The 72089-nt window shown below is 32.9% G+C and overlaps 1 pseudogene; it reads right to left on the bottom strand.

Annotated features, from left to right (window-relative positions):
- Positions 1 to 33596: 33596 nt before the first annotated feature.
- Positions 33597 to 46913, bottom strand: LOC149552917 (metal tolerance protein 5-like; annotated as a pseudogene).
- Between the last annotated feature and the right edge of the window lie 25176 nt (positions 46914 to 72089).

Raw genomic sequence — 72089 nt, 5'->3', positions numbered from 1 at the left:
CTAGAAAGAAAGAAATCGACGATTATTCAAGGACAAATCAATGCAGGTTGATCAATTCTTGAGTAAAGTCCAGTTTGCAATTGAAGAAGTAATTAACAATAGAATAGTTGGATTGAAATACAAATATCTAGTCAAGTGGGACTTAGATATAGAAAAGGTGTGGAATATCAAGATCAAAGCTGAGCATTGCTTGAAAGCTAAAAAGGCCGAGAGATCAATCACGAAGTGGATGCCTCCCCCACCGGGTTGGGTGAAATTAAACTTCGATGGAGCAAGTCGCGACAACCTTGGGGGAAGTGGGATTAGAGCTGTAATTAGAAATGAATAGGGTGTTGTTCTGGGAGGCATCGCCAAACACTTGGGCATAACATCTAACAACTTTGCAGAAATAGAAACGCTGGAGGCTGGAATGAATTAGTGTGTCTCGAACAACCATTTAAAAGTTGTAATAGAAGGCAACTCACAAGTAATCATAAATAGAATTGTGAACAGCTCATTGTAAAATTGGAAACTAGTTGAATGGATGCCCAAGATCAAAGCACAACTATTATGTTTGACAGAGTACAAGTTTCAACACGTTTTTAGAGAAGGTGATCGAGTAGCTGACAAACTAGCAAATGAAAGAATTGACATTGATTCCTTGATGAGCTTGGATAAGGGAAAATCTATTCCAACAGATCTGAAAGATCTAATTACAAATGACTACAACTTTAGATGTCATCGACCCTAGTCTCCCAGGAGGTTATTAAAGGCACTTTTTGATCCTTCTGAAGTAAAAGAGAAGAAAAACATGAAGAAAGCCTAGAAGATCTTCAAGAAGTGTGTTGTAGAGGAGAATAATCTGGTCAAATTTATGAGGGTATTTTTTCGGTTGATGTAAATGGGTACTGCCCCCTAGGCAGAGCTTATCATTATAAATAAATAAAAAAATAAAAATAAAATAATAATAATAATAATCATTAATATTAAAATAATATAACATTTATTTATAATGATGATGATGATGATAATAATAAAATTTTGATTATAAAAAAACATAATAATGAAAAATTATGTGATGTCATATCACAACCCCACGGGTGGAGGCCGCAAGCGGCCTCATTCCTTTGGCAGCTCCCTACCTTGGCAGCATGTCTACCATCATAGTAAAGGGGGGGAGGTCACAACCCCTCCTCTCTCCTATTTTTAAATTTATTTTTTATTAATAAATTTGCTTGAACAAAAGCAAATGTCCCCACTTCATTTAACAATAGTATTTTTATAAAACTCTGTAAAGGCCTTGTATATGGATAATTTCCAGCAACCCCCCTTTTCAATCAAAGATTTGGAATTTGATTTCATTCATAAATATTTTTCAATAATAAAGAATAGTAAATATTAACAAGGGTTTAATCAGAATTATTTTTGAAAGAAGATCTATAACAAACATGGGGAAGATAGCGAAATTTCGAAGGAAAATTATTGTGCAAATCTCAACAAGGTCCTACCTCAATCTAAAGCTAAGCAAATTAATGGTCAGAGCTCGCAAGAATTCATGTCTTCTTGAAAACTCTCTTTCTCAAAATTGGCTCCTCCAAACAACCTATGTGTGTAGAAATGAGCTCTAATTTCTTAATAAAGACCTTTCTCCCATTAGGGTTTCATTTTTACAATCACATAAATCCTTTTCTTAATTATTTTAATTTATTTTAATCTCATATGCAAACTCTTTTTATATTTTAATTTTTAAAAAAATTTAATAAATTTATTTTGTCTTTTATTAAATCGTAAGACACCTTTAATAATATATTTATTAATTTAAATAATAATAATATTAGAGAGTTTATTATTAAAAAACTCCTCAATAAATTATTATTAAATTAAATAAATATAATTATGCCAAAATTAAAACTTTAATTAAATCTTTTAAATTTATTTCTTTTATTTAACTAATTAATTAAATATAATTAAAAATTAATTCTTTTAATATTTATTTTTTGTTAAATTAAATCATTTAATAATCTTTTTATTTGATTTAATTATAACTAAAAATCACAATAAACCCACAAAACTAAATAAGAAAACTCGTTTTAAAGATAAAGTGCTAAATCAAACTCAAAGGGTCAAAATCTTAGATTCGCATCACTTGATGAATTCAAAAGGCTAAATAACTCAGATACTTGTCCTACTTTATAGGACAGTTGGCTTAGAGATAGGATTTGGAGTTAAGAACTATCTCCCATATTTTACCATTGAGATATTGCGATAGGGCACACTCATCTAGATAATGTAGGGAGGTTGATGCTTGGCACTTGCAATCTTCATAAAAGTTGAGCATATACATATAAATATAAATCTATACTAAACAGACAATGACAAGGAGTGGTGCATCATGTAGATCGTGACTAGTATGTGACTACGACTCCCTCCCTCAACCACATTAGAAATGTCAACCATAAAGTAAGACATGCATGTACACCATACACATGCAAGTATGGGGTGGTAACCATAGAAATTGCATATAAATAATCCATCTAACTATCATCATAAAATAAATGAAATCACTATATGAACATACATATACCATCATCAAAAGACTAATCATGAACACATGAAATAACTGAGTATCAAGTAGCTCATCAGATATATAAACCGAGTATGAAATAACATCCAGTCAAATCTAGTAATCAATTACAACTAGTCATAAAACATAACCATAAAGTTGGCCTAAAAGAATATGACAATAAAACATGGAAAGTAAACTAGGGGTAGGCATTACATTAGATCTACAAATTTGATAACTCAAATGCTCCCAGACTTCATTTACATGATATAATGATCGAAACTACTATAGCAGTTTGTTCTTCATTAATAACAATGTCGATGTTCATCTTTCACCCATTATTTTAAAGGAGGATAATAAAAGTACAAGCGATTGAACCAAGAGCATATAAAATTCATTATGGATGAAAAGGCTACAAAGATATTGGTAAAACTTGCAAACAAAATAAATTCTTGAAAAGATAAATGAGCCTCAATGAAGGAAAAGTCTACCAATGTGTATTTCACTAGTACCAAGGAAGATAGAATAATAAAAATATAATTTATCTTACCAATGGTTTACTTTGCACACAAAATGTTCCAAAATTTCCCTATCAGCACTTAGTGAAATCATTTGATTGGCGTAACCCTTCCACTCGTCAAAAGTACAAGTACTAGTTCATAATTTATTTATTTTTTGGAAAAGACAAATATTGGCTAGCCACTCAATAAATTTTTTAATTCATTATTTAAAAAAAATAGATAGCCCTCATCCAATAACATTAATAATTATTAATTCAAATAATTATAACATATAGCTAAATCATAATGAGAATAATGGCTCAAATTTAAAATTGTCCTTTAGATTTTGAAGAAATATTCAAACCTAAGATTACACTTAATAAATGTTGTGTACGTGGAAGGCAATATTTTTCCTTCTTCATTGGGAGATTACTTTTTACATCTTCATTTGGAATGCTTGTTGAGCCATCTAAATAGTTCAAGGAAAAATAGCTATTTTTAATCATCAAATCAGAAGAACGTCTTCATTTGAAATGTTTGTCGAGCCATCTAAATAGCTGATAGAAAAAATATCATTTTTTATTATCAAATTAGAGGAATATAAATGCATTATTTATATATTTATTTCTCCATATTTTTACATTACGAAAATTTTCAATATATATGATAAATTTGTGCATGCTTTTAACAATTCAACTATTCTTAAGACATAACTACAACTCACAGGCAATAAACTTATGCAATGACTCTCTAGTCCACCATGTCATATGCTTTTTGTATATCCAACTTCATAAACATACTCACATCTTTGTTCTTGTTTGTTGAATGCATTGTTTCTTGTACAATTATTATACCATCGAGAATGGACTTACCTGGGAAAAATCATGTTTGTTCTTCTAAGATAAGTTTAGGAAGAATCAATTTAAGCCATTTGAATAAGGCTTTCAATAAAATTTTGTAAATGTTATTGCATAGGGTAATAGGTCTAAACTCTCAAGGATATTCAGATTTAGATTTTTTTGGTATGAGAGTTAAGAAAGTGTAATTGATCTCTAATAATAAGGATCCCCTATTCCTAGATGCTTATATAGCACCCCATAACTCTATCCCGATAATATCCCATCATTTTTTATAAAAGAAAGCTTGAAATCCATCTGGCCCTAGGGATTTGTCTAGCTTCATGCTAAATAAGGTTGATTTAATTTCTATGATTATGGATTTGTTCGGCCACTTGTTGTCTTCTAAAGTTATTATTTTTGCAATTCATTTTAGCATTTTTAATTTGTGTAGTTCGATTCGAGCTTCCACTATTATTCAGAATGTTTTAAAATAATCTATAAATATTTTTGCTATCACTGTGAGATTTTCAACCCCAGTCCCTACTGGGTCTTTGACTTTTATAATCTTACTTCTAGATATATTAAATATAGTGCTTTATGAAAGAATTTTTTATTGCAGTCCCCTTCTATTAACCAGGTTTCTCTTGATTTTTGTCTCCATTACATTTCTTCTTTTTCTAATATCTCCTCTTGTTTCTCTAGCATCTCTTTTTCCTTTATATATTTTTCATTATCCATTACCTTTTTTATTATTTATTCATTAAGACTTTTTAGATTTTCTTCATTGTCTAATTTTTCTTTAAAGAAATTCTTAAAATGATTTTTATTCCATTTAAGAATATTCTCTTTTAAATTTTTCATTTTTTCCACTAAACAAAACATTTAAGATCCTTTAAAGTTACCTTGCTTCCACAATACTTTGATCTGATCCATAAAGTTATTATCAAGGAACCACATTTTTTCGGACTTAAAGGGATTTCTATGAGGTTTCTTAGGTTTAGATAATTTTATTCTTAGTAGGTAGTGGTTTGATCTTGCTATAGGAAAAATGGTTGATTCTAAATCCCTGTCTATTTTTCTTAATTATCCTTTAAGGAAGAATCTGTCCAATTTTTCTACTATATAAGTGAAGTTTTCCCTTCTATTGGTCTGAGTGTATGTTCCATTATTATAGGGGATATCTAATAATGTATCTATTTCTATCCAATTTTTGAAATATTTGGAGGCTTGCGAGGTATACTGCCTCCCTCCATATTTTTCATTCAAACTTAAAATTACATTAAAATATCCCCCTATTAATATATTATTGTTATTATGGTCTCTCATAAATAGGCTAACTTCTTCCCATAACTAATTTTTATCTGCACTTTGAGTTGGGCCATATATATTTATTAGTATTATTTATAGATCATTTCTGACACTCTTAACTTTACAACTCATCCAATTTTGATTAGATTTCATTAAGTCTAAATTAATCTTTCTTGGATTCAAAATTATTCCTAATCCTCCTGATGCTCTCTTGATTCTTGTAAGATTATGTTCCAACTACCTATTTTATTACCTAGTTTTATACTTTCTTCTTTGTTTAGTTTAGTTTCTTATATTAATATAATTTTTTATTCAAAATGTGTTAAGTTTCTTTTTATCAATCATTTTTTTATAGGAGCATTGAGACCCCTAGCATTCCAAGTTTTTATTCTCATATTGTCATGGGAAGGCTCTTTCCTTGCCTACTTTAAGAATCTGACTAATCTTTTTTGTTATTTTTCCTAACCATCTACTTCCCTTAGCTCTTTTAGGGGTTTCGTTCCTCTCTTCATCTTTTTCTTATCACATATAGGAGTTTTAATACCTTCTTGGTTGATGGATATGCCTAAATATTTCAAATTTTCATTTGCATTACTGATTCATTTTTTTTTCACTAGTACATTTGCACCCATTTTTCTACCAAAATTTTTGACCAAAGCTATGAATCTTCCTTATTTTTGGTTTTCATGCCCATGTTGGTTGCAAATTTTTTTTCCTTGATTTGGTCAAAATTTTGACTAGCATCATTCACCCAAGTTAAAGATATCGAAACTATTCCCAAGTTGGTCAAAATTTTGACCAACTTGAGTCATAATATAATTTGGACTATACTAAATTAATTAGGTTTGTCTCTATTATGGACTATACATCAATTCACGCATGGATTTCGAAGATGATAAATTTCACATAGGATCAAGGTGCATTTTTAGTAAACTTTGGTGAGGAGCACGTAGGATATTGTTTGTACAATAACATAGTTTAGCGTGCATTTTTACTGAACTTTGGTGAGGGAGCATGCCAGATATGGTTTGGGTGCCAAACTGAACTTTAGTTTTCTTAGGCTCACTACATTTTTGCTAGAGTTACATTTCATAGTCATCTCATCACTAATTTTGGTGGGAAATTAATCCTGATCAAAATCTCTCAAAAATCCTTACTACTAGTACATCATAAACCTTGAGTACGAGGTTTGATAATTTGTTAGACTTCTTTTTAATTTCTCAATCATCTTATCACTAATTACTTAGTTCATTATTTGTTATTTTTCCCAATTCATCCAATGCACCTTAGGAGACCTAATTCACACCTATGATATCATTTAGTTCATGATTTTATTTTTGTTTTACATTGTTGATCTGCATTCTTGTAAAGAATTGAGATAGAAATCCCTTGATATAAAAGGGTATTCAACTCTTTCTAGTTGAAAGGAAACAATTGAGAAGAAGAATCCATTGGAGGAGTCAGTTGGTACTAGGTTGCAGTGATGATGGTTTTACAGCTAGATTTAGGAGTGCACGAGAAAAATGGGATCCTTTAGGCCAAAACCTTCTTAGGAAGTAGAATATGAAATCTGGAGAAGGAGGATAAGTATGTCAAGCCTGATAAAACATCACAGACATGTTGACATTAAAGGCCCTAATTAGAGTAGGCAAGAGAAGGAGAGAAGGTATAGATTTCTTCCCCACTAGATATCTCTACAAAGATCAACAACATTTTTTTGGCTCCCCTTCAACTACAAGAAAAATTGTTATTTCTCCAAAAGAAAATTTCTAAATCCTCTTAATTTCTTAATCAAGGGAAGATATTTAAAGTATATTCACTCTTATAAGGAACTAATTTACTTCAACTTTAATGGCTTTAAAGGAAATACTATTCCAGTAGGAGAGCTAAGAAATTTTAGAGAAACCCTTTCTTGCAGAAAATGAAGGTATTGGTCAAACCACTGATACAACAAGAAGGGTTGAAATGGTTCAAAGGAATAACACAAAATTAGTAAAATTAGGAGAGATTACTTCCATAAACAAAGCTAATAATAAACAATAATATGTGCCTATCCTCATTGTGACAGTCTCACAGCCTTTAATTATTTTGTATTTTACTTTCTAAGGTCTTCAAGATATTTTTCTACTCACTATGCATTAACATCTTTTAGACACTCATTCCATGATTTATGACTTTAAAACCTATACCACATTTAGTTTGATAAGAATGTTGTCTCTTAACTTTATAGTATTATACTTTACAATCAAACCATCTAAAACTTTTCATCGATACAATAATGACATATTTTCTTTCCAAGAAGCATGGTACCATTAGCTTGCTTATCTTTCTTATTTGAAGGCATTGACTGAAAGACATGTTAATTCTTTCTTTGAGATCATTTTTGAGAAAAGTAATTTTAGTCTCCATTTGGTTGGTGCTGCCAAAATTAACAAAAGTTGAATGGTGGTCCATTAAGCTTTTTAATAAAAAATCTCCTCATCTTCTATCCTTTCTTTTTGTTTTGAAAGACTCATTTTTACCAATGGGTTTAGAGGATCCTATCAATTCCCAAGTTCCTTTATTGACAAAGGCTAATTATTTAATGTTGATTGGTTTTCTCCATGCATGATGCAGAATCAATGGTCAACCATTGATTTGATGCATGAAATAACTATCCCTTTGTTTTGAAACAATACCCTTATATCTTCCTCAAGTGAAATTGAATTAATGAGCCTACCCATTCAATATTCTAGGTTAACACACTGATCTCCACATCTTTGAATTCACAAGACAAACTCCAATTGCAAAATTCTTCAAGCATGTAAGTTTTCCAAGTTTCCTAAAACACCTACAAACCCCATATGACTCCAAATGACTCAAAATATCCAAGGAACTAAACCAAGGGTTAAATAAGAATTTTATGATTTATATAATGTGTATTCAACTATATTTAACCATCTAATTGGCTAGACCCAACTCCCAAAGCCTAATTCTTCCAATGCACCTTAGGAGACCTAATTGACAAACTAGTAGCACTTGACAAGATAATTACATTTATGGACACCCTATTCAAAGTACTAAAATATACCAAAATCTTTCATATGGTCATTTTGGACCAACACCCCTATTTCTGACTGATGCCCTACTTTTTAGCATGAAAATGGCTAATTTAACAAAGAAACTCCCAGTAATATTGATTCCCAAACCTTATAACTTTCAAAAATAATTATTCATGGCATAAAACCACCAAATCCCCAAGAAATTTGTTCCAGACATCCTGGAACCCCAAAATCCCAAATTACCTTCATTTAAATCCTCAAATCTAGGGTATCACCAATATCACCATTCCCCAAACTTCTAGATCAATTTTGTTGATCATACACCTTCACACTAATCATATAAGATGATCCAAATCACAAAATACCCCTTTCATGTGGCCAAAACTCCCCCTATTGTACCTAACCACCATTTCCATTGAAATTTCTTCACGAAACCCTCACTATTCCATAACAATCAATCAATGTTGCATTATTTCTAAATTTTAAGAGTTAGTAGGCTATTATACAAGTTAGAATAACACATCCCATGAAGCTAGGGCCCTTGGATTTTCATGGAATGGTCATATTATGAAAAGAACCTAGACCATTGTAGGAAAAATTCAAAACTTATAATCTATCAACTAATACTAGTAATTTTATTGTAGGGTGCGTATAGGATCATGGTGTGCCAAAAAGTGGAGATCTAAAAATCTGTAGTTTTGAAATATCTCAAACCATTTCAAAATCTATTCCAACTTTTTTTCCACCCACTTTGATACTAAATGAAAACAATTAATATCTTTATAAGGTCTACTATACCTTTTGATACCAAACCTATATGGTCAACTTTAAAAACATCCTAAAAATGAGCTTTTGGCCTATTTTTATGTTATTTTTACTTCAAACATGTAGCTGACGACTTTTTTTTCACCAAAATTTGATGAAATGAAAAGGGTTTCTTAAGAATGTTCTTATCTTTTCATAAATCTAAGGTTTGTCAAATTACGAGTTTAGTAAGTAATTATTACTTATTTTCTAATGGAGTTACGCATAAAGTGCTGACCAAGATACTACTTGAGAAACAACTATAACTTTAAAATGGTACAACATTTTTTAAATCCAAAAGATGCATCACATTCTATGGTTCTTCTACAATAAGGAGAAAAAATAAGAAAATGATTTTTGTAAAGTTTTGAATTAGTTAAGGTGGTCAAACACAAGAGTTTTTTTATTCCAAAAATACTAAAGTCAAAAATTAATTTTTTATTATTTATTTAGAATAAAAATACCCAAAAATATGTGTCACATCTAGGCATGAGTCAACTATTTATATCTAGAATATTATTAAAAAATATTATCATTGATTTTGATTAAGGTGGTCAGACATACATCTACTTATTTTTGTTCTGAAATTTTTGTAATATTGCATTAAATTTCAAAATTTTGACCAATCAATTTTTATTTTTTTGAGATAAGTCCTAGTAGTGTAGAAACTAGATTCAATTTGGTACAAATTATTTTCTCTCAAATTTTTTATATAAAGTTAATAACAAGTAGAAAATTACATGTCAAGTTGACATAACCCTAATTTTCTAATTTTTATTGCCACTTAAGAGCATAGTTTGGTTGACCATGATCCTGCACGTACCCTGTACACTTAATCTCTATCTGAGAGCTTCTGATCTTTTACAATAATTGTTTCTATTTTAAATATTTATATTCATTTTCTAATTCAAAAAATTGACATGGTTGCAACACAGCAACCCAAAAAACTTGAAGTAAACTCCTACTAAGAAAAAAACTTACAAAAAACTACAAAAATAAAATAAATTATATTATACATAAAAAAGACTAATTCAAAAGAGGCATACATGAATGAATTTAAAGGATGCATCAATCTATTATGATTATCAAAGAAGCATACATAACAAATTTAGAGGATGCATCAGTCTATTATGATTATAAGTTCTCTAGGAATTAAAATGGTTACATATCGCTTAAAGGCTCGAAATTCCAATATTGTACAACAATATTTAACTTATTTTCCATCTCCATAGTAGTAATATAAAGTAAATCTGAATACTCCTCAAGATTGAATGAAAAACCATATTTTAGTAATTATGTTGCTTCTTTCTGCAATCCAATGGGTTCTTAGTCACTCAACACAACATCCACATCCTCAAAAATCCAACATGAATATATTATAAGACGTTAAGGGGAAATGAAGCTAGGAAGGAAGCCAGGGAATCAACAACAATCAAGGGCATAATGAAGAGAAGAGAAGATAGGATGGAAGCCAATGACACTGCAACATCTAGGGATAAAATGTTGACTAGGAGGATAGAATCACCAAGGTTGAACAAAGAGTCCAAAGGATGGAGTTCTCCCATTAGAACCTAGCTAATCAGGTGATTACTACATTGAACACCCTAAATGAGAATATTAATAGTCTGGGTGAATCACTGATGAGTGTTGGTTATGGCGGTAAAAAGTTGGAGAAGGCCAGCTTGGACATTGGGCAGGCTGAGGATGATTTGAAAGAAACCAAGGATTCGGTGGATGCTCAGAACTAGGACCAAGAGGACGTGGACAAAAAAAAGACCAATAAAGCTATAGAGACCCTACAGGTTCTTGATAGGGAGAACTAATAGTTAGTGCTTTCTTTTTGTCTCATCTTTTTCTAATGTAGCTGGCTTTTTGTACCTAGTTGTGGGCCTGTTGTTTGGGTTTGGCTTTTGATAAGCAGATGCATTGTAGCTAGACTTTATTTAATATTTCTATTTCAAATATGTTGTAGAAAATTTTGGGTTTCAGGGTCCCTGTAAAACCTATTTTACTTAATAAAAAACATGAATATATTATATGGATTGGTGTCCTTCGAATCAATCATATTATAAAAATCCTTGCCTTCTAAACTATATTTATTGAAGGCAAAGGTGTTATTGGGTTAATCTATTCCTATTCTTTAAATGGATGCTCTCAAATAGAATCCATTGCAATCAGCCCCAAAAGTGATACAAGGTTGATATAAAAAGAAGGCTAGCCTTTGAAGATTTGGTGAAAAGCACCATAACTTTCCCACTACAAGCCTACAAATAAGATAACTATAAAATTTGTAATAATATTTTGATCGTATGCCAATAAAAGTGTGCAATTAAGTGACTTAAAAAAATTCTTAATAAGCAATACCACATGGAATGTACTTAATCTTCCCAAAGATTTAATCTCTATCTAAGAGGTTCTAATTTTTTACAATAATTGTAAATTATATGATAACTTTGGTAAATTATAAAGGTGTATTTTTTTCATTGTTAAGTATAAATTTAAATTTATCTCATATTAAAGTGATGTACAAAAATTACATTTTAAAATAACCTTTTAAAGACATTAGTTTTTATTTTTTGTCTTTTTGAAATTAGAAGCCTACTCAAATCCTTAGAAGCCTAAGTTCAAAGTCTTTCAACTTCCACACAAAATTAGAGTAATTTTGCATGTGCATTTATCAAAGCATGCTCTATAATAAGGCAGATTGATGCAGAGGGATATTGGGGCTTCAAAAATTTCTTGTCAAGTGCTGAAAACAAGGCTTTTGTCGTAATGCCTTCAAATGTGCTAAAGGACATTAGTCACCCAAACCATGTACTTAATCTTCCCAAAGAAGCAAGAGTATTTTAAGGTCTAAAATGAATTCTTTGGAGTTTATGATATTGTCTTAAATTTATTTAATTCCATATCTCCTATGGGCTACAATTCTTTACTATAAATCAGTGCATTTCAAAAATGTGGCTTTGCTGAATTTGTAGCTACAATTCTAACTGATATCCTATATAGAACATGACCATCAATTATGTTGCATCAATGAAATGTATTTTACCATATTCTTTGACAGTCTTCTCCATAAATTTTTGGTGCCACTTTCAATGGGCATGCATTCCCTCAAGATTACTAACCTGTATGTGTCTTGTATCACTACCATCTAGATTCTATGGTGGCTATTTAACTAGATGAAAATGAATAATTGTTTTACAAAGATGGAGATAGAGTGTGATTAGAAACAATAAATTTGGTACCCGAGACCAAATGTTTTTATACAATGACAGAAGTTGGTCTGCCTTGAACTGTTAACTATTATTTTATTATTGCATTAGTCTTTTATCTTTAATTGACTGACTTTTATAATACTTATATGTAATTTTATGTACTCTTACCTACGAATAATGAAGATGATATATGCACTCTTATGAAGATGACAACAATTAGATTAACCACCTAAATATTACCACATTTGCAAAGAAACAAGGATGTACTGGAGTCTCCAGTTTGAGAAGATTGGGCATTTGCAAATGCCTGAGAAGATCTACTAGAGTCTCTAGTTTGAGAACATTGGGCATTTGCCAAGGCACTAAGGTCCAGGTTGGGAAAAATAAAGAGATGACAATGAGAAAATTTTATGCTAAGGCGCATCCATCAATCAGTACATTCAACATGGAAGTTATGTGTGCAAGGTAGCCCACAAACCTGTAATTAAAGAGGTTACTTATCATTAAAATAGAACTAGGTGTTAAATATATGAACCAAGTTTCCCTTAAAAATGTGTAACGCAATTATTTATAACAATATTAAACTGCATACCTAATTTCCTACATGGAACTCCTCAAGGAAGATGGGGCACTTACTACAGTCTGTAGGCACTACCTTCATGCAAAATTTTAGAAGCTCCTAAATAATGCTTCAACTACTTCTCTCTTCATTTTACTCATTTTTAGTAAAAGAAAAGAAAAGAAATAATTTTTTAAATAAAAGAAGCTAATCAATGTATAAAAGAAAAAATAGTTGTTAGGGTTATTTGACCACTACTCTACTACATCATAGTCTTTGAAAGAATACTTGAATTGATATATAACTATGAATTTCGAGTCCATGAATTAATTGAATTAAAATTATGTGTATACCCCTAACCTATCTTTAAGTATTATAACAATAACTCCTTCAAACAAATTGAACTCAAGGAAACACTAAATTCTGCAAGTTCTAATTATAATCAATGGACTACAAAAAACTACAAACAATAAATAGAGTCTTATTGCTGTTTATATTGAGACATTTTAACAAAGTACATATTAGTGTAGCCTGGTCTCCTATGGTGTTGGGAACATTTCGAGTGGTTAAGTTATAATATAACAATATTTTAACAAGTTATAAGTAGAAGACACTACAGTTTCATTGGTTTTGAGTCTCCTAAGGCAAGTAAATTTATCTTACTTAAGAGAGACATAAGATTATGTTATTAATAGTATATTCTCATGTATATTTGGCTTCTTTCCATGTGATGATGTTGTGCTTTTGTGCAGGTTGTTGAAATTGTAGTAGATTGCATATACAATTATCTTTTGTTTGAGCACATTTTGAAAGTTCAGCTTGTTCCATCTGAGAAAATTCACCCTAGATTGTTAGATATTTAAAAAAAAAATTGACTGTCATCTAGAAATAATTTTCACATTCATATCCATTATCAATCATAGAGTATATTGTAGGAACACTACGAATACATATTATGATTGGGCATTGATAACAATGTTAAAGTTTTTGTTTTGCATTAGTTTCCATTGCCTATGATGCACTTCCTTTGTGTATTCATTTTAATTTTTTTGGCTTATAGTCTTTTAGTTGTTAAAAATAGGTCTTTGTTTTGTAGCATTGGTAATTTTTCTCACCACATTTTGTTTATTAAATTATTAGTTATCATTAATTGCCTAAGCATATATGATTGTTACTTTTGATTTTGTATGCCTTAGAGTTCACATTGGCATCTGTAACATCTTATATTAATTATGTACACACCTATGGTCACATAGAAATTTAAAAAAATATCATTAATAAGGAAAGAATCCATGTTGAGTATCTTGTCTCGTCTCCATGCAAAGAGTGCTTGGTAGTTTAATGTGTACTCAAATTATGGAGGTTGCAAACAACACTCATGTTACATGGAGTCACATCTTTAACAATCTATTTGATCCAAATTGGAAAGTGAAGAATGACAAAATACTAAGGATATTTATGTAGAATTTTATATAACAATGAAAAGGAGATCTTTCTTATAACTATTTTTATTAGCAAATGCCAAGTAGAATGCATAGTTTTGGAAACATTTTATTTTACCTTCTAAGTTCTTCAAGATCTATTTGCACCAAATATACCTCTATGAAAAAAAATTTCACCCCAAACACTATTCTTTGGTACCTTTAAAGTGGTCTTAGTGCATTAAGAAATTAAAAACTTTATGAAACACATGTAACAACATTCATAGTTAAGCACTCTTTTAAAAAACCTTTGACCACTTCTTCACACAATCTTTGTAAAAAAGCTCATTGATTTGTGCTCAAACCATTTTAATCTATCTATTTACTATCTTTTTATGTTCTGGATCAGTGGAGACCTAGGGAATTGCACTCAAAATTGCAAAAACTTAATTGTATTATAATGTAGAAGTGTTGTTACAATTAGAGAACACATTAGTTACATGAAATTTTTCTTTCAAAAATATATGTGCAAATATAAACATTAAGTACATATTCAATTTTTTTGCAAATAATATACACATTAGTTAGATCAAATTTTTCTTTCAAAACCATATGTACAGATATAAACATTAAGTACAACATGTCCAATTTATTTGCAGATATATTTTCCTATGAAGAAAGACCACACCTAACAACATGAACCCAAAAAATAATAATGAGACAATGGCTACATTGTGGTCTCATTTCCAAAGAAAAGCTGATAAGTGTAATTGTCCTTGCAAAAAGTGTAAAATCTTAAAGAATTGAAGAATTCTAATCACAACAGCGTAGACACATTGTAGGAAAGATGGTCACATTGAAGGTGGCAATGATTTTTGTCCATTGGTAAATGTGGATTTCCTACTGGAGGAACATGGAGGTGTGAATATCCAAGCTGAGGTTAACACTCTCATGGAAGAAGATGATAATGTGCCAGAGGGTATTTTTGAAGAAGATGGTATTGGAGAAAGTGATGAAGAGGCTCACAATGATGGCACTAGTGCATCTGATAATGGTGATGAAGATAATCTTGATATACCTTTACTTAAGAAGGTACATGAGACCTATACGAAGGCTCCCAAACAACTCTTCTCTTGATTATAGTGTTGTTGGTGAACTTAAAGGTTATGAATGGTTTATCCAATATAGAAATATCATGTATGCTAAGGTATGCAATTTTTTCATCTTCAATATTAGCATACAATTAATATTTATTATATTAATAATGCATATTTGTTATTGTAGGTTGACAGGTGAGTTTTTATTACCACCTTCAAACATTTTACCTCATTGGTACTGAGAATTATCTACCATTATAAATTAGATTGGAATGAAGTATCAGGCAATACATACATGTCCCAATGATCACATTCTATATCATAAACAACATGAATTTGCAATAGAAGAAACATGGTCACACTTTAAAGAGGAACCTCATAATTTGAAGCTTTCATTAGCAACAGACAATGTCAATCCATTTCAAGATATGAGATCTGTTTACTCAGTGTGGCCTATTTTTGTTATTAAAAATAACTTTCCTCCTTGAATGTCCATAAAGAGGGAGCACAGAATGTTGTCAATGATTGTGCCAGGAATTTTTGCATTTAATAGTTTTCTAAATAATTTATAAAAAATGCATGAAAATGGTCATAATAATTATGTAATGTTTATGTTCATTCAATTACTAGGTAAGTACCAAGTTAAAGATATGAACATGCATATTGAGCCCTAATTGATGAGTTCTTGAAGTTATGGAATGACATCACTATGTATGACATCTCTAGACCAATAGGACATTGACAATTTCAATTTGATGCAATGCATGTATGGACAATACATGATGCCTCTGGGCTACTCATTTTTGTGGTATGTTATATTGTTAAGATCACATATTTTTTGTCTATTATAGTGTTTACACATTACTTATTGTATGCTTAAGATGCACATGACAATTGTACATGATCTTTTAGGTTTTTAGATAAAAGGAAAATTCACATGTCCAATTTGTGGTCTGAAGATGAAATCACATCATTGAAGAAGTTTAGTAAAGTAGGTGTTTGATGAGTTTAGGCACTTTCTCCACAATAATCATAAGTATAAAATTAATGAAAAATATCCTTTTAATGGGAAAAAAGAGACATCATCAAGGCCACAAAGAATGACACCTCATTTATGGAAATTGGAATACGATCGACTAAATCATCGAGGTAATGTCTAGTTTTTTGTCCGAAGTTTAAAATTTATATTTTGATATTGTCTTATTTACTAATGATGTAATTGATGCTCATGAAGGTCATCAAGGCATCAATGACCAACTTCTTAGAGGAATAAAAAGTTATCCTGCACAATTTAGTGGGTTATTGTACTACAAGAATCTCTCAATCATGCATTTGTTTGATGCTATGCATATTAGAAAGAATGTAACATAGACACTATGGAAAATATTGGAAGGCATGATAGAGAAAAAATTGCCAAAATTTGTACTGACATTTATGAATCCAATGCACTAAAAGATTTCATTGAATCAAATAGAAATGGAGACTGCATAAATACAAGTGCTCTTCCTTGGTTATTAACAAAGAAAAAAAGATATGCATTAAAAGAAGTCATAAAAAACAAAATTTTCAATAGGATTTGCTACAAATATAAGCACTCTTCTATCAAAGATAGGTGATTTTGGGCCAAGGTTGAAAACACATGATTGGTATACCTTCATCAAGGTAAGTCATATTCTCTATTTATAGTATATTTCTAAAATTGAATGTACTACCCATTGTATTATTTAATAATATATTAAAATTATTATTTTTTAATGATTGCAGTACGTCCTACCTCTATCCCTCCCACACTAGTTTGAGAACAATATTAAACAAGTTATATATGACCTTAGAAAATATATGAGGTTAGAAGTATTTTTTTCTTCGATTTATATAATTTTATCTAAATTCTCATTTATATGTTCTTGTGTGTTGAATCTCTTTGAGGTGGTTATCATCTAAAGAAATTGATAAAAAATATATAAACTATTGGAAGAGAAAAATTCCACAACTTATGTGTGAAAAGAGAGTGTCTATCTTCAACCTTTTTCAATGCTAAAGAACACTATCTCATACATCAAGTTGAGAAGATTGAATTGTGTGGACCTATACAAACTAGGTCAATGTGGATGGTTGAGAGGCACTTGAAATTTATGAAGGGCTTGGTTCAAAAAAGAGTACATCCTAAGGGTTCTGTGGAAGAGGGATATATGGTTTACTAGACCATGGTCTACATCAGTGAATATCTTCCAAAGTTTGCAGCAAATATCCATGTAGATCACATTTGATATCTCAATTTTAATGACAAATTCAAAGGAGAGTACTTGATAGGGAAAGGTAGATTGAGGAGATTGACAAGTAATTATAAGTTTTTTCTTTGTAGTTTATTAATTTATCCATCATCAATATAAGTTGATTCTAACTGGTCTAATTGTTTTCTTTATAGTTGATCGTGAGTGGGATGCTCTACATTTGTATATTATAAATAATCTTGATTGGATGACGGTATGGATTGAACAGTCTCAAGAAAATGGTCACTCATTAACATGGGATAGTGTTGCATCGTTGGTTAAAGAAGCTCATCATAATGGAGATCCCAATGTTATGCCAATGGTACTTGATCTGGTATATGGATTAAGAGATACAAAAGTATGTAGAAGATTACTAATCATAAGCCATAAGTTTAATATCAACTCAAAAATTAATGTAAATAATCTTGACATGTTCAAAAAATTAGGTCAAACATCACAAAGCTATGTACTACCATGGCTGTAAATTTTGCATAAAAAAGTCAGATGAAACAAAGAAAACATGTGATTCTGGGATAAATGCAGTATTTTTGGTCACCAATAGTTTGTCTAGAATTGACATACATCCTCAACAATCTAAAAATTGATACTATGGCATTTTGGATGATATACTTGAGTGTGACTTTAATTCATTCAAATAGTTCTATTTTTCATCAAATGGTTCAGGCTACGACTTAATCAAAATGATCCTGATAGAACTGTCATTGAACATGATAGTGAATTTACAATGATTAATACAAGGTCATTTGAGCTAGTCAGAGATGAGCCCTATGTTCTCCCAAGCCAATACGAGCAAGTGTTTTACTTGGGTGTTCCACATAAACCAGGTTGGTCATTTGTTGTTAGACACAATCCAAGAGGAAGGGTGGTAAAGTATAATGTGATGGAAGAAGATACTGAAGAAGCAAAAGACAAAGAAAATCATAATCACAAAAGATTGTTACCCAATGATGAAGAAGAATATGGTGATGATTTTTGTCATGTTGACGAAAATGGTGATGATGATGATGAAAATCATGATCATGTTGATGAAGATGGTGATGATCATGGCGATGATGGTCATGATGATGATGGTGATGAAGATGATGATGATGGTGATAAAGATGGTAGTGGTGATGACAATGATCAAAGTGACAAGTATGATGATGATGATGATGACATGGATGAAGATGATGATCAATGAAATGTCTACCTAAGTACAATCAATTTCAACTATTAAGGGGTCATGTACAACCAAATATTTCTTTCAAAACCATATGTGTAGATATTAACATTAAGTAGAACATGTCAAATATTTTTTATACATATACACATTAGTTACACCAAATTTTTGGCTAACTTAAGTTAAATGATTTAAATATACAATCTACTTTATTATTAATATTTTTTTTGGTAAGTCTATTAATTTATTTTGCTACTAATTCTTTTTTACAGGGTGACATGGATAGACAACCATGTCGCACGGGCAGGGATGCACCATCTTGCACACCTTCTTTAACAAAGGTAAACCTTAATTATTGTAATTGTCCAAATTATATAGAAAAAAATGTTGTATTGTTATTTTCTTTCAAAACCATATGTGTAGATGCAAACATTAAACACAACATGTCAAATACTTTCATTTTGCTGCTAATTTCTAAGAAATACTAGTCTTTTTCACAGGGCAACACGGCTAGACCACCACGTACAGGCGGAGGTGCACAATTTCACACACCTTCAGTGGAGGTAAACATTAATTATTGTAATTTTTATTGTTATATACAAAAAAATGTTGTATTATTATGCTCTTTGAATTATGGCTTTGGAGTTATTTTGATGAAATTTTACTGATTTTGAATTTTGCAGATATACAGATTAGTTACACCAAAATTTTCTTTCAAAACCATATGTGCAGATACAATCATTAAGTACTACATGTCAAATACTTTCATTTTGCTGCTGATTTCTAAGAATTAGTAATCTTTTTCACAAGGCAACATGGGTAGACCACCATGCACAAGCAAGGGTGCACAACTTAGTCACCTTTAGCAGAGGTAAACATTAATTATTGTCATTTTTATTGTTATATAATTTTATTATTATTATTATTATGTTCTTTTCTTTATAGTTGGAGTTATTTTGATAAAATTTTACTAATATTAATGTCACAAATGATAGGGAAAATATAGAAGGATACCAGATCAAATGCGATCTAAAATATGGGCATCATTTGTACATGACATCACCTTTAGTGCTAACCCTATGTTCATGGACCAACAACTCAAACAAAGATACATTGATGAAATTGTTAACATTATCATTGACTATGACACAAGTGAGGAGAAATAGGCACTAAAAAAAGAATTGGACCGTAGGGTCCAATCTTTGAAAGTAAGCAGTAATTAATCTAAAGTAATAATAGAAGTTTAATAGATGTTAATATTTTATAGTATCTTATGGATCATGATCTAAAATATTATGTATTATTGTACAGAGATATGTGATAACTATGACATCACATGGTGAACATGGTGAGGGTTGTAGTGCACAACCTTCATGTAAGTAATAGTTTCTTTATTCATTTTCATTAACATTATAACACAACTTTTTTTTTGGATGCTTCTAGCTTGTATCCCATTTCATCTTTATCCATTGCAAATGTCTTTGCTAACAATATTGTAATCTTGAACGCATGATGAAGTGTGAACACCTCTTTCGGTCGATGGTCTAATATTGCTCTGTTCATTGTCGGCAACAAGCAACACACAAACATCCTTGTCTATGCCTAGTACAACTAGTAAAACCTTGTATTTCTATATTGTGTAATGTGCTAACCATGCATTTTTTTTTGTTGGCTGGATTTTGTACTCATGTACCTATTTTGTGCACTAATAGATAGACCTTCAGTTGATAGAGAAATATAGAATAGTACTACTGAAGCTGATCCATTTCCTGGAGCAATCTATGTGACTAGTACTAGTTCATTTGAAGGGACATTGTTGTTGAACAAGAAAACTATGTTTCTATTTAAATTATGAAAGCTTCTAGGTGCTTTAAAATTGTTATTACTCAAAGTGTAAATTTAGTTTACTTATACATAACTCATTTTGGATTGATAATCTCTTTACGTTTTTTTAGGTAATAATGTTTTCTTTGACCATCTTTCTGATATGATATTGAGGCTATTTGAACCCACCATATGTAAAAGGTGCGTAGTTTCATATCATTGCTACATAATTTTTATTTTCTTTCATTTATTGTATTATATTAAATTTATTGATCTAAAAACAAAATTACTTTTAAAAAGTTGGAATTTGCAGGCTTCTAAATTAAAAAATCAGCTGATTACATATTTTGAGGACTTATTTGGAAAAAAACATTTTTGACACAAGCCTACTTCTGAAAAGAATATCAAGGCATATAAAGGCTATGAGGGATCAATATAGAAGGGGTCTTATGGAGAACCCAAAGTACAAGCATCCTCCTATGATTCCACCAATGGAGTGGAATGAAATAATAGAAGATGTAAAGGAGAAAAGGCTATGTAAAAATAGAGTAAATGAACCAGCACAGGGAAAAAGAAGGTATCTAATGATAGTAATAAGTACATTGTAATCCTTCACTTATTAGTGATCTTTGTAAATATATAATCTAACATATTTGAAATTGTTAATAGACTACAGGATACATCTATGGTTACAAAAGTGAGACTAAAAAAAGTTGGCCAGCACAAACTTGGCTCTAGTGGCTATAAGAATCTTCAGTCTCGACTTGTAAGTAACAACAGTGAAATTTCATATATATATATATATATTATATAATGTTGTAAAAAAATTTATTTAATGAAACCATACATGAATAACTGATGATGTTAAGCAAAAAATACAGGGCATAGAATTCAATGTGGAGCTCACAGATGAAGATAGAAAAATTGCCTTGAAGGAAGGCTATAAAGTCGTGGCTACAAACCTATGCCAAGAATCTGAAATCCTTACCAAAGAATTTGGTGCACCAAATGAGACATAGATAAATTGGTTAGATGAGAAGTAAATGAAATTGAATAGTTGAGAAAATTCTTTTTTGGTGCTAGTTTTGAACATAAATTGATGCATAACAATGCGCATAAAATTTTACTGTAGCCTTCATATCCTATCATAGAACCTGCTCATACTGAAGGCCATGATGTACATTAGAGTGGTGGAGGTATTAATTTTCTCTTGAAAATTAATTATTCAATTATGAATACGATTCAATATCTTCAATTGCAATTTGATGTGTATCCTTTTTTTGAATATTTTAGAGCATGTTGAACATCATGGTGAAGGAATGGAGCATGTTCCAAGTGTTCAGCATGTTGACGTGGCAGTGGATCAAAATGTTAATGTACATGATGTCGCATTTTTAGGTAAGAAAAATGCATGTTATGTTGTACTACTACTTAGTTATATACTTGTAATAATTAAAAAAAGAAAAAGAGTATGCCAATTTAACCCATTTACTTGTTCTTGCAATAGAGCCCCCTTTAGTGTAGCAACCTCCTACTCCTTCAAAGAGGAGGAGCCATCATAATTTGACATTACATGTGCCACAAGAGGAGAAAAATAAGGAAGATATTGATGCTCCTATCAGCCTTTTTCTTAATAGAGCTAAGAAAAAAAGAATGATGTTTTTAAAATGGTCTTTGATAAACCTTGTTGGATGATGAAAAAACTTTGTTTTAAGTAATTATCTATGCATGTTGCATATTAATATTGATTTTTATTTTATGTTAATGAATATTGTTATGTGTTAACGAAGTCTTGATTAGTATTGTGTATTAATAAATTATATATCATATTAATGAATGTTATGTGATTTTACTGATTGAATGTTATAGTTCATAAATGGAGGAATGAATGAATGAAGTATGTAAATAGATAATAATGAGTAATTTAGATTGATGTTAGGGGGAGGGGGTGAGGCCAAATGAGTTTCTGCCTTCATGTGGTTGACCTTGTTAAGTAGAGAATATTATAGTATTCTTGAAACCAAGTGAAGCTCAAACTAACATACCAAAGAATCACAAAACCCAAATCCATCTATCTCTCATCTTCTCATCCCAATAATTCATCTTTTTTATCACTTTTTTCATATTCAATATTTTATTATTCACAATCTTGATAATGACAGCCTCCATATTGTTGGTAAGTTTTTCCTATCCTATCCTTTTATTTTTTTCAATGCATATATTTCTCTCCTACCATAACTCCCATATGATAATAGATGGTGGTGTAGTCCACAAGCCACCATACAAACAATCCTTATTTTGAATACATGTTCGTCTTTGGTATTAGCTATTTTGTAAATAGGTAATTATAGCCCTCCTTAGTGTTCTAGTTTTCAATAGTCATTTGACAGTTTCTCTAAACAACCTCAACCCCATATCACAAATCACACACATCATGATTATAATGAGCACCTATCTCATATACAAAAAATTTCTCATACACACAAGTTAACTAGCTTTCCATACATCACATACATAGTAAGTAGCTCCAACATACATCACAAAGACTATAGTGACCTACTCACATGTGAATCACAAGACAATAGTGACTAGTTCAAATATAATGGGCAATCATTCCACGCCCATGTGCATCCTAAAGGAGGGATTGTTAGTGCATTGTGCACTACACTATGGGTCCCATTCCTTCGCTTGGTCTTGGAACTAGTATATACTTTGGAAGGGGATTAGGTTCATCCCATGCTAAACCCAATTGGTTGAATTTTACCATTTCCACTTCAAACTAAACCCAATAGCATACCACAAGGTTTGTCCAATTATCACCTACCTGTTCCTCATTAGAAATTCTCTTCCCTCCAGTCCCTAAGATAGCCAAGCAATTAATCCTTGAGGAGGCAACCTCATGATAAGTATTAGATATATGTGCCAAAAATCCTTTGAGGGAGCCTACTCAAAAATGGTTTCCAAGGCCCACAGATAAGTAATTGCCCATCTTTCTCAAGGTTAGTGATGGAGAGTGCAACAAGGAATTGAATGGTTGAAAATGTATTATGAATAATCAATTATTCCTTAATGTAATTTAAATGCATAATGATGAAAGTTGATCATTAGGAATTAGCACTCTTCTAGTAAGGAAATTTTTATATCATTATATTTTAGTGGGATCTAAACCCTAGTTTTGAATAGTAGAGTAAGTTAGTAAAAGTCTCAATAGGGGACATTGCAGTAGTAGAGTATGCTAACATCCCATTTGAGGAAGGCAGTGAGTGGAAAGGAAACCAATAAGTCTTCAATGGAAGTATTTTGACTATATATCAACTAAATATTGGTGAGGGTCCAATAGAAAATGATTGATTACTGGAAAAGTATCAAAATATTACACTTTGACTCAAATCAAGAGTCACATATAAGATAGTCATTGGATGATGGAGGTTGTGATATAACACTTTAAGATATGAAGTCATCTATTCACCCAGGTATTGAATAAGATTTAACACTCTATCATAGATTATGAAATGATGGGGGCACACAGAGATATAAAGGATATGAAAGAAGAGCAGTCACAAACTTCTACCAATAACACAAAATCTGAGTTATTCAAGTTGACAGATGATAAGATGATCATAGAACTGACTGAAGATTTAATGATATCAATATTACTATACTGCTCATGGGGATGATGCAATCTTCATTGGAAAAGCTTACTACCACACCACAACTGCTCTTCGTCAGTTGGGTAACGAACATGATGCTCTCTCAAGTGTGAGCATTAGCAAGAATATGTTTGAAACAATTATCATAAACCTATCGTTAGAGAGGATTGATCATACTATGAAGATTTTTGAGGGAAGTGGATCAAATTGGAGGTTGGAAAAAACTAGAACCCCTAGCAAACTTAGCATTTTTGAGGACATTCTCTTTGCTAGTAATGACATATAAGATACACCAATGATAATCACTCTTCAATATGTTGCCTCACAGGTATATTAGATAGCTCGTGCAGCTATTGATCTTCAATACCTTGATTATTCTATCTATGCTTAAGAATGGAGCTTTGGCCTAGGTGGCTAGCAACATGGTCGATCATTCACCTAGGGTCCCTACGTAGATGGCATTCCTCATGATTCCTCTTTCTCTTACACATTGTTCTATAATGATGAAAGTTCACAAATATATAATTGAATATACATTCTATATCAAATAATTATAAATATAATTGATTGAAAAATAACACATAGGCAATGATAAATACCAAAGAGAAATTGCTAAATTAAAAGATGTTGGTAATAACAGTTGTGAAAAACCCAGGGGTCTATTGCTTTCATATGCCTAATCTCAATTTTATCTTATTGTTTAATTCCTGTAACTGCTTCTGACTTATTATTATGTTTGATTCTTCGTCAATGATTCCTTATGATATATTCTTCAATTGTTCCCATGATTCTTAGCAAGGAACGACTGAATGTATTAATTGTTGGATGATTTTCTTACACCTTCCACTCTAATCCACCTTTTAATGAGTACTGTACTGATCCTCTTTTTTACTTTATTGTTGGAAGGGTTACCACCTTTCATAAGGATTAAGTCACCACTTTCCTTTGTTGCCTTTGAGAATAATATATTATTCCCCAAAGTGATCTCGATTGGATGTTCTTCTTCAATAAAATCGTCTACCCTTTATATCTTCCAATTTGGGGGAAATTCACACCTCTTCATCATGTCTATCCCTTTTCAATAGTTACAACCTGTCACAATTGTCACCCTTTGAAAGAGTTACAACCCTTCAACATTTCTACCCTTTAAAAGAGTCACAACCCTTTCAAAGAGTTCCAACCCTTTGAAAGAGTCACTTCCCTATTTTATTTATCTATGTTCCTTTCTTCTTCATTCCTTCCTCTTTCTTCCTTCCTCTCTCTCACCCTTTCAAATGAACTCTCCTCAAATCTATATCAAATGCCGAGGGAGTAACATTTCTTCATTTCACATCTCTTGACCTTTTATTTAACTTAATTAACTTGTAATTATTTTATTTTATATTTTATTATTTATTAATTTTTATATTTAAATTTTATTTATTTTTTATTAAAAACTATTTTAGAAAATAGAAATTATAGAATGCACCAAGATTATGCAAATGGTCCCAAAGTTGTATAAAATTAGGCACAACCACTAAAGTGAGCCTAAACTAAGTGTGAAATTGTTAAGGGACAATTTCTGACACTACTCAATCAAGCTTTGTCAAAATAACATAGAAAACAACACAATGGACCAATACGCAACAAATAATCATACATAAAATCACAAAGTGAATGGAATAAAGAGGAAAAAGGAGTAGGAATGAAGGAAGAAGTGGATGGCTTTTTGTCTCCTTCACTAGAGCTTTTCTTGCTATCCCCATCTCTGGCAAATATTATCTCCCTAAATCAATAAAAGTAATGATGAGAAAAACCTTCAAAGTACTTGGAGTGGAACAATAAACAAGTTACTCACTTGTTTGTGAAATCCTCAAAGGTCTCACTTGTATCTTTTCCATCCCTTCCCTTAGTGCAAGAAAAATATGTAGCTTGGCTAAGTTATAAGTTTAACCTAAGCATCATTATCTCTTAGTATTATTTGAGCTTTTCAATAGCTAGAGGGAAGGTGAAAGCTATTTTTGTTTATTAATCTTTTTAAATTTCTAGCTGAAGCTAAAGGTGGATTTGTAGGTCACCTCCAAGAAAAATGCTATTTGGCTTACAAGTGTTCTTTTGTGGGAGTTCAAATGAATTTATATTTTTCCATTTATCTCATAATTTTTCATATTGTATTCTCTTCCTCTCCTAGGTTGTAACCTCATGATTAAGTTTGAGAGTAAACCCAACTTTGCCAATCCAACTTATTTCCTCATCATCAATAAATTTTCAACATCAATTATCTTATTTTTATCATTTAATGTTGTTGTGTTGTCATATAATATTTGCACATCTATATAGTATATATGAAATGTTTTCAACTATCTCTCACTTTTTCAACACATCGTGGGAGTTGAATAATAGGTAGAGATCATAGGCTAATTGATTGTATAATGGTTCCAATTTCTATATTTTTGAGTTAAGCACCTCTTGAATCTGTCCTATTTCAAGAATATTTAATGTTTTTCCATTGGAAGAACAACTTTTGATTTTCCCTTTCAAACACATGGGACTTATAGGGGATTCCATATTGTGGGCCCTTAGAAAACTTCGTAATTTACAATAGGCACTAGTACATTTGCGTCCATCTTTCTACCAAAATTTTTGACCAATTTGTTTTCATTCCTGCGTGGGTCACAAAAAAAAAAAATTTCCCCCCTTTGTTCAAAATTTTGACCAACATCAAATTACACAAAGTTGATGCAAAGACTAGAAATGCCAAATATTTGCCCACATTTTTTGAACTTTGGTGATTGCATGCCAAATATGTTTTCCTACATTTTTTGAACTTGGATATGGTTGGGAAGGAAGGATGAAATTGTGTGTCTTTTTCGCTCGCATTTTTTGAACTTTGGTGAGTGCAGATATCAGATTGGCATTTCTGATAGGGTTTGCCCATGAACAAATTTTCTTACAGGTGCCCTATGTCGACTTGGCCCAGTGTGGAACCATTCTTTAAATACCAACTATGACTGATTGGTGAGAGTGGATACCATTCGGGTGGTTGACTATAGCTTGCATCAGATACTTGTTTCTCATTCTCATTAACAAACACACATGAGATTAGGATAACTGGTCCTTAAGCTATAGTACATTTTCTTCTGAATGAGAATGAATTAGGCCATTGGGCATTCTTTTCACATATAGAGGCCCTTGCCTATCCACATATAGGAGTATTGCATCTGCTTCTGCTTTTATTAAAAGGTAAAATAGTATAGTTGTTATGTTTTCATCATCCATTTAATGGGCAAATTTCTTGTTTGGAAGAAATCTATTTAGCTTAAAGAAGATTTGACATAAACTCTTCCAATATTGTATATAAAGCTAGATAAGTTGCTTCAAGATAGTTCAAAGAGTATAAACATAATTCATAAAGTTGATCCGGTCAATAAGTTCTTGAATCAGATGCAAACAAAAAAAATTGTTTTCCCAAATTGGAAGTAGCAGTGTAGAATAGTAGTTGAATAGAGCATAAATTAATGGGTGTTTGTAAATTGATTATTATAGGGTTTACCAAGCGATATTGAAAAGTGGGTACTTTTTCTTAAAGGATAAATTTTGCATTTTCAGGGCACACGACTCTTACTGACCTAGTTAAGCATTCATGAGCCATCAAAGATCATTATTCAACATAAGAAAAGTGAGGCTTCGGCATGGGCTTGTTGGATAAGGTATGCACAGTTGGAAGACAAGGAGCTCTTTTTATACTTTCTAATTTATGATTTCCTTCAGTCATCCATATTAATTACAACTGCATAATCAAGTGAACATACCATCCTACAACATAGTTTGTAAATATACTTTTTTATACATTTCCTAAACACTAGCATAATACCAAACAGTTGTTAGTTACTTTTATCAATGTTTCAAATATGTATCTAGCTCATTTCAAACATATTCTTATCATATTGTTCTTCTCGACCCTCTGAGAACGTGTGCTAGTATTGATAATCACCCTTTCTATAGTTAGCAAACACAAAAGCAATTAAATATTAAGGTCACTCAACAGTCATTCTTTGAACATTTAACAAGAAATGGACTTTTCATAAGCTTCCTTGATAAATAACTTGACTAGTTCTTGAGAATAGTGCATACTAAATAGAGAATGAGTAGTCCAATCTCTTGAACTCCATTGTTAAAAATTACTATCAAGATCACAAATAAAATCCTAACCATTCTAATGTGAATTTAACATATGTGCACCTGCATTATTCTTGCAAATATAGTGTTATTCACAGGATTGCCTCTTATTCCAGGAGCAATTTTCTATTTTGATTTGACATTATTTGATTGCATACATTTTTTGTCTTTCACTTCCATCATTTTGACATCATTAGGATTCTTGGCATTTTCATGAGACTCTTTGACAAAAATACTACCAACTCTCCCTTGTTCTTGTTTCAAATTCTTTTGTCTCAAACTATAATTATTTCTTACCTAACAAACAACTATTGCAGTAAGATGGCCTCCTCAAAGTATTTTGCCTTCCATATGAATCAAGAATATTTATGGAAGCAGTCTGTTAACTTTCTTCATAATAAATGAGAACTTGTAGGTGGCGACCCCTAGTACACATGGTAGACAGATAGGCTTGAAGTTGTGGGTCACCCTCATGGTCTTGAGTTTGATTCTGCCTCTAGGTTCAAATGGTGAGAGTGGCTTGCCTACAGTTGCTCTGCACCCATGGGGGACTAGTACATAGGCAGGGAGGTAGACCAACAGAGAGTAGTACAAAAATTGTCATTTAATTGTTATGATGTTTTAGTTGATAGACCAACAGAGACCAGTACTACTGAAGTTGATCCATTTCCTGGAGCAGTTTCAATGATTAGTACTAGTTTGTATGAAGGGACATTGTTGCTGAATAAGAAAACTATGTTTTCATTAAAAGAACGAAAGATTCCAGGTGCTTTAAAATTGATATTATTTAAAGTGTAAATTTAGTTTACTTTTACATTACTCATTTGGACTGATAAATCCTTTATGTTTTTGTAGGTAATAATGCTTCTTTGAACATCTTTTTCATATGACATTAAGACTATTTGGAACCACCATACGTAAAAAGTACGTAGTTTCATATCATTGCTACATAATTTTTCTTTTCTTCTATTTATTGTAATATATTGAAGTTATTGATCTAGCAATCTATTTGTTTTTAAAAAGGTGGAATTTACAAGTTGTGGAATTAAAAAATTAGCTGATTGCATCTATTGAGGAGAAATTTGGGAAAAACATTTTTGACACTGGCCTACTTCTAAAAAGAGCAGCAAAATATATAAAGACTGTGAGGAATAAATATAGAAGGGCTCTTAAGGATAACCCAAAGTACGACCGTCATCCTATGATTCCACCAATGGAGTGGAATGAAATAATAGAAGATGCAAAGGAGAAAAGGTTATGTGAAGATAGAGATAATGAAGTAGCACAGGGCAAAAAGAGGTATGTCATTATAGTATTAAGTACATTCTAATCATGCACTAATTATTGATATTTGTAGATATATAATCTAAGATGTTTGAAATTATTCATAGATTGCAAGACACATCTGTGGCTACAAAAGCGAGAGTAGAAAAGGTTGGCCAACATAAACTTGGCTCTGGTGGCTATATGAATCTCCAGTCTCGACTTGTAAGTAGAACAATGAATTTTTTTTTATAAATATAATGTTGTAAACAGTTTTTTTTAATGAAACCATATGTGGAAAATTGACCTTATCAAGTAAAAAACATAGGGCACAGATTTCAATGTGGAGGTCACAGATGAAGATAGAAAAATTTCCTTGAAGGAAGGCTATAAAGTTGTGGTTGCATGCCTATGTGAAGAATTTGTAAGCCTTGCCCAAGAATCTAGTGCACCAAATGATATCTCATAGGTAAATTGGTCTAAAATGATGTTTTAGAAATCTTCTTTGATAAACCTTGTTGGATAATGAAAGAACTTTTTTTAAAGAAATTATGTATGAATGATGCGTATTAATAGAGATTTTTATTTTATGTTAATGAATATTGTTATGTGTTAATAAATTTTTGATTAGTATTGTGTATTAATGAATTTTATATCATATTAATGAATGTTATGTGATTGTATTGATTGAATGTTATAGTTCATAAATGGATGAATGAATGAATGAAGTTTTTAATTAGATGATAATGGGTACTTTAGATTAATGTTAGGGGGAGGGGGGTGAGGCCAGATGAGCTTCCACCTTCATGTGGTTGGCCTTGTTAAGTAGAGAATATTATAGTATTCTTGAAACCAAGAGAAGCTCAAACTAACATAATATGGACACTTTGCATGTCATAGGTCTAAAATGATCCACAACTACTGCTGCCCATAACATACAATGCAAATGTGATATGGGATTTATGTGTTGCTACCTACAATGTTTGATATTTGATCATTTTGTTCCCTTTATATATTTACCCTTTTTTTTTTGCCCTCAGCAATAGTTGTCAATAATGATATTACGAACTATGCATTAGGTAACTTAAATGACCATTATGGGTAAATACTACAATATCATTCTAATAGAAATGGTTGATCAAAGATTCATCTCCATCTTTGGGGAAGAATACTGACAAGATTTCTGATGAGGGCACACACTTGCTTGTGAGTGAACTAGGTTCTATAGCTATATGTCTCTTTTTTTTCCTCTTGATGTTAGCTTAGTTGTTGAGGTGAATTGTGTTTATAGCCGAGGTCTATTTAAAATCTTTGATTAGAATTGTCCTACTCATGAGATTGTTTCCCTTGTTTATATTTTGGATAACTAGTTGAAAATGTTAAACTATTGTGGATGCAATGTAGAGAGTTTGTTTTAACGCATTTGTTAAATGTCCTGATCATGAACTTCTTGTGTTTGAACTACCCTTGACATCAACAATAGTATTTATTTAGAATATGATAATAACTTTATCAAAGTTTAAGAATTTATGGTAATATTTAGGTGAATAAGTTATAGCATAATACAAAGTAGATCAAACTGTGAATTTTTTGTCAATATTCTATAAATTTGCTGAATTAGAGGGCTTCATTAATACCGAAGACCCTATCCCTAGTATGTCAAGTGTAGGCCCTAATTTGACAAGACTAAGGACCCTAAGTGTATATTATATATATGCCATATATATGGTCAATATATCCAGCTCAAAGCTTCAAGCTAAACTCTTCATTCTACCATCTTTATTCAACCTTAGGATTCATGGCACTAAATTTTGTTTTAAGGTTACATTACCATTTTAATATGAATAATTACACAGTATTTTATTAATATAGTTTAAAAAGATTAATATGGTTCTAGCTTTTTATGGATATAGAATTTTTAGGCTTCATATATATATATATATATATATATATATATATATATATATATATATATATATATATATATATATATATATATATATATATATATATATATATATATATAATCTATGTCTTGCATTGACATACCCAGATTGTACCCTAACTTTTGTTAGGATGTGGGAATTTACTTCCCTCCTTGCTAGCATGAAGAAGAAAGACAGAGATTTGGAATTTGAAGGTAGAAAAGGGCAGGTTTAATGAAATAATGGATGGATGTCGAGGTTAGGAAAGCAACAACAATTAAGGAAGAGGCTACTCAAGTCTTTTTAAAAAAAAAGCTAGAGGTAAATTCAGACTGCAACAACATTCCTCCAGCTGCTAGTCAATGTTAACATTTCTGTGGGATGGGTACATCGAAGAGCAATCAATTTGTTTTGTCTTTTTTATATGCTTATTAAAAAATTTCCAACCTAAAACAACTAACATCATTTCCAGTCTTACTACTATACAATCAGCAATCTGTTAATCATTTATAATCTTTCAAATTGTATGTGTTGAAGTTTCCATTGTTTGAGAAAAGTGGCAAACTTACAAGGAACTGTGATAACAATTTTAAATTCAAATCATTCTCTAAAAAAAAATGAACAAACATCATCATCTTTGCAAACATGAAACTGAGCATTCAATATTGCAAGCAAACTGTTTGAAAATATGCCTCAATACTATAACATTAAAAAGAGAAAGGGAGTGCAAAAGAAATTGGTGTATATAGGATGCACATTACATATTTCTATTTTCTTTCATGTATGACTACTAGTCATAAAACAAGTAACTTGCACATATCCATCTTCTGGATCTGATATGTTCTGAGAGGTATCAAATCCTTATGAAAAATGATATTTTCTTGCTTACATTTATTGTAATGACTAATTAAAATATGTTATACTACACATGTAGCTAATGTTATACAGAAAGCTTTCATATATTTTTCATAGTGCTACTTTCTTAGGAAGACTTTGATTTAGATGGTTGTTGTATGTAATGTCCCCTTTCTGTAAATGCTTGAGTATTTTCTCTGAATCAAAGATTTCAAGTAGAACAAGAAGTAGAATAGAATGCCTAACATCATGTACTTGGTCTTGCAACATTTTAGGAAATCTTTGACACATAATCGACAAATAGATCTTCCTTATGTGCAATATTAAAGCATATATCATTCCAAATAGGATTAGGACAGTTAATTTAATCATATGGAATACTGAATTTGGTAATGGAGTTAGACTATGGGAGAGGTAGGATAAGGGGCATATTAGGGTGCCTTAATCAATCATCTACCCTAGGTCCAAGAGAAAATGCCATCACTCTTGGTTTCCTGTGGCCATTGCCATCCATATAGGTGGGTGTACCTAGTGAAAAATCCAAATCCAATCATTCCTCTACCTCAGGCCCAAGAGTGGATACCACCCCTTCTAGCTTCATGTGGCCCTTTACCATTAATTGAGTGGGTGTACCTAGTGAGGAATCCATAGCCATTCCCCTCTTCCATAACCACCCTTATCCTCCTTCCTATGATTAAAGTTCCTTAACGTAGTGGCCAAAATGGTAAGGATATGGGAAAATTGCAATAGGATTTTATGCTCTTCCTTTCAGACTAAATAAGTTTTTCCCATTTGTCTGAAGAATCAACTCTATTATGTTAAGATTGGGAATACCTCTGTTATGGGTAGGTAGGAAAATAATAATTTTGTATTCATTCGATATAACTTCATAGTAAGAAAGCCTTAAGTGTTAATATTTTACTACTTTTCCCCATATAGGGAAAATTTTTGAGGACTTCCTTAAATAAGTCTATGCCCTGGTCAACAATCATTTAGATCTTTTTGATGGCGTGTGCTTCATACACAACATTGATAGTGGTTACATATAATGTTGCAAGAAATGTACTAGTTGACCATAATAGCTTTATAAAAAGGGTAGAAAATGCTAGGAAAGCTAGTTAAAGTATGCAACCTATCATAGACATCTAGGAATTTCCATTCCCATGCTCAGGTCTGTGAGAATATTCATAGTCTAGATGCACAAAAGTCCATTCTATGTTAGGAAGAGATTCTAATTTTTCTTGAAGTGCTTCTCCAATGTCATGAGCATCCTGCAAGGGCATATCACTGGGTAGCACAATGTCAACATCAACAAAGAAATGAGACACAAATGTGTAAGCTCTGATGATATCAATATGGCGTATGTCTTTGTGATGATTCCAATAGAGATATGTCAATTTTTGCAAATAATTAGGCGACGTTGTTTTCTCCACCAAAGAATTCACATTCTCCAAAACTATGCTTGACCATGTCCTGATTGTACAGAGTGCTAACTGCACAAAAGACCCACTATGAGCTTTAGTATTTCAAATTATACACATTAATATAAACTTGAAGCATACTTGGAACCTACTCAGAGGAAGCCTAGTAATCTGTATTTTGGCTTTAGTGATCACAAGATTATACATCCTTCTTGCTACCACCACCACACAAATAACTTGATAGACACTAATGATCAAGTTTAAATAAAAAAGAATACATCCTTTTCGTTATTGTGCATGCCTATAGCTGTTATTACTCACTAGCATTCTAAATGCTTCTAAGATATAATAGGTTTATAAAAAGGGCAGAAGATGCTAGGAAAGTTAGTTAAAGTATACATAGACATCTAGGAATTTTCGTTCCCATGCTCAAGTCTATGAGAATATTCATAGTCTAGATGCACAAAAGCCCGTTCTATGTCAAGAAGAGATTCCATTTTTTCTTGAAGTGCTTCTCCAATGTCATGAGCATCCTGCAAGGGCATATCATTGGGTAGCACAATGTCAACTTCAACAAAGAAATGAGACTCAAATATGTAAGCTTTGATAGTATCAATATGGCATATGTCTTTGTGATGATTCCAAAAGAATACATCCTCTTCTATTGTGCATGCCTGCAGCTATTATTACTCACTAGAATTCTAAATGATTGTTATCAGTGTTACCATCTGTATAGACAAAAGTATGTATCCCTATATGTACATACAAAGAGAGGTTAGATATGGTAATCTTGAAGGAGCCAACTAGTATTATCTACAGTCATGTGTTCTAAATACATTGTATACATAGATATGCCTAGCAGTAGTCATTACTATACTGTTCTACACAAATAAGATCTCTAGAATCAAGTAATGCAAATGGTCACATCTACTTGAACTCTTTAAAACAACTAATAATTAGTGGAAAGTGGAAACATATTCTATGCTTGATGTGGGTTATATGAGTTAGCTAGGAGCACATATATAGACATTATTTGGCTTTATTAACTACATAGGCATTATTGTAACAAATCAAAATGTGAAGTATCCTATGTTACATTGTAAAGTAAAAGGTCAGAGAAGTGCTTACCACTATTGCTCTAGCTAGATCAATCCACCCGTAAAATTTACTTCCAAGAATTGCAGTGGTGAGACCAATTGAATTGGTGATGACATCAAAGAAATGATCTTGGGCATATGCCTTTACTATCTCATTTTTAAAAGTCCAACAATAGATTACAAGGACCAACTTCACAACAGTAACTAAAACCATAATTCCAACAACCCAAAACCACCTATCTCCTTCAAACAATACACCTCAGTTCTACATAATTTAGGAATGAAGTTGGTGTGAGAGTATTACTTATATGTAATATGAAAAAGTAGCTCATTTAAAAGACAATACACTAATGATGGAATGGATGGAAAAGAGCAGAACAAGAGTAGAATATTTGGTGCAGAACAAAAGCATACTCCATATCACACTTAAGCTCAATATTTTACAGCTCCAAAATAATGATCAAAATAAAAAAGTATAAAACTCAACTTTTAGGACAAGGAAGTATGCCTTCATTTTGTTCACTTTTGCATCACTGGAAAACCATGTAAATCAGGCCAAGTAAAACTCAACATCAAGCATCTCTATGAGTATTTTCATTTGTATCCACTTATAGAATTTTGGCAAAAACAAAAAGCCAGAGCTCAAGCCACTTATACCATGTAATTCCTTAAAAAATGGTGAAGGGGGTTTACTAATCCAAAATATTAACACTCACCTGATGATGTTGTATTTAAGAACATACATATGGCCTCCAACACTTGAATATTATTTTAACTTAGCAAAACCATGTTGTTTAAAGGATTTAAATCATGAGCACAAAATTGTATCTATGGTTGTTATTATGTCCAATGAAATATACTATATTTGCAGTAATAGGATACAAAGGTAAACAAGTGACCAAAAAAGCATATAATATATCTTCCATGTTCATGAAAAGTTCAAATCATTAGAGAACCATTATGGGGAAATAGATATCTTGTTCTTAAAGTTATATCCTTGAATGGGGAATTTACCTTTGAAACAAGTTGTTGAATAGACTCTAACATGATATGTAGTCCCAATGTAACCATAACTGAAGCAAAAGCTAGAATTCCCTACACACGAAGCATTCTATTATGAATTAATGCTAAATTAGTGTTGGACAATTCACAATGCTCATTCTTTGAGCAATTAATATAGGCCATGACAAAAAGAATATGAACATTCACACATCAATGAGTAACCATAGCAATAGAAAACACAAACTACAATGAACAATCTAAAACAATTTCTTACACTAATCAAGAATAGAATTCATCTTTAGTTATATTGATATCTTCTATGAAATTACTCAAAGATCTTAATGAGTCTCATCCTAATCTTATTCATAAATTAAAATGAAACCCCCATTACTAAGGATGCAGGGTAGCACATAAATGCAATTTGAAACAATAAAATATCAAGTTACAAAGCTTAAGGTTAAAAAATAGTAACATCTTTGGATTTTGGATTTTGCAATGAAAAATTTTCCCATATGGATGCTTCCCTATTACATGGGATCTCTTATCAAATCTCAAATAAGAAACCAAAGGATAAGAAGTCAAGAGTACATAATATATAACAAGCACAACTAACAAGTGTAAAACCTAATTAATAACCACCAAAGTTGCATAAGTTTTAGGTGATGGTATTTAAATACCTAACCTTTTAGGTGATGATACTTAGCTATCTTGTTCCTTAACAATATTGATACTAATATCATGTTATTGCTTGCCTAATTTTTATGTAAAGCATTTTGGTGAATATTCAAGATATGAAAACATGCATTGTAGTAGGGAAAAGATTTGATGCAGAAAAATCAAAAAGGGGATACACTCGCTTAAAACTTCTATTCCTACAATTTTTTGGAAGCTATAGCTTGTCCTAGTTTTCTTTACCCTCCCAAACTTGTTCTCATGGCTACTAGATTCAAGGTTTTGGTGTGCAAATATAAGCTAGGTTCAACTTGGAAGTGTTTGATGACTTATCGGTATTCCCACCTCAGACATTGTGTTGACTGATATGATATTTATATGTATTGTAATGCTTCATTGTTTATTGAAACCTGTCCACATTCATTATTTTCCTCCAATTAGGTCAAAATAACTATGGAGCAAGAAAATTGTGTGATGGAAAACCATTTGCTATTTTTTTTGCATGTTTTCTATTCTGTAAGCAATTATTTACATCACAGACTTAATATTTTTCTGCTTGTACTTTGATAGAAAAAACATGATGTGCATCTCAATGTTGAAGATCCTAATGCTGATGACTACACTAAGCCACAGGTTGATGATTCACAATTAAGTGATTGGTTAAATTAGGATGTAATTGAAAGCATTGGTGATCGCTTTGTTACTAGTGACTGGTTAAAGGTTGCTCATCAAGGTGAAGCAATGGATGAGAGTGATGAAGATGATGACTCTGCCTATGGAGATTTTGAAGATCTAGAGATTGGAGAGAAATATGGAGATGAAGCTAATGATAGCTCATGGTTGACAGTAAAAATTTGAAGTCTGCAAAAGAACAACAAAGACTGAAAAAGCTTGCACTTCATGCCAAATTTTATTCTCAATATCCTTTTGGCTATTTTGTTTTCCAGTCATACAATGCCTACTTTTAAAGATATTTAGTTTCCATGGTTCACAACATTGTGAAAAAATGTTCTTGGATAGCACTGTGTTTGAGATCCATCCTTAGGATATGATGCAGGATTAGAAGTCTAGAGTTTCCCTTGCATGGGTGACTAAATTGCAAGAGTTGGGAAAGTCTATTTCTAAAGAATTAATAGTAATTAGGTACACAACCACCTGGGCACAATAAATATGAGTGGGAAGAGCTAAATGACCATCTACTTTAAGGTTGGGAATTGGGATAGATAAATAAAATGCTTGGATTAGTAGTAAATAAATTTAAACAAAAAAAGATTATCAATTTAGCCAGAACTTAATATTATGTGCAAGAGACAACAGAATATTATTCACTGGTTTCTCTTATTTAATACTTTTGGCACAATAAAACTATAAATTGTAATTAATAAATATACTTGTGTGAATTGCAAACATTATTTATTGGTAACTCTAATTTGGTATGTTTTGCAGCATCTCATTGTCATCTAACTCAAATAGTAACAATTCTCTCTTTTGTTTGTTTGGTATTTATGTCCTAAGATTCTTCTAGCACTACATCAAACTGAGCAAGCTGGAGAAGAATCGAAAGCTAAATCATTTGCTTGATGCACTAGACTTCAATCAAGTTGTCATATTTGTCAAGAGTGTTAACAGAGCTATAGAGCTGAACAAGCTTCCTGTAGAGTGTAACCTTCCATCAATCTGCATTCATTCTAGAATGCCACAAGAAGAAAGGTATGTTTGATGTTGTTTTTCTTTTTGAATCTACCATGGTACTTAATGTAACAATTTCCTTTTCTCAGCTATTTTTCCTCTTGATGTTGCAAAAACACTTATTCAAATAGCTCCAAATATTAATGCTAGCAGAAAGAATTGGCTGTAAATATGACATGCTCACCTCAATGTGGACAAATAAGACTATTTGACAAATACTTGAAACCTTACCCCTCTCCTAAACTGTGATGCTTTTGATGGTAAAAATTTATTGATATGTGGAAGTTGGAACTGACTCATTTAGTAATTGGGCTGTTGAATAAAAGATTGGGGCTCACTTTGATTTTTACCATATGTGCACCTAGCCTATACCTTCTAATTTTTTTGCTTTTATGTTATCTAGGCTACCTATTTTAATTCTTCTACTTTGGAGAAATATTGTTGAATAAGATTGAGTTCATGTATTGTAGTCAAAATTCAAATAGTTATTTGTATTGATTTCAGCTTTATAAAAAACTCTTGAGCTGCTCTCTATGTGTTAGATTGCTTAATCTTCTATATTGGTTTAGATAAGCCAAAACTATATGAACCATAACTTCAGTTGTGCGATGATTCATCTTTCATTATGAATTTGTATTTAGTGTCTTTTCTCTAATTTTTCTATGTTCAAAACTTTTGCCATGTTAATTCTTGTCTTCACAGTGGCATAGTCTACTTATGCTTGTTATGTACAACACCATTTTGGTTGGTTTGTCATTATACTTGAGTGCTCTTCAGGGTTATCCAAGACTACTCGATTCAAACACTCTATATAGTATATTACCAAGAGATAATTTTCTAATAATCTAGACTATGAAAGACATAGATCTTTAAGTACTTGTATTTTTCATAGTACTCTTTATTTTGGGTTTGACAAATGATCTTATAATCCTATGCATTCTTTTAAAGCCTAGTTCATGAAGAGTAATTTAATGCTTTACTTTGTTTCCACCAATGAATGCCCATTTGCCATTTGTATATGATTCAATCACTTTACTATTAAATAAGCATTTAACAAAATGGAAGTAAGTTTCCTGACATGAAACAAAGGTGTTTTTTTAATTAGGCCGCCTTTATATCAAATTAAGATACCCGTAATTCTGCAAATTAACCTATTGTCGGGAATATTATGAAAGGAAAAGTGTTCTATTCTGCAGGTAAGGCAAAAAAACTAGCAATAACCATAGCATGTAGAGTAGTTGGTGGAGCTGTGTTTGCATTATGTTTGGTGGGAATTTATGTCAAAATTAAGGCTAGAAAATGCTTTGCACAAATTCATTGCATAGCCATACACGGTAAGTTAAGATAATCATTTCCTATTTTTATTTGATTTTCTCTCCTAGATAATAATTTTAATAGCTCCTTGCTTTGTACTAATAGCTTCAATGTCTGGCAACATGTAGATAATTAGGCAGCAGAAATTAATCCAGTGATGTGGTAATGTACTCCTCATATGATGTTGGTTTCATTATGTGTTTAAATGAGTTAGGTATTAATGATTGGCATTGAAAGATCTTAGCTCAGAGGTTGAATGGTTCGAAGACTTGGTTCAAGTTTGAAAATTTTGATTTACTTACACTCTTTATCTGTTGTGATTGGCAGTGGGCCATTCTAGTCATGGTCTATTTTTAAAATTTTCACATCCTTAAAAACATCAATTAAGAAACTCTTTGAAAATTTCAGTACCACAAGGACTCCATGCCATAGTTAATATATGACTTATAGCTACTTTTTCCCCTATATGCTTCAAGAAAGAGATTTCATACAGGCATCCAGAATACAGCCTATAGAGGAAGCAAGGATAGTTTTATGGTATTGAAAAATGCTTCTGGATATAACTGTGTGGTGTTTTCGAGCATCAACATTTGAGAAAAAATGTGAGTGTGATCCAAACTATTGATGCTGAAAAAAGTTACATCATTATATCCAAAAGAAATCACTAGAACTATCATGAACTATGGAAATTTCATGTCTCTTATAGTTTTCTGATGATCTTTACCAAAATGAGGGATCCTTCAATGCCAAATTTTATTCAAGGCATTGTTTTTATTATGAGGGGATGCTTGCATGTTGTCTGTCTTTAAAATTTGCATTCTACTTTTTCTAGAATTACATTAACATTCCATGCTTCCAAATTATAATGTCATGATAATGACATCATAGATACTAGATGAGGAGCATAGTCTACTTAGAAAGAATTAAAGTAAAGCACTTGAAAATTTTGAAAAGATCAAATTTAGTGCTTTCACAAGGAAGAATTAACACTATACACACTATTCCATCTAATAAAATCCACAAATACTTCTCTATTGACTTCAAAAGTTAATAAAAACTAGTAATTGTCACTGCAATTCAAGGCACAGTCTATTGTTCCATTCTATAGTCATACAATGGAATTTACCAACCCTTTCATTAGGGTTCCCTAGGACATTTATAGCCTTCTCCTTGGCATTCATGAAGTCTAGATCCACCATCCTAAAACTAGAAGTTACAAAATCACTTCCCAAAACTCATATTCAAGACCTTGGTGTTCTTTTGATGGGTTCAGGATATGAAGTAACCTAATTGTGATTATTTGGAAGAAATGATCACATAGAATTCATCCAATGTTTTTGCTCTTATTCCATGGATAATATGATCTTTTGTTTTCAAAGTTTGAGGCTTGCATTCTTCAGCGAATCAGATCTATATGGATTCAAAGGGCTTTCTGATAGGGTTGCACCTATTGGTGTACATGCAGCTCTTTTTCTCACAATGGTAGGGCCAACTCTAAGTTCTATGGGGGGCTACCTGGGTTTAGTTACAATTCCTCAAGGCTTGAATTTTATGATGGGGGATGTGCTTACTCCAAATTGGATTTTGTCTAAACCAATTCCAAGTTTTCAAACAGAAGTTCATGTTGAAAAGTTTTATATTGATTACTATGAGAGTGGCGAGGTATATATAAATATGTTTGGGATTAAAATCTAGAGCCTTTTTTCTCCTTCACACAACCACTCACATAAAAGAAGAGACAATATTCTAGCAACCATCTTACAACTCTTTTTTCTTTTTTTGTTCTCCTGGGTACATTTTTTAGTTTGATAATCTCAAAATAATCAAGTCTCTTTCAAAAACTGCATTGAGATGTTGACAACATGTATCTTGTTGTTATTAATTTTTCTTGCTAATCTTTATTTAGGTATCCCAATTTCACATCGACCTTTCTTTATGTGATACAAATGGAAAGGAAGTTCTAAGGAAGACTATCAGTGTGAATAGCCCTTTATGATTTGGGGGCATCACAATCTATCAAACAAATTGGAGTATCTCAACTCTTTAGATACACAAGAATGGTGTAGGACCATTCAATCTTTCAATGCTACATTACGAAGCAAAGATAATAAACATTTTGCTACATTCTTGCCACTAGAAGATGATAATAGTTCTACCAATCCTAAAGAAATGTAAGTATACATGGAAAATCTTTATTTCTAAAATCTTTAAATCTCTCTTTGAGAGAGCCAAGAAAAGAAATCATCTTGAAGGATATTTTTGTCATTTCCTAAAATTTTGGAGCTTCTAAACCATTATATCTGATTCATTTATAGATTTCTAGAAAATATTATGTATAAGTATTTGAATTAATGTTTCAGATCATTTCAAAGAATACATAATCATGCTATATGTTTATGTTCATCTTTGTTCTATGCTATATCAAGCAATTGTTTCTTATCCGAGCCATTTAATTTGCAACATTTTAAATCTCTGCAAAGATAAAGTTGGAGCCGGAGAATTGTTCTTCTGAAAGGTGTCCTTTTCTTAATTATTTAATTTTATTTTAATTTTATATCCAAACTATTTTTATATTTTATTTTTTTACTAAAAGAGGGTTTCAAATTTTATTGAATATCAAAGAGAGCTAAACAACACAAGAAACAAAGAGAACTACATAGCTTTATCCTTGTCCACAAGTTGATCCAGCATCTGAGATAAATCAAGGGGAAGCATCCTAGGATCAAGAATGTTCCAAGCCAGCCCTTGCTCAGAGGCCCATTTAGCCAGACAATCAACCACACCGTTCAATTCATGAGGGATATGCATAAAGGACATAGAATCCAGAGAATAGTATAACTGAATGATCTGCTGAATGACTAGAGCCAAATGCCAATCCACATGCACAAGGTTCTTATTATGCAATAAGTTCACAACCATCTGCAAATATGTCTCACAGATGATTCTTTTCCAGCCACGTAGACAACATTGTTCCACTGCAACCAAGATAGCAAGGGCATCCATGAGGTTATTAGTTTGGTAACCCTTGTATATAGAAAATAGAAACTGGATATCACTAGAACTATCATGCCCAACTCCCCCAATACCAGCCAGACCAGGATTTCCCTAAGAAGAACCATCAATGTTGATTTTAAGAGTGCCCACTTCAGGAGGAGACCAACATCCTTGACAATTAATTCGCTAAGGGTGTTGCTTAGCTCTATTCCCAGAGCGATTGTGGGGGATTGAGGGAGAGGAACCCTAAAGAGGAAAGGAGAGGCGAGAGTAAATACAAGCATCAATAGGATCCAAACCCCTAGTGATGTTACATTTAGCAAGGAGTGTTTCCTAAAGAGAATTAACAATTCTCCCCACAAGTGCCTGATCTCAAACTACAAATCATGAAAGATCCTTCTATTCTTCTCAAGCCAAACATGCCATAAAATAAGGGAAGGGCTGATAGTCCAAGCAACTTGAAGAAAATAAGTCTTGGAAGGGGAATGACCTAAACGGTCCCAAAATTCAGATAAAGAGGACACATACTAGCACGTGCATCCCCACACACTCCACCAGAGGTGCCGAATCTATTTGGCAAAGTGGCACTGCAAAAAAGGTGAGATACAGTCTCTTCACTATTGTGGTAGAGAACACAGATGGAAGGCCCCTAGAAGCCTCACTTGCAGAGATTATCCCAAGTAAGACAACGATTGTAAACCAAAATCTAGAGGAAAAAGTTACACTTAGGCCATGAAAAACTATTCCAAACTTTCTTTCACCAAGAGACCTCCACCTCACCAAAAAGTTGCTTTATTAGTGCAAGGTACCTAGAAGAAATATAATACTTGCTAGAAGAAGCACCTCCCCAAGAAAAAACATGAAGTTCTTGCAATGAGCTGCATTCCCTAGAAGCCAATATCTGAGATAGTTCCAGTCGATCTCCTAGTGAGCTACCCAAAGGCCAATAAGAAAAATTCTTCCATCTATAACCCATAACAAGGCCCAGGTTAAAAGCCTCCTTATAATGAGCCACCTTATTCCATCCAGCAGAAAGGAAAGAATTACAAAGCACCTGCAAGTGAGAATGAGAGGAAAGCAGAGGAGGACGCCCATTCCAGGAATCACTCCAAAATAGAGCCTCGGTGCCTCTGCTGTAGATCCAAAATAAACTTCTCTTCATCAGGTGAGCACCAATCTTGAGGGTATGCCACACCATAGAGCCTCTTCCCTCAAGAGAAAACTTGGAAACTTCTAAAGGTTCAACACCAGGTAAATACTTGTGTGACAGGATACGAGCCCAAAGCTGAGACTGACTAGTACACCAATGCCAATAGAGCTTGGCAGCAAGAGCTTGATTGCACAAGATAGTAGACCAAAGGCCAAGGTCTCCTTCCTTTTTTGGCCTACAAACAGTATCCCAATTGATGAGGCTCCATTTGGTATGTTGCAAATTGCCACTCCAAAGAAATTGGTGAGAGAGGGCATCAAATTCTTTAAGAAAATACACCAGGGCAGCCTAAACCATGCTTCTATATATGGGAAGAGCTTGAATTACAAATTGAAGGAGTGTCACCCTACCAGCAGTAGAGAGCCACCTATGAGTCCAATTATTGACCCTTTGTCGAAGTTTGTCAAGCAACCTTTGCCAGAAAAGCATACGCTGTCTACCCGCCACTATTTTTGTATTTTAATTAAAATAAACTTTATTAAATTTATACTCTCTTTTATTAAATTATAAGACACCTTTAATTATATATTTATTAATTTAACTAATAATAATATTATGAATTTATTATTAAAATGAAACTACTAAATAAATTATTATTAAATTAAATAAATATAATTATACCAAAATTAGAACTTTAATTAAATCTTTTAAATTTATTTCTTCTATTTCATTAAATAATTTAATATAATTAAAAATTGGTTTTTTTAATATAATTTTTTTGTTAAATTAAATCATTTAATAATTTTTTATTTAATTTAGTTATAATTGAAAATCACAAGACCCACAAAACTAAATAAGGAAACTCATTTTAAAGATAAAGTACTAAATCAGACTCAAAGGGTCAAAATCTTAGATTCATATCACTTGACAAATTCAAAAGGGTAAATAACTTAGATACTTGTCCTACTTTATAGGAAAATTGGCTTAGGGTTAGGATTTGGACTTAAGAACTATCTCCCATCTTTTACCATTGAGATACTACAATAGGGCACACTCATCCTAACAATTTAGGGAAGTTGATGTCGAGCACTTGCAATCTACATAAAAGCTGAGCATATACATATACATATATATCTACTCTAAATAGGCAATGATGGGGAGTGGTGCATCATGTAAATCTTGACTCGTAGGTGACTATGACTCCCTCCCTCAACCACATCAGAAATGTCAACCATAAAGTAAAATATGCATGTACACCATACACATGCAAGTATGGGGTAGGTAACAATGGAAATTGCATACAAATCATCCATCTAACTATCACCATAAAATAACTAAAATCACTATATGAACATACATATATCATCATCGAAAGACTAATAATGAACACATAAAATAATTGATTATCAAGTAGCTGATCAAATATATAAACTAAGTATGAAATAACATTCAATCAAATCTGATAATCAAGTACCATTAGTCATAAAACATAACCGTAAAGTTGGCCTAAAAGAATACGACAATAAATCATTAAAAGTAAACTAGGAGTAGGCATTACATTAGATCTAAAATTTTGATAGATCAAATTCTCCCACACTTCATGTGTGATATAATAATAGAAACTACTATAGTAGTTTGTTCTTCATTAATAACAATGTCAATGTTCATGTTTTACCCATTATTTCAAAGGAGGATAATAAAAGCACAAGCCATTTAACAAAGACCCTATAAAATTCACTATGGATGAAAAGGGTGCAAAGATATTGGTAAAACTTGCAAAGAAAATAAATTCTTGAAAAGACAAGATGAACCTCAATGAAGGAAAAGTCTAACAATGTGTATTTCATTAGTACCAAGGAAGAGAAAATAATAAAAATACAAATAATCTTACCAATATTTTACTTTGCACACAAAATGTTGCAAACCTTCCATGCCAGCACTTAGTGACATCATTTGATTGGTGCATCCTTCAAAAGTACAAGTGCTAGTTTATAATTTTTTTTTTTGGGAAAAGAAAAATATTGGCTAGCCATCATTTACAGCTCAATAATTTTCTAGTTCATTATTTTAAAAAAAATAGATAACCCTCATCCAATAACATTAATAATCATTAATTAAAATAATTATAACATATAGCTAAATCATAATGAGAACAATGACTCAAATTTAAAATTATCCTTTAGATTTTGAAGAAATATTCAAACCTAAGATTACACTTAATAAATGGTGTGTACGTGGAAGGCAACATTTTACCTTCTTCATTGTGAGATTACTTTTTACGTCTTCATTGGAATGCTTGTTGAGCCATCTGAATAGTTCAGGGTAAAATAGCTATTTTTTATTATTAAATCAAAAAAATGTCTTCATTTGGAATGCTTGTCTAGCCATCTAAATAGTTCATAGAAAAATTATTATTTTTAATTATCAAATTGGAAGAATATAAATATATTATTAATATCTTTATTTCTCCATATTTTTACATTACAGAAACTGTCAATATATATGACAAATTTGTGCATACTTTTAACTATTCAATTGTTCTTAAGACATAACTACAACTGATGGCCAAGAAACTTATGCAATGAAAGAAAGAAAGAAGTAAAAGAAAACTCTAAAAGATGCTCACTTTTATAAATATGTATCTTTAGTTATTAATATAGTTTGTAAGAGAAAATATAAGACTAGTGTGCTTGTATCCTTAATTTCCAAGGAAATCTTTTCCCCTTATCATAGATAGTTATGTACATCACCATAGACCTTCCCATGGATTTAATCATGTCTAACACAATAGCTTAATATTTTTTGAAAAAAATATTAACTTACAAAACTACCTCTAGAGGAGCAATTATTGTTAGAGTCATCTTTACAACTGTGCCCTGTGGCATCATCCTCTTCATCTCAATTATGGTCTTCAGATATTAAGGAATTCACCGATGTCTCCAATAGATGCATCTTTATAGCTTTGGCCCTCTTCTTTGGATGATTAATTTTGGTGTCATTGTGTATAAGCACATATTCCATTCCCACATCTTCCTTTCCCTCTTCCAATATATGCTTCCTCAAGGACATCGTGTTATCTATATCCTCACTCGCAATGCTAATAAAGCCACCTGAATTGTTCATAGTAAAATAATTATTTATAATTATCAAATCAGAAAAATATAAATATGCGATTTATAACTTCATTTCTTCACATTTTTAATGAAAATATTAGTACTTTTAACATATTTTGTGCATACAATCATTTAAACTGGATTGATAAATTAAAAGGAAACTTGAATCTTAGTTTTGGTCTCAACACTGATGCCCATGTATTGAAAGCAAGAAGACAAAGTGCCAACAACCTATTCTCTCATACAAGAATTAACAAAGTGTTGTGTTGATGCAATGGGAAAAAAAAAAAACCACGCAGCAGGAACACAATAACAAGAAGAAATAATTATGCACTTTATCAACTGTATCAATTAGGAAGAGGAATTATGCTGGGCATTCTGTTAGTTTTTGAATTAGCGGGCTCACATTCAGACAAGAAACTGGTTGGGGAGAACTTGGCAGGAGGTACAGACAGTGGAGGAACTGTAGGAGGACCTGGGAAGATTTTTGGGTTGTGTTCCGTGGTTGTTGGGGATGATGGTAAGTTTGGACATGTTTCAGACACATTTTATGGGGTCCATGACTCGCCCTTGGTTTTTTCCTTTGCTTCTTGTGTGTTGGGTTAGGACAAAGAGGAAAAGAAAGATAATGTAGAATCTAATAAAGTTAATTCCTCTTTTGGAGAGAAGGTAGGGTCCTTAGAATAGAAGACCTGGTCATCACTTTTTGGCAGGTGACCAACTGGAAAATCTTCTTTCCCACCAGTGACTTCTAAGACTAGTTGAGAGAAAGGTGAGTTCCAAGTTTTTATTCCTAACCCCTTAGTGGATTTCTCTATTTCCTCCATGGATTTCATGTTGGTGGGAAAATTTTTGGGGGCAAGACCAAATCTAGTTTCTCTAAGGAAAATGGTTAAGAGGAAATGGGCTATATGTGGGGAGGTGGACATAGCTCCCATGCTGAATGGTTTCTTTCTATTTATTTTTAACTATAGGGAAGATATGAATCTGGTTCTCTATGGAGGTCCCTAGTCTTTTGGAAAAAGTTCTCTTACTATCAAAAAATGGGAGCCTAATATGATTTTATTAGATTCCTTTTTCCTAACTACCCCGATTTGGGCCAGTCTTCCTGGACTCCCTCTTGAATTCTGGAATGAGGACATTTTTAAGGGTATCGCCAGTTCTTTTGGTGAACTGGTGGCTTTGGATAATGCTACTGTGACAAGATCCAAACTCCATAGTGCTAGACTGTATGTGAAGGTGGTGGATCTGAATCATCTTCAAGAAAAGGTGGATTTAATTTCTAAGCTTGGTAAGAAAACTCAAGAAATCATTTTTGAAGATCTTCCTAATGCTTGTTATGCTTGTAAGAAACAGGGTGATTTGGTTAAAAATTGCCCCTCCAAGAGTAAAAACCACTTGAGTAGTAAGAAGGAAGTGAAAAAGACTAAGGTTCAACAAAAGAAGGTTTGGAAACCTAAAGATGTTCATCTCAAAGAGAAGAAAGAGAATGAGAACTGAAAAGCTCCACCAACAGTTGTGGATAATGTTTCTGACCTTCTTCTCGAGGATGGGGCTAGGCTCGTGTCTGTGATGGAGAATATGAGCTCTGAAAAAGAAGTGAATGGCTTACAACTAGATCCCATATTGCCTGAACAAGGTATAGATGACCTGCTGGATTTATCAAAGAAAATTGTTCTTTATTAAAAGATAGAGGATAAATGGGGTGATCTTGATGAGATGATTGAGCTTGAGGAAGGAGAATTCTTGGCTGAATCTGGAGCTCATAGTGAGGAAGATGAAACTTAGCCCAGGGAGATGCAGGTTTTTGACCCTTTATTTTCCCAGGATACCCTTTTTAAGGACCCTCCTGTCCTAGAAGTTGTCAAAGAAGATGGAGTAATCTCAAACCTTAAACCAAATTCAAGGAAAAGGGATAAAAAAAAGAATATCATAAAGGGGGTCAAGACTCGAAGCAGTAAATTAGATTTGCATACTATTGTGAATCCCAAAGCTTCAACCCCGATAAAACCTGGGAAAAAAATAGACCAGCAGTCCAAGGTGAAACCAAATGTTGGGTCTTCGAATGGATGTGGAAGGAAATCTTCTAAGAAAACCAAGGAGTTAGAAAGCTTGCAGAATATTGTTGATGGTTGTCAAGCAACTATTCTAGATTATACCCCTAAATTTTGGAAATGAAAATTATTACGTGGAATATTAGGGGGTTGAACAGTTACCATAAACTAGATGTTGTTAGGAATTTTGTTAGAGAACAGAAACGTGATTTTCTTCTGCTATAGGAAACTAAGATGAACAAAGAGAAAGCAGAGCAAATAAAAGCTTTTAAAAATTACTCTATAAATGCTAGTAGTTCAGAAGGTGCTTTAGGGGGAACCCTGATGCTATGGAAAAAAATTTTGCTTTGCTGGGACTATTTTGAGTGCTAGTAAATTCTTTATGATTGCTAGAATTACTAGTGCTGATCAAAAAGAGGACTGGTACATTGTGAATATATATGCACCCAACATGAAAGGCCAAAGGAAGAAGGCTTGGGACTCTATATCCAATTTTAAAAATATGGATTACTCTAGATGGTGGATAATCATAGGAGACTTCAATGTCCCTCTTTATGACCATGAAAAAATGGGAGGTAATGCTACCCAGCTTGAGGGAAGAATGGACCTAAGGGAGTTTATAAACAAAGAGGGCTTAATGGATATGGATGTTCATGGCATCCAGTTTACTTGGAGTAATAAGAGAGTTGGCAATGATTGTATTTAGGAAAGGCTTGACCGTGCTCTTATCTTTCCTGAGTGGACAAAAGATTTCATCTGCAAGTTGGAAGCCCACCAGAAAATTGGTTCTGATCATTTCTCTATTATTTTCACAGCTAATAAGCTTAGTCCTAAGATGAATTTTCCTTTTAGATTTGAAAAGATGTAGATGCAGCACCCCCAGTTTGAAAGAAAAATGGAAGAATGGTGGAACATCAAAATTGATGGTACTTCTCTCTTCAGAGTGACTTTTAAACTTAAAAATGTCAAAAAGAAAGTCAAAATTTGGAACAAAAACTGCTTTGGGAACATTTTTGAGGATAAATCTATATTGAAAGAGGATATCCAAAAAACCCAGGATAAAATTCAGAAGGAGGGATATTCCCCAGACCTTCTTTTAGAAGAAAATGAAAAGCTAACTCAATACCATGACATCATTACAAAAGAAGAGATCTACTGGAGGGAAAGATCAAGATTGATATGGCTAACTAAAGGAGATAAAAATACCAAATTTTTCCATTTATCCACTCTGAAGCATAGAGCCAAATCTCACATTTAACATCTTATGAAGGGAGATTTGAAGATTGAGGAGGATAAGGACATCATGGATAAAATGGTGACTTTTTTCTCTGGTCTTATGATAGCTGACCCCAACATCAATATGGAACACCAGGTTGAGTTCCTTAGAGTGATCCCCACTCTAGTTTCAAAGGATCAAAACAAATTGTTAAGGTCAATTCCTAAGAATGATGAAATTTTTTAAGCTATTTGTTCTCTAGGAGGAGATAAAGCTCCTGGTCTTGATGGCTTTCCCATGTTTTTCTTTTAGAAACTTTGGAAACTTTTTGGAAAAGATGTTTGTGATGCGGTAAAGGAATTCTTTGGGGCAAAACAAATGCTGAAGGAAGTCAATTCCACCTTCCTGTGCCTGATTCTTAAGAAAATTGGAGCTGATTCACCTGATCAGTTTAGGCCGATCAGTCTTTGTAATTCTTTCTATAAAATTATCTCCAAAGTTCTTACTTCTAGATTTCTTATGGTGACCCCTTTGATCATTGTTGACCAACAAATTGGCTTCACTCCAGGTAGATAAATCCTCAACTCTATTATTTTTGCTCATGAGAATATTCATTCCTTATCTTGTTCTAACAATCAAGGATTTGTAATGAAAGTGGATGTTGCTAAGGCTTATGAAAGAGTTGATTGGTCTTTTCTCTCATCTATTTTGATTGCCTTTGGCTTTGACAACAAGGTTGTTGGATTGATTCACCAGTTGATCGCTACTTCTTGTATTGTTGTCCTGGTTAATGGTAGCTCTTCTCATTTTTTTAATCCCTCTCGAGGATTGAGACAAGGGGACCATTTATCCCCCATCCTCTTTGTTATTATGGCTGATTGTTTGGGGAGGTACATTAGGGATCTAGTGCATAAAGGATTTATTAAGGGATTGCAACCCTCTTCCCATCCTCTTATATGTTCACATGGACAATTTGTTAATGATAGCATCTTTATGGGGAAATCTGAAGTCAGGGAAGCCAGAAATTTGAAGCAAGCAATAAATCTTTATTCTTCTGCCTTAGGCCAACTGGTTAACTAGAATAAAAGTGTTGTGTTTTTTCTCAATACCCCTATTCTTAGACAACATAAAATTGCCAAAATCCTTGGATTTTCTATAGGTTCTTTCCCTTCTTCCTATCTGGGTCTTCCTTTAGGCTTGAAAGCTCTAGATTCCTTCTGGGAAGACCTTATTAACAAATTCAGCAAGAAGTTGGCTGGTTGAAAAGGGAACCTTTTAAGCCAGGTTGGTAAATTAATTCTTCTTAAAGCTTCTCTCCAAAGTATACCAACTTATTCTTTAAGTCTTTTTAAAATCCCCACTAAATTTGCTAAGGCTATTGACAAAATTCAAAGGATTTTTTATGGACTAGTTCAGAGGAAAAAAAGAGAATGCCTTTAATTTCTTGGGACCAATTTTGTAAACCGGTCAGGGAAGGTGGACTGGGAATCCAAAAAATCAGAAGCATGAATAAAGCTCTTCTAGCTAAACAAGGATGGCGTGTTTTCCATGTAAAAAAAGAGTGGAGTACCATTTGGAAACACAAGTACCTTCCTAATTCTGTTTCTCTTTCTGATTTCTTCTCTTCATCTGATGTTATTCATCCTTCCTCCATATGGGGAGCTATGCAGGGAACAAAGAAAATTCTTGGAGAAGGGTGCTCTTGGAAAATTGGTAGTGGGATTAGGGTGAGATTTTGGGAAGATGTCTGGCTTATGGATCACTCCATGATTGAAGATGTTCAAGATATGAAAAAAGTTGACTTATGAAAGCAGAGATATGGCACTCTTGTTAGTCATTACTAGCAGAACAACTCTTGGGTGAACTTGAAGGACTTTGATCAAAGCTTCAATCACATCCAATTATCTCTCAATTCTGTTTCTCTCCACCCTTCTTTTGAGGATGAGATTATTTGGTATGCTGATCCTAGTGGGCAATTCAAAGTTTCTTCTTTCTTTGTTTCTAAGGAGAAGGAAAATCTTTCCTTTTGTTCTCAGGCTTGGACTAAGGGTCTCATTCTTAAAATTAACATCTTCTTTTTGGTCCTGCTTCATAATAAAATTTTGACCCTTGATAACTTGCAGAAAAGAGGTATAAATTTGGTGAATAGGTGTATTTTATGCAAGAATGGATTTGAAGATAGAGACCACCTATTTCTGAACTGCTCTTATACCCAACAAGTCTGGACTAAGATCCTAATGTATTGGAACTTGACCTAGGTTTATCAAAATAATGTGGAATCTTCTTTTAATAGCTGGAAATGCCCTTCTAAGAATTTTGATGTTTAATTCCTATGGAAAATTACTCTTCCTCATCTCTGGCGGGGTATTTGGAAAGAAAGAAATAATAGAATTTTTAGAAACACTGAGGTTCCAGGATGGGTGCTTGATTAGAATATTATTAGAGCTTTTAAGGAGAATTTCAAATCTCTAAAGAACCCTAATCAAACCTTTCCTATTGATAATCCAATGCTTTTTGAAAATCCTAAACTTCAAATTGATAACCCAAGATTGACCATCTCTTGGAGTTCCCCCCCTAATGGTTGGATTAAAGGAAATTTTGATGGTGCTGCTAAGAGCAACCCGAGAAGTGTGGGTTGTGGAGGTGTGTTGAGAGATCATATGGGAAATGTTAAAGATGCTATAGCAATCCCTATAGGCAAGACTAATAGTCACATTGCTGAAGCAATCACTACCCTTTATACAATGAAAATTGTCGTGGATTTGGGATGTCCGAACTTATGGTTAGAAGGTGACTCTTTAAATATTGTTAATATCCTAAATAATAAAAGTTCTATCTCATGGTCGATAGAGGCTACAATCAAGGAGATCAAATACCTTATTCAAAAATTTGAAAAATTTATCATATCCCATACCTTTTGGGAGGCCAACAGTGTTGCTGAATTAGCTAACCATGTTGATCTCAAAGCAATTATTCATTATGAAGCCATCCATGCACAAGTGGGAAATATTTGTAAAGATTAAAAAGTTAATGATTTCATGGAGTGATCATACTATTGCCAGATTTTCTTCCCCAAGGAAGTACACTCAAATGAATGAGATGTGGCTTTCACATGTATCTCTAAAAAAGGGACTCTCTTTTGATGGGATGAAAAAAAATTTCATTTTAATCCTTTCATTCTCTGTGTCTGGTTACTCTAGTTTGAGTGTGTTCTCTATTCTCTGCAGATGGGGGGTGAAACACGCAAGCAGGAACCAAAAAATTGTGATGCCTGGAAGGCCCATGAGGATGTATGGAAAATTCTGCAGAAAGGAAATGTGACTTGTTATCTAGAGAAACTCAAAGGTTTTAAGCCACACATCACTATGACTTTCTTTAAGAACTGGTCCAATGACAAAGTCACTCTCCATGGTGTTACTGTGAAAATTATAGAGGATTTTATTGTAGAGATCATGGGGCTCTCCATGGCAGGCATAAAATTCACCAAGCAAACCAGTATTTCAAATGTAGCCTCTAATTTTTTTCAAAAATGGAAGATGAGGAGAAGCAATTGGAAAAGAGTGCTGATTTCTTTGATGTGCATCAGATAAAGGAGTTCTAGAGGAATGTTCTTTGCTGTATCCATGAGTATTTCATACTTGATGGAAGAAGTAAAAGAGTTCATAAATGCCACTTTGTTTTTTTAAATCACTTTAGACACAAAGATAGAATATCTTTCCCCTTCTATTTGTGGTTTTCTTTACTTCATAGTTTAGAAGCCCATAAGAAGAAGGAGTCCAGACCCATTTTACATGAAGGGTTGATTCTTCTTATTGAGGGGTATTGTAAAAATAAACACATTTCCTCTACTCCCTCTAAGGACAATAAGAAGGACTCCATTAAGAGCAAGAAGGGTGACTATGTTATAGGTAAAGATAAAGCCCTAAATTTGAAACCCTCAGCTTCTCAAAAACATGAGGATGAGGAGTCTGAGATCGAGAATTTGAAAAGCCATGAGAATATTAACCCTTAGGATGAGGATGATACTAATGCCGAGGATTTAAGCTCTAATTTGCATGGGTACCCAAAGACTGAAGGTAATAATGAAAAAGGGAAAGAGGAAGCCAATAGTGAAGATAATTCTGAACAGAGTAAATCTGTTAATGAGGGTAACCAAGCTATATCTAGTGGGGGTGATAAAGTGGAAGATAACAATGTCAGGAACCTTGTTGAGAAGAGTAAGGAGGACCATACGGCTAAGACTGCTTCTCCTATCAAGGGGATAGAGGAAGAAAAAAGGAAGGACTCTGCTTACATTGAGGACTCTGTTGGGGCTTGAAAGGAGGATCAAATGGAAATGGAGGATAAAAATGACAATGTTCGCTACCCCCCACACTAGACTGCTGAAGATGATAGTGATTCAACACAAAGGGATACCATGCTCACCTTCCTGCATTCTGCAAAGGTTAAAGTTGACACCATGCTCAAAGTTGATTCTTGGATCTATAATGAAATGATGGGTTTGAAGAAAAAGGTGGAAATTCTGCAACAAAACTAGGACACTATCTATGCCAAACTTAGCCAACTGGAAGGGCAGATGGGAGACATCCCTAACAAACTTAACAACTATGAATAGAACCTCAAAATGTTAATCAAGGAGAGTGGTACTAAGATGGAGCAGGTCACCTTGAGTATATGTGCAACCACTGCAAGCCTAGGCAAAAGGACTAATGAAGAAATCAATTCAATTGAGAGTCCACGCAAAAGAACAAGGCAGAGCTTGAGGAAGAGTACAATGAAAGTCATTGTTGCTTTGGTTGTTGATACCATTCAAGAGACTGTAGCAATTGGTAAGGAAGCTGCTAAAATGATCTTAGAGCTACAATAGTGGCTCTGGGTTGGCTTCTCTAGTTTTGGTCCTATTTGGTGCTAGTTTATGGTTGGGGTCTTTGGTCCTAGTTTTTGGTTTATCTTGTTTAGACTATTAGTGGTTCCAGGTCCCTGTAAAACCTAGTTTAGTTTGTTTTTGGACTTTTCTAGTGGTTTCAGGTACCTATAAAACCTGATTTTGAAACTGTTCTACAGTTTGTTGCAGGTTTCTTTTTCCTATTGGGTTGTAATGCTTTATCTTTCTGCCTTTTGTTAAAGGGTTTTGGGGTCCATTCAAAACATACTTTTATCATAATCTAAAACATATTTCATGCATACTTCCAAGTTTTAACGATCAACTGGCCTTTGACTAAAAATTTAAGGTGTGAAAGAAGTAAGAAGAAAACTTTTGAAGAACAACCATTTTTATATCGACTTTTTACTTCATTGCTTCAATAGTTCCTGAGATATAACTATAGCTTATGGCGAGAAACTTTTTTACTTAAAGAAGCAAAAGAAAGCCTTCAAAGGACAACCATTTTTATATATACACTATTTAGTACATTACTATTGTTTGAAAAAGATTAGAAATGGGTGCCTGTAGCTTGAAATTCCAACAATAACTTTTCCACTTACCATAGAAATATTTAGCCACGTTATCATAGAAATCCCACGGATTTAATCATGTATAATAGAATATATTAAAGACTTTTTTAAAAGGAAACTAAAAATACCTTCAAGGGAGCAGTTCTTGTTAGAATAATCCTTTGCGTCATGAATAAGGTCTTTAGGTATCAAGGAATTCACCTAACGGCTTAAACATCACACTCTAAGCTTCATTTCTAGGCTAAAAGTGCTAAATAGTCAAAGTTGACATATTTTTTCAAACTTAATTTGTTCCTTAGTGTGTGATGTTTAAGGGTGGCCGGAATTCACTGATGCCTCTAGTAGTGTCACAACCCATTTGCTCACAAACCAAACGAAATTGAAAACATCATGCCACAAAGATTTTGTTTAAAATTTTCATTAGAAAATTTATTACTTAGTAAAGAAAAATGCAGAGTTGTTTGGACAAATGCGTCAAATCGAATCAGTTGGGTTAGTTACAATGGTAGGATTGTCTTTTATTAAAAAAGGGATACTTGCCCTTTTTTGTTTCTCCATTGCAACTGCATCTCAGAAGAGGCTAGATAAAAGAGAACAATTTCATCGATGGAGGGGGTATAAGGTAAACGGAGGAGGTGTGCAAGCTGGAGATGATCAAGAAAGCTGACTGGACAAAATAAATAAAAAATAAAAAATACTCAATCTTCTATGACAGTAATATATTTCAATAATCATTTTGTCCATATCAATTACATTACATGATGCTTCTATTTATAGAATTCTTAGATCATTAAATAAAACATCTAAATTAGCAGAAAAAACAAAAATAGACTTTTCTAGAATTATTTATGACTTCCAGAACTTTACCTAACAATGATGCTTTTACAATTCATTTGAGGGAGAAATTACTCATTCCAACATTGCTCCTAAAGCACTACTAGTTTTTCAATTGAAACTGGTACTGATTTCACCATTCCTACTTTTCACAATAAATGGTTCTACTAGTAATTTGATAGGATAAAATGTGCTTTGTACTAATCATTAAAACTTTAGTACTCCAGCACTTATATTTTGCTTCCTACTTTTTTTTTCCACATACTCAAACTTGTCATGTTTTACTTGACGCTCTTATAACTTGCCATGTTAAACCAAACTTTAAATCCCATTCTTTTCTCTTTGGCACTTAAAGCCATTGACAAAACTTACAATTTAATTATTGAAAGAAAATAACAACTATAATTCAGGGAATGACTGATATTAATGTTAATCTTTTGACAAGCTGGTAACTCATAATTTTGAAGCACCATTTATTATGTAAGAGAATTTAGTTTGATACATAGTCAATCTATTTATGCCCTGAATCCTACAATATTCTTTCCCTTGTGTTCTTAGACAAGTTCTGGAGCTCATTTCAACTTGGTCGTCATGGTTAAACTATCTAGTATCCAGTATTCAGTATTGGTAATCTGGCAATGAAATTTTGATTTCTTTTGAACTTGAACATATATGTATATATATCATTTTAGTTAAAGCTAATCATAGTTTATGTAAATCAACTAATGTTGACTGCTCAATATTAAAAGGACTTGACTCTCGTTGAAATTTTTGCATTTTATGGAGAATGCTGATGTGGCATTGGTTTTGCAAGGGTGGTCCTTACATATGGTATTAGAGCTCTTGGTTCCACACTTGGGCCTTGAGTTCACTATGCTAGACACACAACTGTAAGTCAATTAGTTTACTTTATGTTGTATGAGTTGATGACATAGATTGCATGTTGTTCCTCTTAGCTATGATTACTTTTGACATAGAAGGATATGATGTTTCTTATGCATGTCATGATCTTGAGTTGAAATTGCATTCTTTTAAAGATTGTTAAAAATGGGAAGTTTATGGAATGACTGGTAAATTGTGTACCTTATATGTTATGATTATATTTACTTAAAACCATGTGATGGTATAATATGCATATTGAAGTATTAAAATTGAACTATTGAGATAGTCAAAGGATGGTTGAATTTTTCACTAGGCTATGAGAGCCTACCAAATGAAGATTTGGCTTGTGATAGCACTAAAAAACATCTTTTTATTATGTAAATGACATGTGATGCACACAAGGTGCAAGAATCTATTTCTATTTTATGCCAGATTCATGAGGTTCATTGATTAACCTAATATAATAAGTAGGAAGAATATGGATTTCATTACAAAAGTATTGCATGTTCCATTATGCATTTAGAAATGTGTGATTATCAAAATAAATTGCATGTCATGCATGAGAAATTTGGTTATGTTCAAACATCTACTCCCTCTTGGTGACTAGTGATAGTCGGTGTGCTTTAAGTGAATTGGGTTTTTATTTTATTATGTTCAATTTCATGAACTTGGATGTGATGAAAGACTAGCTTAAAATTTTACATTCTTTATGACCACCAAGCCACCAATTTCTTATCTGACCTATTTACCGTGATTCTTGTTCACTTTTATTTTGGTTTTGTATCTCCTTTTTGGACTTTGACTTGAGAATTATGAATCTTTTTTTCAAGATTTCTTTGATCTTGAGGTGGCTAGGGTGTGTGTATTTTTGATGATGCTATTCTTGTTATTTGGAAGTGATGTCATCTATGATGTTTATTGTGGAGCCTTGATAGGATGTATGACAGAGAAGATTGTGAAGACCGTTTCATTCTTCCTTTTTGCATTTATTTTATGTTATTTTTATTATTTTGGAAGCTTACCTTCTAGTGTGGGTGCCCAATGTGGACAAACAAGAAGGGTAGAAGTACTGCTTTCATTTTCCACTCTACCTATTAGTGTAATACTGACACTACAAAATGTTGTTATTTTCCTTCGTGGCTAGGTGTAATGTAGCAATTATCGGAAAGATAGATGGATACTTCATGTTTAGTTTCTCTATCTGCCAGATCTGTAGAATGGTACATGTTGTTCTTGTTTGCTCTACCAATAAATCTGGCTCTATAAAGTGCATGGCCAAGCCATTTTTTTTCTAGATAATGCATATATGTATATGGTTATGCTTATTTGATTTTACTACATATGTGTAGATGTGTAGTTTATTTTTATTCCTTGCCACATTTTGTGATTAGGCTATTAGGCACATGGTTGCATGTAGTGTGTTTCACAACTGCATCAAATCCATCTGATCCATCTTGTTCTAGGAAGATAGGTGTCTCGTGCTAGGGTTGGGGTATTCTTCGTGTTAGGAAGAATCTAAAGGAAAAATCACTCCATAGTTTGCGAGGTTAAAGTGCCTCAAACCATATTTTATGTGATGATTTAATGGCATGAAGGTCATACATCTTTTCAACATGTGCTTATATGTTGGTTAAGTACACTATGGTGACAAGATGGGCTTGAGGGCCTAAGGTCACTAAATAGATAAAAATTGGATTTACTAATCCTTGTAGGTGATTGGTGAGCATACCTAGCTGATTTACTTAATGGTATTGATCATATGGTAGATGACATTGCACTTGTATATGTGCTTATTATTCCATGTTCAATGTGTAGGTCGACATTTTCTATGATGCCATTGAGGTATGATGCTTTAAATTATACTTCATATATTTATTAAATCACGCACTTTCATGGATGGATTCCTTGGGTAATGTCACTCTCAAATGGAAAATTATTTTCTAACCTTTAATTATGGTGAGTGAAATAATTGTTGACTATACAACCAGGGTTTTACTTGCTCATTTATGTGTCTTTGCAAATAATGATATGACAATTGTTTAGTAGGACATGGTTCTTACATATGATGAAATATAGTTTGACATGTACGTCAACTTATTTAGTATATTCATGTATGAAATATTCATGTGATGATATGTTGTGCTCAACAATTTGGTCGAGGTTTATGAAATGTAATTATTCTTATACCTATCATTTCAACATGTAAGTTGGAAAGTAGAATGAAGTTGCAAAATTAATTAGAATTTATATTGTATCTACTTGTTAAATTAAACTAATTGTAGACAATTTTGGACTAACCTAACTTGACTTTTTGGCCTATGTGGCAAGTATATGGATATGTGGTTGTCCTATGAGAATGCAAACAGGTATGTATAGATCCCTCTTTTACCTACTTTGATAATATTTTTGCATTGGTGTTATGTATATGTGATGATCCACCATGCATGTGACTTTTACTATATAGAAAGTTGTTGAATCATTTTATTTAGTCAATTTGGTCAATGAATAATGATCTTTGATGTGGTCATCTTGAGTTATTTGTTTGACTCATAGTCGATATGGTGTTCGACATAAACATAGACCCTTTGGTCGACATATGCCTTGGGATTTGGTTGAATAATCTATTGATGTAGAACTTGGGTTAATGTTACTTGACACATTTGATTGTGTGACTTTCTATCCTTGATCTTTCTATTATATTGGTTAAATGTATGTTGTTAATTTGGAGCTCTATGACACATTATGATATAATTACATTATATGTCACCTTTTGCAGGCATATGTATGCATTATGATGATCAAATTTTGATGAGTACATTGATGATTTTATGTGTGGATGTCTTTGTATTTCATGATGATTTAAACAATGACGAATTAGATGTATCATGATAACATTACTTGATTATGTTTCGTGGACACTGACCTATTGATGTGGATGGGTACTCACTTAGCACACACCACATATTAGATGGTATGTATGGTACACATGGTATGAATGGTTGATTATTTATGTTACTCATGATCAAGATGTGATTCAAAGATAAGTTAAGAAGTCATAAAGGTGAACAAAATTTTTGACTCCTAATATTTGAATTAAACTCCTTGAGATACTGATATTATATATGAGCTAATGATATTGTGAGTGCATGTGTAAAAGTATGGTAGGTTGTGGATAAGAAGTATCTACTAGCAAGGAAAAATCCATAGGTGATGCCAAGGTATGGTAAGTGCACAGGTGTGTGTGTAATATCATGTGATTTTAAGGCAATATGTTACTAATTTTGAGACTTCTTGGGATAAGAAAGTATTTGATTTTATATTTCCTTGGAAATTCGATTTGATTTATGATATATGATGGATTGAAATTTGGTGTTGTTCCTATGAATGAACAGAGGGAATGACACATTATAAGAAGGGGGAATATTGTTGGAGAGAGGTAGTCTAACCTTGTAAAACTAAAGATGGTAATGGAATTCACACACTTGCATAGAAAAACATTCTTGAAATGATTATTATACTTGTGCTTATATAATATATGTATTATTTTTTCTCTAGAATTGATTGCTTCAAATAAGTGTTAAAAATTTGGGTTGAAAAATAATGTCTTATGAGTGTTTGTGTGTGTTGATTGTATTAGAATGCATTCATATTAAATAATCTTATTGATTATGATAGAATCTAAATAGGAGTACATGTATTATTTAGAACATTGAACAATGAAAGTTTGACTAAATTCAAATTATTTATTTGTTTTCTCATTGATTGTACTTGTACATATTGACCTAGCATCAGTACAATGCATTCTTTAAGTTGGGAAGAATGTCACAACCCGTTTGTTCACAAACCGAACAAAATGGAAAACGTAATGCCACATAGATTTTGTTTGAAAATTTTGTTATAAAATTTATTAATTAGTAAAGAAAAATGCGGAGGTGTTTGGATATATGCGTCAAATCGAATCAGTTGGGTCCATTACAATTGTAGGATTGTCTTTTATTAAAAAGGGGGTGCTTGCGCTTTTCTAGGGACACTCATTTTTATGTTTCTCCATTGCAACTGCATCTCGGAAGACAAAAAAATTATTTCGCAAATAAAAGAATGATTTCATCAATGGAGGGGGTATGAGGTAAAAGGAGGCACGTGAGTTGGAGATGATCAAGAAAGCTTACTAGAGAGTAGAGAAAGAGAGCACAAACTTGCAAAATGGGCATAACTAATAGGTTCCCTTTTCTATTTATGTGTGATTTAAAAACTTCATTAAGGAAATGCATATGTAATGATGTAGCCTCGCTTGAATAAGTTTCTCAGTTGTTTTGTGCATTAACTCATAGCTCGTTAGTGTTAAACTTTTGGGAACAAATTTATGGTTATCACAAGAGTCGCTGCATTTGGTAGAGGAGTACTTTGATGCTCCAACATAAATCCAATGTTGATATGTTCTTTTCCTTTAACAAAATCATTTAGGTCTCATATTTTGTTGCCTTGAATGTGTTCTTCAAGGTTTCGATTTCTGATAGTGAAATAGGTAGCTTGATGTTCAATCAAGCATCTTTTGTTTATCTCTTTGATACTTGCTATGTTTGTATCAAGGATCATATTGTTCCACATATCTCGGAGCTAGATATAGCAAAGAAGATGTGGGATGCCATTCTAAATCTGTACCAGAATGCTACCACCAACAGGAAGTTGATTCTTAGAGAGAAGCTAAAGAATACTTGGATGAATCAGGGAGAAGACATCACAAGTTACCTCTCTAGGCTCAAACTTGTCAAGGATGAGTTAGCAACTATTGGAGATAGCCCTAGTGATGATGAGCTAGTGATAATAGCCCTAAATGGGTTTACTAAAAAATGGAGTGTCTTTGTTCAAGTTGTCAGTGGACGAGATACTTTACCGAGTTGGGATCGACTATGGACTAATTTCACTCAGGAGGAGTTTAGACTAAGTCTTGTCAATGGGGCCAACAAGAGTCAAAAAAATGAGGTGGAACAAGAGAACGTTGCCCTAGCGGGTAAAGAGAAAGAAAAGAAGGAATCTAGAAAAGGATCAAATTCACAAAGTGAAAAGAAGAATAAGGACCTTTCTAAGGTTAAGTGCTTTGGATGTCACGAGTTTGGCCACTATGTCAGTGATTGCCCAGAGAGGAAAAAGGGTAAAAAGTAGGTGGCAGCTTCAGCAAGTGCAGAAGAACTCTCCAGCAGAATGGAAGATGAGTTTGCACTCATAGCTTGTATGGTTAGCTCAACCTCATAGTGTGTTTGGTATATAGATAGTGGAGCGTCATTTCATATGACAAGAGTTAGAGAGTACTTCTCCAGTTACAAGGAGGACACCAACATCCAAATTTCTATGGGAAACTTGTCCAAACTCAACCTTGTTGGGAAAGGGATTGTTTAGTTTTAGAGGGAGAATGGAAAGATAATTCCTCTTCATGATGTGTTATATGTGCCAGGCTTAGGTATGAATTTGATTTCTATATCTGTTCTTCAGGATAGGGGGTATAATGTACTCTTTAGAGGGACACATGTGTTGATTAAGCACAAGGATTGGAAATCACCCATAACTATTGGAGTTAGGAGTGGTCGCCTTTATAGATTGCAGTTTGATACTCCTAAGGCACTTATGAGCAACAGTAATCCTAGAGATCTTGGAGAGCTATGGCATAGGAGGATGGGCCATATTCATCATGGAGCACTTAAATTGCTTCGTGAGACCGTGACAGGTGTTCCAGAGATGAGCACAGAGCATGATGATGTATGTAAAGGATGTGTGTTGGGGAAGTTTGCGAAAGCATCTTTTCCAAGGAGTGACACCAGATCTAAGGGTGTTCTTGATCTAGTACATTTAGATGTTTGTGGACCAATGTTAATGAAATCTCTGAGAGGATATGAGTACTATGTTAGTTTTATTGATGATTTCTCTAAAAAGACTGGGATATACTTCTTGAAGACTAAAGATGAGGTTTTCAATCAATTCCAAGAGTTCAAGGGTCTTGTGGAGAACTCGATAGTAAAGAAGATAAAGGTTCTTCGGTCAGACAATGGAGGCGAGTACAAAGGAAATGTCTTCCAGGAGTTCTGCACTAGAGAAGGAATCAAGAGAGAATGGATTGTTCCTTACAATCCAGAACAGAATGGAGTTGCTGAGAGGAAGAACCATTCTATATCGGAGGCAGCAAGAGCTATGCTACATGACCAGGGCATGCCCCTTTACTTATGGGTAGAGGCGTGTAATACATCAGTCTACATTCAGAATAGAGTTCCACACAAGGTGCTAGGGAAGATGACACTAGAGGAGGCTTTGACAGGAAGAAGCCAGATGTTAGTCACTTTAGGATATTCGAGAGTTTCGCATATTGTCATATTCCTGGAGATACACGTACAAAATTAGATCAGACTATAGAGAGGGGGTACTTTGTTGGGTACAGTGAGACCTCAAAGGCATATAGGATTTTCATTCTAGGGACTAAAAGAATTATTTTAAGAAGGGATGTCAAGTTCATGGAGGACAAGGCATTCAGGAGATCCAGAGATTTGCTAGCAGATGATCAGAGTGAGAAGCCAACAGAAGCTCCAAGACCAAGTCAAGGGCAGCAAAGTTCAAGTACAATTACCAGTAGAAGTGTAGACTCAGTTAGTGATGATTTATAGAGTATGGAGCAATGGGTGCAATAGGAAATACATCTAGAAGACTTAAAGGTTGACATTTCATCCTCTACAGTTGGCAGCAAGAACCATGCGGTTCTAGATACACAAAGGGATACTCAGGAGTTTGTGGGAGCTCCTAGGAAGAGTACTAGACAACGAAGACAACCAGCCAAGTTCAATGGCTATGTGGCATTAGTTAGTCAGTTGGTAGATAGTGAACCTTCTAGCTATTAGGAAGCTACAGAACATCAGGTATGGTGAGACGCTATGGTTGAGGAATATTCTTCAATAATGCAAAATGATGTGTGGGAGGTAGTACCTAGACCAACAGATAGGGTTGTAGTTGGATCACGCTAGATCTATAAGATAAAGCACGGTGCAGATTGTAGCATCAAGAAATACAAGGCTAGGTTTGTGGCAAAGGGGTTCTCTCAGAAGGAGGGAATAGACTATGAGGAGACATTTGCTCCAGTTGCCAGGTATACTTCTATACGAGCTGTAATCTCACTTGCAACACATATGGGATGGCAAATCCATCAAATGGATGTCAAGACAACATTCCTCAATGGTGAGTTGAAGGAGGAGGTATACATAGAACAACCAGAAGGCTTTGTAGCACACAGCAAAGAGACCCACGTGTGCAGATTGAAGAAAGCATCGTACGGACTCAAGCAGGCTCCTAGAGCGTGGTATGAGCGCATTGATACATACTTGCAGAAAATGGTCTTTGTGAAGAGTGAAGCAGATGCTAACCTCTACTACTTGATGGTTAGAGGTGAGATTCTCATTCTTGTTCTTTATGTGGACAACCTATTTCTTACAGGTTCACTAGGGCTCATAGTGGATTGCAAGAGGAACCTTGCAGAAGAGTTCGAGATGAAGGATTTAGGACTTATGCACTACTTTCTAGGCATGGAAGTGTGGTAGATAGATGGGGAGATTTTCCTTAGTCAAGGGAAATATTGCACTGAAATCTTGAAGAAATTCGGGATGGAAGATTGCAAAGCCATGTCTACACCCATGATCACAAATTGGAGGAAGGTAGATACAACTAAGGAGAAGGATGTAGATCCCACTTTATATAGACAGTTGATTGGTTCGCTTATGTATTTGGTTAATACTAGACCAGATATAACATTTGCAGTAAACTCTCTTAGTCAGTTCATGGTTGAACCAAAGAGAATGCATTGGATAGCGGCTAAGCATGTGCTACGTTACTTGTGTAGTACAGTCGAGTATGGGATCAGATATGTTCGAGGTGAAGGTATTAGGTTGATAGGCTATACTGACGCAAATTGGGCAGGAAGTACAACAGACAAAAGGAGCACTTCAGGGTGTTGTTTCAACTTGGGATCAGGAGTTGTATCTTGGTTCAGCAAGAAGCAGAAGTTTGTGGCTCTAAGTTCAGCAGAAGTAGAATACATAGTAGCTAGCATGGCGACATGTGAAGCTATATGGCTTTAGAAGTTGTTAGTATCCTTGTTTGGTCAGAAGGTTGAGACTACTATGATACATTGTGACAATCAGAGTTGCATCAAGTTGTCTGAGAATCCAGTGTTTCATGATAGGTCTAAACATATAGATATCATATATCACTTCATCAGAGATTGTGTACAAAGGGGAGTTGTTCGACTACAATATATACCTACAGATGAGCAAGTAACAGACATTCTGACAAAGGCTTTGGGAAAGGCCAAATTTATCTTCTTCAGAGATAAGATGGGTGTCATGCAGAATAGCTTCCTCACTAAGAGGGAGTGTTAATTATTGTCAGTTGGACAGCTGTTATTTCTGACCCAAAAATAGCAGTAGTATTTATGGGTAGCTTGGATAGTTGTTTGTCCTTATCTATGAATAGCGGTTGTATTTATGGGTGGTTTGGACAGCTATTTGTCCACTTGCCAAAAATTAGTAAATGGTTATTATTTACTAATTTTAGTGATTCCCTTTTGGACATTTTACAACCAATTCTATTATTGGCTGTCGAGTTGTCTTAATCTTAGCCATTGGTTTGATTTAATCTCGGTCATTGGTTTACCAACAAGAGTAGTATAAAAAGGGATCATTGGGCCATTTGGATGAAGAAGATTTGGAGAAGTAGTTTGCAGTGTTAGCAAATAGTCTTGAAGTGTTAGCAAGGGCGCAGTGTTAGCGTGGAGATAGCAGTGGGAAGTATCAGCGGGAGAAATTAGGAAGTTGTCAGAGTTTTGCCAGTGAGAGGCAAGGAATTTTGTATCTCTTGATTTGCTGAAGTTTAATATAATTTCTCATCTATAGAATTGGTTTTCCCTTAGGGGTTTTTCCAAGGACAATTTGTCTGAAAATATTGTGTTCATTGTGTTGCGCATTTCTTTCCGTATTTTATAAGTGAAGTTGCAATTGTGTTATTTTTCGATATTAGCTAAGAATTTGTTTTCAGTAGTTTAATAATCATTTATGATAGGAGATTAATAATCAGTGACTGCAAATAGGTTGATTTTTAACATGAGGTAAAAGGAGGCACATGAGTTGGAGATGATCAAGAAAGCTTACTGGAGAGTAGGAGAAAGAGAGTACAAACTTGCAAAATGGGCATAACTAATAGGTTCCCTTTTCTATTTATGTGTGATTTAAAAACTTCATTAAGGAAATGCATATGTAATGATGTAGCCTTGCTTGAATAAGCTTCTTAGTTGTTTTGTGCATTAACTCATAGCTCGTTAGTGTTAAACTTTTGGGAACAAATTTATGGTTATCACAAGAGTCACTGCATTTGGTAGAGGATTACTTTGATGCTCCAACATAAATCCAATGTTGATATGTTCTTTTCCTTTAACAACATCCTTTTATTTTTCCCCTATTTTAATCATTTAGGTCTCATATTTTGTTGCCTTGAATGTTTTCTTCAAGGTTTCGATTTCTGATAGTGAAATAGGTAGCTTGATGTTCAACCAGGCATCTTTTGTTTATCTCTTGGATACTTGCTATGTTTGTGTGAAGATTTTGACATGTTCTGCGTTCTTTTAATATAGATGAGAAAATGAGGAAAATGCATTTTCTAAAACTAGAATAGGTAGTTTGTTGTACAGAGAAGGCATCTTTCTATTTTTGGAGTTTAATATATAGACTTGCAAACTATGAATATGATATTTTTTTGGTTTTATAAGGAATGGATATTATTTATTCTCATTTTAAATGAATTCTACAATTGATCTTCTTTGTATTTTTTAGGGCTACACATGAATGAATTTGACAATTTATGCAGAGGTTGAGGTACTATTATAGAATAGTTTAACATTCAACATTATTCTCTTTTGAAATAAAATATTTATGGTTTATAGCCAAGTTTTAACTATACATCTTATTATCTATTTAAATTATATGTTAAAGTTTTAGCAAGACCATCTCTTCCTCAGCCTAAAATGCCCACCAAATAAGGAGGCAAGCAATTTCAATGAAGTGTCATGTTGGATGAACCAAAAAATGAGGAGAGCCAAGAGGAAATTAAATCTCAATGAAATGGCATAAGATGGAACTTGGTCAAACCATTGTGAGATTTATGTAGCCTCCATGGTGATTCAAACTAACATTCATGTGCATTACTTGAAGGGCTAAGTATATTAGATGTAACATCCCACCAGGGAACCCAAAAAAATTAACCTAAAGTGTCACTTATAAACTTTACAAACATTTTTTTTGAAAGATTAAAACAAAAAGAGATAATATAGCGGAAGAAATGACTCACATACATCCAAAGAAATAAAAAATAGATTACATCTCTTAAGGGTTGCATAATGTTGAATCACATACATGAGTTTTCATTAATACAAAAGCTGATGCATAACCAAAATCCACATCATAATATAATCACAAGTATGAATTCAATTAAATAAGATTTCACTTGGCATAACCAGAATGCATAATCATCCAATGTACAAGTCGCAGGGTATGAAAAGCTCAAATAATATACATCATGAATATAATACATCATCTCATAAGATCTTTTATTATACAAGCACAATACAACATAATATAACCATCCAACAAAAACATAAGATCAAAATAAAAGGAACAATTGCACAAGTACATCCAACTGTCTCAATGGTATAAGAAAAACTACCACCTAGCCTCGTGGAACCTAAATGACCCACTCCCACCATGCTGAGGAGATAATCTCAAGTCCCATATGGATATAAAACCACAAAAGTCATAACCAATATCTAGGTCAAGGAAAACTTGATAGAAAACTATCTCAAAGGGTATCAAGACACAAGTATCATCTAATCCCAAAGGCAACAAAGACACATAGGAAATCTACTATGTAAGTGGGCAAGTGTCATGGCATGAGTCAACTCTAAGGTTACCCTGGCAGCCTCTAGACTCTTGCCACCTATTATATTTATGTGGCATCAATATCCTTTCGTACAGAAAATGCATACTAGAATGGCAAGGTCGCAACTAAGCATCCTCTCTACTCCCATCCTAGCCTATACTAGCACTGAAGGCATGAGAAAGGAAAATACTAACTCTTAGTAATTCATTTGAAACCCATTTAATGAAATGTTCTCACTTATTAAAATAACTTACAATGGGTTACCCAAGCAACCTCTTTAGGGCTCAGGCTTCCATTGTGAGCCACTTCCCAATATACACATAGATAACCTACCCTAAGCTAATGAAAAGTACAACTCATAAAATCAAAATATTCACCTCAGTCCTTACACAAGCAACTAGAAAGCACCAAAAGATAACTGATCAAAAACTCCAAGGTTATCACAAGAAATTGACAATAATCACCTTAGCCATATACAAGCAACTAGAAAGCGCCAAAGGATAATTGATCGAAACTCAAAGGTTACACCAGAAAAATCACACCATTCACCTTAGTCCTAAACAAACAACTAGAAAGCACTAACAAAAATATGATCAAAACTCATCATAGAAATAAATAAATACATCACAATGGTCGAAAATAAAAGATCGTGACCAAATAATAAACATTGATCCATATCTCAAAGATAAAAGCATAAACCACAAAATCTCATATAACATCATAAAACAGTAACTCTTAGGCCTTTGGTCAACATACTAAGTCAACCCCAAATCAAACACAAAGTAAAACATACATCAGAACAAGTGTAGTTTCATAATTTGTTTGATTTTGAAAACATATGGTTTTGATTTATAAACAAGGTTCAAGTTTTCAGTTCACTGAGTGTTATATGTGTGTGTGTGTGTGTAAATGATCGAAGCCTTGAATTATAATATAATAAATAAAATAACTTACAGATTTCTCCATTCAAATGGGCACTGGTAGGAAAGAACAAAGTTAGCAACCTCCAGTCTAGCCTAGGACCAAAGTCCTATATTATACATTTTTAAAGGATCATACCCTAGTTTACAAAATCTCTTTTTGATATATGTGTTCGAGTCATACTCAAAAAACTTCATTGAGAGGATGAAAAGTCAAAATCCTTATCTAGAGAACCAAATGTTTATGTAATTTGAGAGATATGGATGAAATTCTACAAAAAAAATGATAGCTAATTTCCCAAAAAGGTTAGTAGTTAGCTTCCAAATCACAGTTAACAAGCTCACAATCTAGGTAAAATAAAGGGATTCCTTATTAATAATCCATCCTCTAAATCACCATATAATGTATTTTCAAACTTGGTTTCTTATGCAAATTAGTACCCATGTTTAGTGTTGCCCCTATTAAGTTAATAATAAAAGGCTTAATTAAAGTCCAATTGTATTAGATTTCCGATCTTGCAATTTTCCCATGGAATTCAAGGTCATTAGATAATTAGAAAATGATCAAATAATTAAACATCTTCTTTACAATGATAATTAACCATATTCTTTTATTTTTTCATGAAACCTAATTAGAATGTGTTTGAGGTTATTATACCTTAATTTTCTAAAGGGGCTAACATTTTGGAGAATTAGTTTCCTATCCATCAGCCTAAGTTTACTAGATGACAACATGTATTTACATTGTTAGTTTTTGACAAAGAATCCTAATAGTCTAATTTTTGACTTGCTTTGATCATTCTCTTTCTTGTTTATTCAATTTAACTAGTTAATTTTTATACTTAATGCCAAAATTTGGACCATGTATTCTTAGAATTTATTTTTAAAATCTTCTTTCAATCTTTTAATGATTTAGGTTAATGAAATAATGATCTAAAGTTTTGTACCCTTGTTAATGTTAGTTTGGGATTGATTGTTAACTGATGAGTAATATCCTTACTAATGATACTAAATTATGTTTCCTTGATTGTACCTATTTGAGTTTCATGTTTTATAATGCTTTCTAGCCCTTCTCTATTTCAGTATGTTGTCAATGTAGAAACTTTTAAATTCACCAAAAATATACTACAAAAATTGTTCAGTAGTGAAAATAGAAATGCCAAAAGAGATTTGAGGGTAATTTTCCACACATAAGTTGTAGAATAGTGAAAATACTATGTATTTATTTAAATTTACAAATTTGATCATACAAAGAGCAAGATGCAATTGTATCTATCTAGAAAACTTAAAGATTAAGAGGAAAACCTAACAGAACCCCATATACATCTTTAAATGCCATATATTTACAAGGGAAACAAACAAAAAGGTCTTAGCCCATACTAACAAAGCATTGCAAAAAAAACCCTAAAGTCGAAACCCTGCACACAGGAACTAAACCAGTAAGCTTAATAAGACTGGCCATCTATACATCATCCTTATTAATGCAAACCATGATAATCTTCATAGCTTCCTTGTGGTTTGTCACTGGGCATCCTAAAAGAGAGATGAAAGATGTTTGTTCTTTGCTTATTTTTTACATATTGGGTAGAATGATTTCCACATTCTCCAAGCTTTCCAAATCAACCTCGACTTCCACATTTGTTTATTATATAGGTTCAGATATCTCTGTAGCCATTCCATATTTGGCTCAACCACCATTCCTCTCCAACTCAGGAGAAAAGAGATATTTGCCTCCATTTTTTATCAAGCTTGGAAAAACTTGGCGTTGTCCCTAATTGTCAGAATAGGGCACCTAAATATCTTATCTTGACCTAGTCTACTAGGTAGGTGGTTCATATATACCTTCAGGAGTAGAATCTTCTGATTCACAATACTCTTAACTGTATGTTTCGGCCCTTTTAACCAAGTTAAATTGAAGATATCCCAACATAGATTAATAATCAAACCATGCTCTATGTTAGCCCTAACTAGATAGGATATGAAGGACTCAATAACAGAGTTGTTCATCCTCCAAGTATAGTTATAATTGAAGATCTGATCTCCTAAAACCATACTAATCACTACCCTTGAAATATTATCCATAGGATTCAAAATCCTATTCCACCTTTCATGCTTGACATTACCCCTAAAAGCCATCATTTTAGGTTCTAATGCATGAAAAATGACCATAGTTGTTTCCATCTAAGCCCTACACTAAATTTAACAAATAGATTTCATATGTTGCTATAGGACATAGATGCTCCTTTTATAGATGGAAAGACTACCAAAGGCTCTAGAAGCCTAATAAACTTATGATGGTTGATGATTAATATTTCTATCATTATTCATCATTCCTTAAAAATTAACTTTATTTTCTTATTACTTATAAGGATTTTATATTTATTATAGTATTTAATAATGGTTTTAAATTTCTTGATTAACTAATAATATTTCCTCTCCATCTGCCCCTCTATTTGCTAAGAAATCATTCTTTCAGTTTCCTTCTCTAAAAGTGTGTTGAATTTTAGTCTCCTCAAAGAGATCAAAATATTTTTAAACTTCTTCTAATTTTGAGTTTAATACCCAATTTGAGGTACTCCTTTTCCTCAAAGCATTAAGAATAATCTGTGAATCCTCTTTGATGATTAGTCTTTTAATCCCTAAATTGTTACATAATCTGAGTCCTTCTTGGAGGACTACTAGTTCAGCCAAATTATTAATCATATTTCCCATATGTTTTACTTTTCTGATAATCCATTTTCCTAAATCCTAATTTATTATACATCAAAGTTCATTTTTGTCCAACTAAGAGGAAAGATTCCCATTTGCAATTGTCCCTAACCTCTTGACTCTTTTTTTTGTAAATTAAAGGGGGGTTAATCAATTTG

Source organism: Cupressus sempervirens, chromosome 6 (assembly GCF_028749045.1).
Source record: "Cupressus sempervirens isolate cs-2001-9-10 chromosome 6, ASM2874904v1, whole genome shotgun sequence".
Classification (NCBI taxonomy): Eukaryota; Viridiplantae; Streptophyta; class Pinopsida; order Cupressales; family Cupressaceae; genus Cupressus; species Cupressus sempervirens.
The sequence above is the reverse complement of the archived record's forward strand: the minus strand, read 5'-3'. Positions and strand labels throughout refer to the sequence as shown.